General features: G+C 34.6%; 3 protein-coding genes across 4 annotated transcripts; all 3 read right to left on the bottom strand.

Annotated features, from left to right (window-relative positions):
* Window positions 1-3,413: 3,413 nt before the first annotated feature.
* Window positions 3,414-33,411, bottom strand: LOC110113885 (single myb histone 4). The gene is made up of 6 exons (XM_020846594.2): window positions 33,060-33,411; window positions 27,861-28,054; window positions 17,758-17,842; window positions 10,852-10,935; window positions 3,710-3,992; window positions 3,414-3,619 (listed from the first exon to the last, which is right to left on the bottom strand). The coding sequence occupies exons 1-6, from the start codon at window positions 33,207-33,209 to the stop codon at window positions 3,588-3,590; spliced, it is 828 nt and encodes a 275-aa protein (XP_020702253.1). The 5' UTR covers window positions 33,210-33,411; the 3' UTR covers window positions 3,414-3,587.
* A 16,221-nt stretch (window positions 33,412-49,632) lies between these two features.
* Window positions 49,633-53,764, bottom strand: LOC110113876. Its single transcript, XM_020846586.1, has 7 exons — window positions 53,734-53,764; window positions 53,407-53,456; window positions 52,194-53,345; window positions 51,966-52,076; window positions 51,870-51,874; window positions 50,529-51,560; window positions 49,633-50,416 (listed from the first exon to the last, which is right to left on the bottom strand). The coding sequence occupies exons 1-7, from the start codon at window positions 53,762-53,764 to the stop codon at window positions 49,633-49,635; spliced, it is 3,165 nt and encodes a 1,054-aa protein (XP_020702245.1).
* Window positions 53,765-56,210: 2,446 nt separating this feature from the next.
* Window positions 56,211-58,557, bottom strand: LOC110113891 (transcription factor bHLH87). 2 transcript variants are annotated; one of them, XM_028693775.1, is made up of 2 exons: window positions 58,126-58,557; window positions 56,211-57,495 (listed from the first exon to the last, which is right to left on the bottom strand). In XM_028693775.1, the coding sequence occupies exons 1-2, from the start codon at window positions 58,152-58,154 to the stop codon at window positions 56,439-56,441; spliced, it is 1,086 nt and encodes a 361-aa protein (XP_028549608.1). In that variant the 5' UTR covers window positions 58,155-58,557; the 3' UTR covers window positions 56,211-56,438. The 2 variants fall into 2 exon arrangements, with proteins under 2 accessions (XP_028549608.1, XP_020702260.1); XM_020846601.2 differs by lacking the exon at window positions 58,126-58,557 and adding an exon at window positions 57,669-58,016.
* Window positions 58,558-63,843: the final 5,286 nt, after the last annotated feature.

The raw sequence follows: 63,843 nt of genomic DNA, 5'->3' as shown, positions 1-63,843 counted from the left end.
ACAATGAGTGTGTATCTCTGCATTACTGAGAGCCAGTGCTTATTCCATGGCTTTAATGTGTTTGTGTGCATTGATTTGGTTATCCTATTATTACTTTCTGGTATTGGTTTGATGTAAAAAGGCATCACTTGTCAGATTTTTCTGGGAATAATAGAAGTGTTGGGATTGTGTGTTTCAAATCTGAGAATGTTTAACTGCTTTGGCTCGATCTTTAAGGGCATCTCCAACTGAAAATTTTAATTTTCACTCGAAAATATTGTAATACACTAAAATGCATTAAATTGTCTCCAACGAAACTCCATTTTCTAACACAAAAAAAATATTCCTAGTATATTCTTTCTCATACTTTATTTTATATATATATTAATCATATATTTATATGAAAAAAAAAACATATACTTTTAGAATGAATGCAAGGAGTCTAATGCATGCAGAATTTTTAACCATATTGATGCCAACAATGTCAAATAGATACTTTTAGAATATTATTAAAGTATAGATTCTTCTCTTCTACACCTCACTAGGTATATTAAGGTTATTATATTTTGTTGTGGCCAATTTTTTGTATTAATTCATGATTTGTTACTGCCCCTGGAGCATTATCCTTTCATAGTTTAGCTGATTCTAACATCTGTTATGTAATTTTTTGCTGACAGGAAACAAGAAAATGCCTCTGATATCTTTTTATGGCTTCATACTATGACAAAACACCAAAGAAGATGCAAGTCTTGTAAGAAACTGACTTTTCATCTTATTATAAGCTTCTGTATAGTTATTTCTAAGCATTTTCTACCAAATGTTATTATGTACTGTCCTGAATCTTCTGATTCGAAGGGCCACGGGCCTTGGTGGCCATTAAGGGAGGTCATGTTTTAGAGAGATTATTACGTGCGGAGATCGGACACAGAGAATCATTCGGATTTGTCTCTATGAACAGCAAAAGTGCAGTTGTTCGCAGAGATAAATTGGACGGTTCTCTGTGTCTGATCTCCGCACGTAATAATTTATCCATATTTTGTGGTTTGGCTAGCTTGTGAACCTGAATACTGAAATATTGTGGTATCTATACTTGTTTAGCATATGGAATACATTTTTGTGCTTATACGCAGCTTTTGTATATAAAAAATATAATTATACATATGTTTAAATTTAGTTTAAAACTATTAAAAAATAAATTTAAATATTATCACGCAATATGGGATGTTCGCTTATGTGTAAGAATGTTGGAAGGTCCCTTACTTTGACCGCCACTTAGTGTTTGTGCATCAATAGAGGTTGGACACTCGCTTAAACTTACCCGACCAGGAACATATAAATTAGGTAATGGTGGGGTGGGCCTACAAAAGTGATTAAGTTATACTATTTAATTATCCTATAGTTTACTTGATAGAAAGACTCGAGAATTTTTGGTTTGAGTAGATTGAGTCGGGTCATAGTCGAACGTACCGGAAGGGTTCATATCGTTAGCATCTTCTCCTAACATTTCTTCAACATCAACATACATAAGGTAGTATGTGTTGTTGCTTCAGTTAACACGTATTCGAATACTTCAGCGGCAGTGTTGTGTGCGATAGTGTAACCTCTATTATTTCGAAGACGAAAAACGAGATTAATAGTTTGTGTAGAGCTATCTAGATGTAAAGTACGAATGATTATGAGCTTAAACTAAGATAAGGGCAATATCACATATAATTTTAGAGATCGATTCCTTCCACCAACATAGGTAGGTGTGAAGTCTTCTGCAATTTGCAGCTCACCACCAACTTATAGAATCAACCGTGACATTTATTAGGTGTGGTTATTGATGTTGAGGGCTCTCATATAGTTCATTAACATTTCTAATTGGCTAAATGAAATTTGACAAAGAGCACAAAATTTTGCATTCTTAAGCAAACGTGGCATTTCCTATTCATTAAGAAGAATTATTTTGCAATTCTCACAATTTAACTTAAATTTTTAAGTGTTATAATTTCATCTCATCTAAATTTTTGTCTAATAACTATAAGCTAAGGTATTTTACATTGAATATCTTTTGCAATTCTCATAATTAACTGAAAAACATATAAATTTAATATTGATTCTTAATATAATTTTAGGTTATTTAAAAAATAATATTTTAAAATTCATGAATTTAAATTTTTTTTAGTTCTAATCAATAAAACTTTTAAATTTATTAAAGTAGAGATATAGCATTTTTCAATAATCAATGAATTATAAAAAATTTCATGATTTTAATAAATTTAAAATATTTATTGCATAATTATTTCATGCAGTATTCAATATCAGTATAAATGCTATATTACAAATTAAAAGGGAAAAATAATTTTTTTTTCAAATTTTGTTTAATATTTAGTTAATTTAGCCGAGTACTAATCACTGTTTTATTTAACCACTTGATTGCATTATCACTAACCATCTCAAAATTTTTTCCATTACTGAGTATTAAGGTTTTGTTCAGGACAATTTTCTTAATGCTTTCTACATTAGCTTTTGATATAAAAATTCTTTAAAAATAGCGAAAATATAGTGACAAAAAACTATCTCAAATAAAAATCTAAGTCATCCAACATTATTCCTCAATAGATCAATTAAATTGCCTCCAACAACATTCATAGATCCCTCCCTACCTCTCTTAATGCCTCCTTAAGCCTTCCCCTCCTCATGAAATGCTGGCTCTAAGTAGAGGTTTATAAAGCTGTTGCCTTTCTAATAAATTTATAAAATAGTCTTATAAATTCCAACAATTAATCACCATTACTTAATACCGGTCCCTCAAATATTCTTTTTTTTTTAATTTATCTTTGACGGATCATAACTAGAGCTTATTTCAAAATATCTTTGTGCTTCACCCAAATAAAACCCTGATTATACACACAATTAGGGCTAAAAAAACTCTCTTTTTTTGAGTGTTTGATCGTAATTAGCAAATGCTTCGTCAATGATAACAATACAAAAAGCATAGTCTACTAGAAAGAGCCACCACTCAAGAATGCACTTGCGTTGAACCAAAACCCCTAAGTTCCATCTGACCTTTGCAATGACACAACTTATATTTCATTTGGAACAGCTTTCGCACTGCTTCCTAAAACAGTTTTTTAATATAAAATTTTATAATTCAAAGAAATTATATTAAAAAATTATTTTATAAAGCAATAAAAAGCTTTCCCAAATGAAAGTCCTCGTTTGGGACGCCTTTTTTACTGCTTCTTGAAGCAACTTTCTAGCGCAAAAATTTTAATTTTTATACTAAAAAATTGCTTCGAGAAATAGTGAAAAAGTAATCCCAAACAAAACCTTAGTCTCCATGTTCTACCGCATAGTTTCTAATAGAGATAAGCACTTCACAAGAAGCCATAACCTCTCTACAATCCATATTTGTTAAACTAGAACTTAATCATTCTAAATCATTGAAATAAAAATTAAAATTTCAGCAAATGCATTAAGATATCAACATTCTACTAATAATACACATTTGGTGACAAATATTTTTTTTAAATGACTCAGATGCAAGTAACATAAATGCTTGCAAAAATCAGATTCCAAGTCAACCAATAAGGAAGATGGTAAATTTACAAGAAGCAGGCAGCCTAAGCCATGGTTACTATTTCACCGCGTACACCTGCAATTTTTTCAACAAAAGATACTTGTAATCGAAGAAGAATGCGAGCTTATTCATTCAATCTAAAGAAAAGAAGGCACAAAAGCTTACATCTTTCGAATATTTCCTTTGCTAACATGAGCAATGAATCCGTTTCCTCTGCCATCTTCGAAATCTTTTCTGCCTCCTTCACTGCTTCAGAAGCCAGAAATGCTTTGGCTTCTGCGTCAGCTATTTTGTACGCAGCAGTGATTGCGGCTTCCTCAACTGGATCTAAAGGTTTAGTAAAGCCAGAAGCTTGAGGCGGCTTCGAGCGGTTGGCTGGTTCCTTTTGCTTTTGTGTGGGAGTTTTTGTTGCGAAGGAAGGTTCTTTGAGCTGGTATCCCTTTGGACCCTGCATTCCAGTTCATGGGTGAAAACTTTGTGTAAAACAAAAAGAATCATACCGAGTTTTTTTTTTTACAAGGCTTTATGAGATGTTGGTCTAGGTCCTTTGCAGTTGGATAAATTATTCTGTGCGGACACCAGACGCAGCTTATCATCTAGAGACGAATCAGCCACGTCATCCGGTACCGAGCAGTCTGAGCCGCTATACTAAACAGGAGTTGACGTGGCGCATTTTCATTGGGCTCCGGACAACAGAATAATTTTTCCTGCAGTTGGGCGATGACGGCAAATGTGCAGTTACGTGATCCAATGCAATTACCCGCACAACTAGACGATTTTGACCCATGAGCCGATGCAGAGCATTTTAGTTGCCATAGTCATCATCATCGTAGAGTGTAGTTCTCGTATCTAGAACAAGTCTTTGTATTTTATCATGTGCCTAAGTCCTAAGACATGTCTAATTGCATTTAATTTTTTTTTTTTCTATACTTCTATTTTGATGGACCCTTATGTTGTCAGTTTTTATTCATGTTGTATTTAGGCCTATGTGTGTTAGATCATTTTTTCATCATGGCCCATGTTGAACCTTTATATTATTAGGTTAGTTTGATGGAAGATATGAATTTACTTGTAGATTTAAATTTAGTGTTAGGTATAAAATTTGGTATTTATCTCTTAGACCTACAATAAAGTTTCTCTTGAATGTAAAGCACTTGCTTATGAATAAGAAAAACCCACATTGCTTCTATTGTCACATAACGTGCTTCCTACCCAAAGAAGATGACTAAGAGTGAGCTCACAACTCATGGAGGACTTCCAAGAAAAGAACAAGATCATCATAACGAATAACTATTCATTGAGGTTAGCTTCAATTACCTCACTCTGCCACTTATAGTTTTAAAACCACCATGGCTAGTCCACTCTTTGCTGAACATTGTCCAACTTTACTATTAAATGGCTATTCTTAGTTAGTTAGCATAATCACTTGCATTATCATAGTTCATTACTAGTTGAATCATCTATTGCCAAGTAAATCCACCAGTAAAAGGTTTATTATATCTCATATAATTTCCTAATGAATTAAATTGAAATCTTTGGATCTCTTTGCAACTCACTTTCATATTTGATATCAAAATAAAGTATATTTTCTTGAAAACTTCTTCTCATGTGTTGATTTCTTTTTTGTTGGCATTAGATTGTGTTGTTAGATTCATTATTATTAGCTTATCAACGATTTATCAAAGCCAAGTAAGAAATTGCAGATCATCACTTCATTTAATTCTGTAATTATGTTTTAATTTCATTGCATTTGCATATAACTTTAAAAAGAGCATATCAAATTTCTACACTTATTGATCTCCTATCACAGCTTTGTATATTGGCTATATTTTTGTCATTTCTAATACGATTTTTAAGTTGTCAATTTTGATCAACTCGATATCTCTATAACTTTCTCTTATTCTGCCAACTAGAACTTCAAAAGCACCAAAAACCCCAAGAGCACTAACAAAATTTCTGCTTCAAATCAAGTTGTTTTGATATTTTCAAGATGTCTACTCAAAGAGTGCATCCATATCAAGTTTCAAATCGTAATACAAAGGATGATATCACTCATTTTGCAAGAGAATGTAGAGCACCTCACCCTCCTAATCCAGCAGACATCTCATGAGTTTAAGGCAAGGTTTCAAATATAGATAACCAAACAGATGGAAATCATGAACATAACCCCACACCACAACATCCAATATGAGGAAGGCGAACCCTGCTCGTACTTAGGACAAGTCTTTGCATTTTATTCTCATGAACCTGAAACATCTGACTGTATGTAATGTTTTCTATATTTTTATTTTGATGGACCCGTGCTTGTCAGGTTAACGTCATGTTGTATTTTGGCCTATGTGTATTGGATCATCTCTTTGTCATGAGCCATGTTTGACCTGTATATTCTTAGATTTGATGCCATATATGAATTTACTGGTAGGTTTAAAAGAGTACAACAACAACAATATCAAGCTTTTGTCCCACTACGTGGGGTCGGCTACATGAATTCTTTTTCGCCATTATGTCATGTTAAAAGCCAAATTCTCATTTAAATCTACTAAAGAAATATCATTTCTAATATTTTCTAACCAAGCCTTCTTAGGTCTACCTCTACCTTTCTTAACATAAGTCAAATCTAATACCTCAACTTTATTAACCGGATTATCAGAAAGCCTCCGTTTAACTTGACCAAACCATCTAAGGCAACTCTCTCTAATCTTATCTTCCACTGGAGCTACTCCAACCTTTTCACGTATATGCTCATTTCGTATCATATCTCTAAGGGTAAAGCCACTCATCCACCTAAGCATCCTCATCTCTGCAACACTTAACTTAGTATTATGCTTCTCTTTAAAAGAGTGTGAGGTATAAATTTTGGTTTCATATTTCTTTCAACAGAGTCTCTTGATATGTAAAGTACTTGCTTATGAATGAGAAAAAAAATGCATTGTTTCTATTTTAACATTGCGTGCTTCCCACCCAAAGAAAATGAGCGTGCAACTCCTAAAGGACTTCCAAGAAAAAAATAAGATCATCATGATGGACTATTCGTTTTAAATCCACCATGGCCAGCCTACTCTTTACTAAACACTATACATTTTTACTATTATATGGTTAGAATTCTTAGCATTATCATAATTCGTTACTTGTTGAGTCAATAGTTGCCAAGTGAATCCACGGGTAAAATATTTATTATAGCCAATGTGAATACCTAAAAATTTGAAGTGAAATCTTTGTACCTCTTTGCAACTCATTTTAGCTTAAATCTCATTTATCCTACATCATATTTGTTATCCAAGAAAATTCCCTCAACAACTTCTAGATGTGTTATCAACTAGAAGAATATCATCAAGAAGAATATCATTAGCAAAAAGCATACACCAAGGTACATCCTCTTGCAAATGTCTAGTGAGAACATACATGACTAAAGCAAAAAGATATGGGCTAAGGCTGATCCTTGATGTAACCCAACCGAAATAGGGAAAAACTTGGTCAAACCACCTAGTGTTTGAACACAAGTAATAGCTCATGCATACATATCTTTAATGATTTGAATATAAGCATTATTAACTCCTTTCTTTTCAAGAACTCTCCATAGCACTTCTCTTGGAACTTTATCATATGCTTTTTCTAAATCAAGAACTCTCCTTATTTTCTCTATATTTCTCCACCAAACCTCTTAATAAATGTATGGCTTCCATAAGTCGACCTACCGGCTGATCATTGATTTTTGAAGAAACATTAAGTATCACGCCGCATATGTCATAACTCGCTCCCATAGTTTATAGTATGACTTAACTTATTCCCTATATTCGCACATTTTTTGTGCATCACCTTTTATTCTTAAAAATAGGTAATTAACCACTCATTCTCCACTCTCTGACATATTTTTAGTCTTCAAAATAGTATTTAAAAAGTTTAAGAAGCCAGACATTCCTTCAGCTCCTAAGCATTTCCACACCTTTATTGGAATATCATCAGGTCCAAAAAGCTTTACCACCCTTTATTTTCTTTAAAGCCTCTCTAACTTCGTTTTATTAATACGCCGATAAAAACAAAAATCTTTATTTTCATTAGGGTGCTAAGGTTCTATTAGTCAATCTTATTTTCATAATTTTCATTAAAAAGTTTAGCAAAAATACTTATCCACCTTCGTGAATATCATCTTCTAAGAAAAGTTTTTTTGATCTTCATCCTTAATCACTTCACTTGAACTAAATCCTTACAACTTCTATCTCTTTGCTTGACTACTTATACATATATTTTCTCCCTCCTTAGTATATAATCTTTATATAAATCACTAAAGCTAAGGTCTTTGCATCGCATATTACTTTTTAGATTCATTACAGCTCTCTTATATCTTTCCCAATTATCAAATTTTTAAAATTAAACCAATTTTTATAACAAATTTTTTTTATTCTTAATCTTTTCTTGCACATTTTGATTCCGCACCAAACTATTTTTACTTATATGAGTTTTCCCTTTGATACTCAGTACATCTTTTGCAATATTTTATAACCTAGCACTTTTTCCCACAATAACATTAGCATCTCGTACATAGATAAATTTAAGATCTAAATCTTATCTGCAAAAATATTTTTGTTAATTTAAATGCTCTCATCTAATCCTAGAATATCCGTTTAACTTTATTTTTTTTATTATCTGCCCCTTTATCTTAAAGTCAAAACTAATAATCGATGTTGGGTACAAAATTTTCACTCGGAATACTTTACAATCTTTGTAATCTAAACGATCTAATTTTCTTATAAGAAAATAGTCAATCTGGGTTGTACTATAATCCATTTTTATAAGTGATGAGAATGCTCATTCTTTTTCTTAAATAAGGTTTAGCAATTGAAAAATCATAAGCTAAACAAAAATCAATATGATTTTGCCACCTTCATTTGTTGTTTCCAAAATCCATAGCCACCATAAATGCTTTTAAAATCATCTACCACTCTACCAACATGTTCCATTTAATCTTCTCCAATAAAAACTCTTTCTTCTAGAGGTATCTTCTGCATAATTCTTTAAGTCATTCCAAAAATTTAATTTAGAAACTCATATCCAACCTACTTGAGGAGCATAAGCACTTAAAATTAACAATCTTATCAATCAACAACAATCTTAAAGATAATTTATCTCCAATCTATTAATTTTTATACATTATCCTTTCAAATTCTATCTATAATAACACTACACATTTCTAGTAGACTCCTACCGCGAATACCAAAGTTTAAATCCTAACTATCAATTTCCTTAGCCTTCTCTTCAACCATCTAGTTTCCTGAATGCACAAAATATTTATTTCCTATGAATTATAATATTATATTAATTCAATTAATTTTCATGGTAAGGGAACTTATTATTCAAGTTCTATCCTAATTTTAGTATCATGGACTAGCTCTTTGCCCACATCCGTCTTTGATGTGGAACCCTTTGCCTATTTAAACACGACCCGGGCGCCGGTGCAAGAGCGGCCCTTGCACACTTGTCATTGTATTCAGGCCATACAGCGCTCGTTCCAGGGGACGCCCTAGCATTACCAAATTTTTAATATTCATGTATTAATTATTCGACAATTTTACGCTGGCTGTCGACTACCTAACGCAAACCCTAGCATTAACACTATGATTCATGAAACTAAAAAAAAACTAAGCCAACTAATGTTAGATGTAGACCGGTCCAGTCCGGTCCACGCGGGACCGGTCCACGGGAGAACGGGCGAGTCTCCGCTCTTCCGTCAGCCGCCGCACGCAAGCTCCACGGAGCGTTTTAGGAAGGATTTTTTGGGGGTTTAAGAGACAAATTTGAATGTTAGGGACTGTTTAGGATTCCTTTTGATTTGGTATGCATTAAATAGTTGGTTTTCCTAGGGTTTGAGTATCTTGAATTTGGTTGAAATTTGAGATCTCTTAGATTTAGGTTTTCTTTGGGCTCTAGCGGCGTCTAGAGATTTGGGAGAGATCGATCCTCCTCTCGAATTGAGGATCAATTGTATCTTGCTGTTTTTATTCATCTACTAGTGAAATACAAGTGCTCTATTGGTTTCTCTACAAGATCTCTCTCCGTTTTCCTTGTGTTTTCACTGTTTTTGGCTGAATTGCTGCTGTGAACAGCAGTTTCCCTGCTGTAGTGCTTATTTTTGGGTAGATTTGGTTGTGCAAACAAGTATTTCCTATCACTATAGAATTGTAAAAGTTATAGGTGAAGCCTCTTGCCAACATAACCATACTTATCGCATAAAAAGCCTCCTGATACTAGATTACCCAAGGTCAACAACCCAACATAAGAACTCAAATAAAATAAGTCTCCAACATAAAATATGGTTGAACCACAATAGTAAACCATGTCTTTAGAATAAGATATCAACATAGGGACGCAAATATGGACGCCCAATGACTCAATTAGTTAATTATAACTAAAACTCAATACAAATTCAAATGTTAAAGACTCATGAAACTATAAAAAAAAAACACTAAGCCAACTAGAATGTTGTAAAGTTATAGCTGAAGCTGCTTGTCAACATAACCATAAAGTCGCATTAGAAGCCTCCTGATACTAGATTACCCAAGGCTAAAAACCCAACAGAAGAACTCTAATAAAATAAGCCTCCAACCACAATAGCAAACCATGACTTAAGGAATAACGTATCAACATAAGCATGTGAATATTGGCTACCAACGACTCAATCAGTTAATTGTCACCAAAGCTCAAAACAAATTCAAATTTTAAATACAATTTCAAAATTTTATTTACTTAAAGCTCAAATTTTAAACTTAACATCGTAACACAAACAGGTTGCATTTTTATGATTGCAGACATTGGGATCATGGTTTATGCTAAGAAAGGTAGATGTAGACTAAAATATTAGAAATGACCCTTCTTTATTAGATTTAAATTAGAATTTGTCTCTTAACGGGATACAATGGAGAAAAAAGATTCATCTAGCCAACCCCATGTAGTGGGATAAAGGCTTGATGTTGTTGTTGTTGTGTTGTTGTTGTAGGCTTTGGGATTCACATCAATTTACATACAAATATACAAATACCAATTAACACCAAAACTATCATATTTATTAAAACACTGGTGAATAAAAAAATGAACTAATAGTGGTTCTCATACCATTTTCAAATCCATCTAATTGAGTGCATTATATGTACTTTATTGGTACAAGTTAAAGAATGAAAGAGAATAATTCATCATCCAAAAAACTAATGGTGTTAAGTGCTAAGCCCATGACAATGAAACTTCGAATTAAAAAGTACACTATACAAGTATCATAATCAAGGAAGAATATTACAGTGTACTGGGAGAGAAATTACCTTCACGATCTTATTTTGTGCAACGAGTCTTCTCAGTTTTGAACCTAATAACCTTCTAAAACCTGAAGGTATCTCCATTCTTTGCTGAAAAATATCAAGTTATTTTTTCATATAAAAAAAAAAAAGACAATCAATGTACCAAGAAAAGAAAGTCTCCTAAATATTTGTAAGATAAAATTAATCAATATTTGATAAACATAATTATAGGAAATCAACGCAAGGCAATCTAGAGTCATCTTGTCAAGAATGCTCAGCTAAATACAATATTGTAAAGGTCAGACCGGTCAGCCAATTCACATGGTTCAACAGAGAACAATATATTAGTCTAGTCCACTTAACTATAAAAATCATATGCCACATATTATAAGCTAGAATAGTTAGCGCTTGTTAGTCCAACTGATTGATCCAACTAGGGCTGCAAACGAACCGAACCGAGCCGAGTATGTGAGTGTTCATGTTTGAGTTTGTTTATTATTAGCTTGTTCAAGTTTGGTTTGTGTTTGATTCGAGCTTTATTGTTTGTGTTCATGTTTGGTTCGTTTAAATTAATGGTGTTCATGTTCGGTTCATGTTTGATTCGTTTAGTGCTTATCGAACTTTAAACAAATAAGCCTTAATTAACAAGCTTTGTTCATAAACATATTTAGCAAATTTTTTTACACTATCAAACAAGCATGTTCATGAACAATTCTATGAGTATTCTTGTGCTATCAAATGAGTAAGGTCATGAATATATATACATAACTAGTATTTTCAAGCTACCAAATGAGCTCGTTCACGAATAAACGATTTATCTTAAATTTGTTCAAGAACATCTTAAACAAACAATCTAGCAAACATTGACAAATGTGAAACGTCTTTTGTTCTTGAACAAAATCATTCTATTAAAGGTATAAAATAAAATGAAATTAATTTTTTAATAAAAGGTAAAGTGAAAATTTCATATGATTAATCTATATGAATATTTTTTATAGAGCTTATTCACGAGTTCTAAATCGAACATGAATCGAGCTTAATGTCGAGCTTGTTCACTACCTTCAAATGATGTTGTTCGTGAACATAAATGAACCAAACACATTAGTGTTCAAGCTTATTTATTTAAAGATCGAGTAATAAAAATGTTGTTCAAGTTTCTTTGTTTAGTAGTTAAACGATCACAAACAAGCTTTAATCGAATCGAGCAACGAGTAGCTCATCAACAGGCCTTTCTATAGTCATTTCATTCTCCCTGGCACTCTCATATCCCACTCTGTTGCATCTCACATGTACATCAATGCTTAAAAAAAAATTCCTAGTTTCAATTCCATGATTAATCATGCATACACATAGGCAGAGAAGATCAAGGAGCAATTGAAGGATCCTAGTTAATCTGTGGGTTGCTGTAGCTCCAACTGCTGCAAAGGAGAAAGAAAAGAAGAGCCTGCTCAGGAATATGATGATGATATATGTTTTAACCTGTTCGCCTAGGCTTGGCTTGTGATATAAAGAAATCAAATTTCACTAATAAATTATTAGAGCAACTATCTCTGGGTTATTCTATTTAGTTAATACTCTATTTCAAGAATTTTGAGATTCTGAATTTCATCATCCTTATTAGCAGCTTGAGGATAATATTATGCTTGAGTTAGCAATTGTGTACGCCATGAAAAAAAAAAGCCTACACATGCATCCAACATAATCAAAATTTAAGAGTTCAATCTCAAGAATAGCATAGTGATTTGGGTTGATTTTGCCGTCGTATTTTGGAGGCTTCTGTGATTACTTTTGGGTGGTTGTTACTGTTCACAGCCAGATGAATTGAAGACTTTGTTCTATGACTAACTTGACTTAGAAGCTGTTTTAGGATTTGCATAGTTCTAACGGGTTTTGGCTTTAGCGGTGATGAATGGTCCACTATCATGTGACTAAAGTGATCCATAGGTTTCTTTTCTTTCCTAGATTCCCGGTATGACCGAGTTTTAGAGGAATATTGTCTTGCAGGTTGTCTAGCGGATTGAAGAGATTTGGTGGAATCTTATCTCTGGCGCAGGGTCTCAGCAGAAGTTATACCTTTCAAATTAGGGGATCATTACTGCTGACTTTTATTTATTAACTTTAAGCCCAAGGGGACTTTGTGATTAGAAGAAGGGGATTAGAGGCATGCAAACTCAATCAAGTTATTTATATTCTTCTAGTATACTTCTTGATAAGTTGGGAGACTGAACATTCCAGAATAGGTTATCTCCATATACAAACATGATGCCTGATTCAATAACTTTCCTAATTCATGATATCTTTTTCTAACACTCAATATTGGTTTCAACAAAAGATTGATTAATTTCAAGTTTGATAAATCCAAAATTTATACAAGTGACTGATTTTTAATTAGTTACATGATTTTCACTATTTTAAATTCTAAAGGTTATTTCTAGTAGAAACCATTGAGTTATCATGTGAATTAATTCTCATATTTTTCATTGCCATTGAAGAACAAATAATTATTAAGAGTAAAAGGTTGAGATTTGAGAATTTGTGTATATTTGGATATGAGAATACTAAAACTACAAAGTAACAAATTTGACTTTTCAAGGCCTTCACTCACCATTAAACACAAGAAGTCTTGTCCAACAACCCAATAAATTGAGGCAATTTATTATTAAAAGTAATGAGATTTAAAAAATATAAAATTCTATAATCATTAATCCAAAGCCCTTTGCAATACATCCATTAATTCCCCAGCATCCCAAACAATTGATCTAGAGTTCCCATCCTTTTTACTAACAAATTTGACTTTTCACGTCCTAAAAGTTCCAGCCCCAAAGCAGTCCAAAACCCTTAATTTCCTTTCCCCCAATACTCATATAACACTTCACCAACACCCCAAGGGACCCAATCAAGTTATCTCATTAGATTCTATATCACATCGTCTTGGTTGTCCTTAATTAGGAATTTAAAAATTATGTTTTCATCTTTTTTTAAAGGAGTTGATGTTAAATCTTTTAATTATGACATTTGTGAATTTGCAAACAAAATCGTGCATCTTCCCCAATTAGTACAAAAGAATTTATATTTCCTTTTACTTGATTCCAACTAGAACTAAGAGAATTTATATTTCCTTTTTACTTGATTCATTGTAGCACATGGGCCATTCTACTATTCATGATGTAAAATGTACAATGATTTGTTTCTTTTATCAATAATTACACTAAATTATCCCGATTTTCTTATAAATTAAAATCTGACGTGAGTAACATCCTTTCTACTTTACATAATAGATCATGAAATAACTTAGGGTGAAAATAAATTTAAAAAAAAAAAAAAACATATCTGGTAATACTAAGGACTACTTTAATCAAGTATTTTCACCATATTTTCATAAGGGAGACATAATTCATGAATCTTCATATATTAAAATTCTTTAACAAAATGGTGTTACAAAAAGAAAAAAATAGTTACTAACTAGTCGCAGCTGGAGCTTTGTTATTCAAATGTAATGTCCAATATCATTAGGAAGAGGTAGTCATTACAACTAGTCACATTATATATAGACAACTTAAGTTCCAAAGTTCAAAACATCAATGAAAGTACTCTCTTAATTTTATCTCAAATTGATCATCACAAACAATCTTACAGAAATATTTGGTTTTAACTTTTACCATTTTTGTGCACAGTTTTTTTTTTTTTTTTTAAATGTGCACAGTAATAATAGAGGAAAGCTTAACCTCGGAGCAAGTGTATCTTTACGACCATCAACTTATTAAAATTATTAGTTTATGTTGCTGTACTTCTAAAGAAGAAGACCTTTATTTGCCCAACATTATTTTCAGGGGGAGTTCTATTATAAAATATGATGATAGAAACCTCTTCTTTGGGCCCATTTTTCTCATCCACATCTTTATCAACTCGTAACAACATTGTCCCCACACATCCCCCCCTCAAGAAGAAATTGAATTATTTCCTCACACTCATAACTCAAAAATCCCAAATCATGCACTTAGAGATATAAACAGGTGTATTCAAGATTGATTGCTCCAATTCTTAAAGCAATATAGGTCAAGAACCTTCCCCAAATCTTGAAAATGAGGTAATTACAATTTCTGAGCCCACCTCCCGATGGAAACCTAAAGATGAAAGTGATGATACCGACTTATCAATTACAATTTAAGAAAAACAAAATGGAGTTTACCAAGCACCCTCTCAATCTCACAAAGTATGATTTGAGACATTTTCATCATCACAGATTTTCTTATGAACCTAAACACCACTTCAATCTCTAAAATATTATCAGAGGCATTGTGATAGGAAACACTTGGATTTCCAAGTGTTTCACACCAAAACCAAGAGGATCCAAAGGAAAAACTGCTGTCCACAGCAAATCCCAAAGAGTGGAGATGGAAGCCTAGGCGAAGAACAAAATCCGGCAGATCATCAAGTTGACTCAAGGAAAGAAATTCATAGGGTGAAAATAAATGTTTACAATGAAATATAAAGTTGATGAGCCCTTGAAAGATATAAAGCAAGATTAATAGAGAAAGAATACACTCAAACATGTGCAGTAAATTCCAAAAGATATTTACTCCAATTGCAAAGATGAATACAGAAAGTCTTATTATCCCTGGCTATAAACTTTTATTGGGATTTGCAATAGTTTGAAGTTCAAAATGCATTCCTTCATAATAATTTAGAAAAGGAAATCTATACGAAATTTCCCTTAAATTTGGGAGAAGTCTTGAAACTTACAAGGTAAAAAAACTAAGGCTTCGTTTGTGTTAGCTTTAGACCACTGTTTTTTTCTTGCTTTCAAAAAATATTTGTACTAAAAAACAGCTTTAGAAAGCAGTAAGAAAGCCATCCCAAATGAAGCCTAAGAAGAGCAATGTATGATATCAAATATTCACCTAGAGCTTTGTGTGGTAGATCCTAAAAAATAATTATGGTCACTAGTTATAAGTTAAGAGGGTGACACCTTATTCATTTAGTACTCATATACAAGGGGAGTCATGGCATTATTCATGTATGCTGATATAATTGAAACAAGAAATTTATGAGACAAAATCTATAAAACAATATTTGATCAGAGAATTTCAGATAAAAACAACTACAAAATTCCAATTATTTTCTAGGAATTGAGGTTGCTTACTTATATCAAATGATCTTAATTTTCTATCCTAATCTATAGAAGGGAAAAAAAAAAAGGAAAGATGGCTTGTAACTTACTTAGACACGAATTGACTGAAATCATAAACTTGAAGTAAACTAAGGCCCTATGGTAAATACAAAAATGCATAAAAGGTTAGTGGGAAAACTTATTTTACATAAATGAAGCTGAATATGCCTTTACGCTCCGATTGTGATAAGTTAATCCAGGCATGCTCAGAGGAACGTTCACCACTAGGATGTCTATCGAATTCTTCATTACTTAAAAGATAATCCTAAAAGAAGAATGAAGATGTTGGCTATGCATATTAAGGTGTAACTGAACTAAGCCAACTCAAGAGTCAGCTTAAGCTCGGCTCAATAAATTGCTTATGAGATGAGCTCAATAAGCTAATGAGTCAAGTTTGAACAAACCCTAATCGACTCATTAATATTTCAGTTAGCTCATTTGAGAAAAAGAGACAATGTAAAATATGCTTATAATATATTAGAATTTAATAATTTGGAGTTATTATAAATATATAAAATTTCACTTTCTTATCTTGAGTGATTTCTCCACTAATTTTTCATTATTTTTATCACTTTATTACAATAGTCGCTAAATATTTCTCTATTTTATTATGATATAAGTTCTAGATTTGAAGCTAGATGTAAAAGTGGAGAGCAACCGGGCGGTATGATGTCAAAAGGAACATCATAGTGAATTAAAAGTACATTTTACAAATTTGTAATCAGGCTAATCATGTTTTATGGATCAGAATGTTAATCAATAGTTATTAATTAAAAAAGTAAAGTGTTGCAAAATTTAGAATGTTAACATGGGTGTAGTGAAATTAAGAAGATTAAGTTTTAAAATTATTAATTTAAAGATATGCAATTGTGACATCTATCAAATATAAGATGGTGAAAATTAAATTTATATAATTTGACTATGTAGAATGAAGACTTGAAAATATATCAATAAGATGGATGTATTAAATTAATGTCAAAATAACAGAAAAAAAGATGGATCAAAGGTAATTTGGAAAGGGTTGATTAAGATAAGAACATTCACGTTTTTCTTCAATATTTCAAAACTAAAAGCGCTAATCACATGATAAAAACGTCAAATAAAATGACAAACTGTATGAGAAAAGAGCCAACATTTTTACAAACAATATTATGTAAAATTGAATTTCATAGATGAAAGAGCATATATGAATTCCTTGTTTAGTAGTAATGATTGTATGATTTCTTGCATACTATGAATCCTTAATACCACGCTATGATATTATGAGCTCATCTTAAGCAGTGATTCTTCCACAATGAAAAATCCATCCAATTTACAAAGCATTATTACTTTATTCTTTAGGCATCAATCTTAGTACATAATTGTGCTAGATGCCTTGCTTCTAGATGATCTTTGCATGCAAATTAATGCATATCAATGCATATCAATGCATCACCATAAATGAGACTAAAAAAAATTCATTCAACCTTGTATTGCATTTAATTTTGTTTTTATTTACATTGAAATCGCATTAAAACCCAAGACTTTGATACGTTCTACGTTAATAAGGTTGCAAACATGTCACCAAAGAAAAATATGAAAGCAAAAAATAAAAAATAAAAATAAAAATAAATCATGAAATTTAGTATTCTTTGTTCAAATAGACTATAGCATTGAAGATACTCAAGAATCATATTAAAAGCAAGAGCAATGGAAAAACAAATAAAGGAGTACTCAGGAGTGGAAAAAATGTCATCTAGATAAAGTACTATGCAGCTAACCTCGATGTATTTGCAAATTGCACCAATTTCAGATCCATTGGGTTCATGAAGCACTGTAAGAGCTTCCATTATTATCGCATTGTACCTAGTTGTCATGAATAAAATCAAAAGTCACAAGGGCATCCATCATCATCATCATCAAAATCAGTTCATCCCAATTATTTGAGTTCAACATTATGAATCCTTCTCCATCCATTTCTCCTGGATGCTGCGTGTAATGTTTCCTTCAGTTTATGTATGTTTTCCTCCACAAAATCTACATAATTTATCTTAATTCTATCCCTTTTTTCCTTCTTAAACCTAATAAACAAAGTAACATGTATCTCCCAAATCCCAACATACAAAAGGTTGAAAAAGAAGGAATTGAAATGAGGCAAAAGTGAATTGTAAGTGAATAAATATTGAGAAACATTGACCAAGTCACTATGACAGTATGACTTGAACTGACAGTATTTGCAAGGCTTTCTTAGGACCAACATGAGTTAGCTGATAAGATGTGCGGTCAAGAAACATAATAAGCAAAATAATAATAATATTAAAATAAGCTTTACCTGCTATGCATCCTTGCACCCAAAAAGGATCGGAAAATAAAGAATGTTAACACAAAATATTAGCATAAGGTACAAAAATCGATATAATAAACCGTTCTTGATCAAAATATATACCTTTATGAATAACTAAGTTTTAGCATTCGAAAACATAGGTACAATTAGCTGAGATTAATGCAAGCAAGTGCAGTCAGACCCCAAAAAACATTAGAAGAAAGTTCAGTAAATATTAGAAAAAAGAAGCTCCGAAGCATCATTAGCAAGTTTTAGTCACTCAATACCTTAAAACTAATACTGGCTCCAAGAAACCTTTATACCTCTGCCTTCCTTTGGGGCGCTTTCATCCCCAACCCAAGACATGATCTCTCATCCATAACCCCTCAATTCGTCAAAGTCACATACAAACAGGCCAAATTTGTGAGGGACTAGTAGCTGATGATATTTTCATGATATAAATATCCTAAAAGATTATATCATTCATTATATAGGTATCCAATAAGACAATAGCAGGATCGTTATCAAGTTTTTATATTTATGAACTAATTATGGAGATACTTACAAAATATATTATAAGTGAGGTACTAGAGTGTTTGCTATTTGCAAATGTCATTGTTCTAACGCTGAGACCTAATTGATGTAAGTTCCAAGTTAAAAAAAATGGAAGAAATGTTAGAAGAAAAGGGACTTTGAAAGGCTAAATACATGATATGCAATTTTAATGCGTGGAATCGATTAAAATAGTCAGTCGTTAGAACAAATATTGCTAAGGAATGATAAAATTAAATATCTTGGATCTATCACAAAAATGAACTAGCACATAAATAAGGATACAACTTTTAAAATCAATATATGATAATTATATTGGAGAAATACCGTGGGCATAGTCTGGCATTGGAGTTATAGTCTGGAGACTTAAATTTTTTTTTATAATTTTCCCTTAATGAAGCCAGACTGATATTCTGGAGACTTAAATTAAATATTAAAAATACAAAAATTAGACTAGCTATGCTATATAGATCCAAATGTTGGGTGATAAAAAAAATCAATAACAAGCAAGTCAAGTTTGGCATAAATGAGAATTTGAATATGGACATACGGCAAAAATTATAAAGATAAATTGAGAAATGATGTATAAGAATGATTGTAGGAGTAGCATCCATTGAAAATAAAGTTAAAAAATAAACTTAGGTGGTTTGGCATGTATAATAAAAGGAAAATGATAAATTAGACAACAAAAGTAAAATATAAGTGACTTTTAGAATTCTTACTAAATATACTTTAGTCTAAGAACAAGGTTCCAAACAATCTTGGATCATGAATTTAGAGTATGACACTTAGTACTATGAATGCATTAGATGAAGGGAGGGAAAAAGGTATGAAAGCTGCAAACTTATTTATATAAAGGGTCTTTTGTATCAAAATTGGCTAGAGATATTTTTGAAGTTCTAATAAAGTTAACATTTCAGCTTTTTTTTCTTTTCATTTGCTAAAACTTTGTCTCAAGTTTGGATCTCTCCTCTATTGAGTACATGAAAGAAATAGTGAAGGAAACAGAAGCTGAAATGGCAGACAATGAAGTATAGAGACCAAATAACCAAATCTAAAATATATCTTAATTATGTTGTTATGCTTTCAAGAATTTTGGCCATTATGCTTCTGAATACTATAAAGAAGATGGAAAACTGCTAACTTTATCGAAAAGAATAGAATGTCTTTTTTTTTTTTGTTAATTGCCTATAAAGAAGAATATTGAAAACAAAATAATCGTTATTGATATGAGTAATCATGTATACATCTTCATGTATTGATATGAGTAATCATGTATACATCTCCATAAACATGTTTGTGTAGTTTGAAGAGAAGAACAAAATCTTAGTGTTTATTAAAAAATTCTTGTGAAAGAAAAGTAATAATTCTTATACTCCATAAAGAGGGAATACCCAGTTCATATCAAATGTTTATTATTTATCAAACAAAAGAGAAATATATTAAGCTTGGGGTAATTATATGACAAAGCTAAAACATTCACATAAAAGATAAGATGCTATCTAAATGAATTGATCGCATAATAAATATGAAAATTAATAAAATGTTTACTTTATAATTAGTGATGTGATGAAGTGTTTGAAAGTTCGTGTAAAAGATGCCTCGTGACTTTGGCATTTTAGGTTTGAACATCTTAAGTTAAAAAAAATCACACTATCATGTCAAGTAAAAAATTAGTGAATAGATTAATACTCATAAATCATCCAACTCAGCTTTTTTTAAGGCCTGATGGCACCACTATTTAAAAACAACCAAGAAAATATTTTCCATATGAAGTAAATTTTTGAACAAAGTCACTCAATTAGTTCACACAAATGTTTATGGACCAATTACCATGTCATCTTTCATATGGAACACTAATTTCTGAATTATATTTGATTATGCGAGGAAGGCATGAGTGAACTGTTTGAAGGAGAAATCAAAAGCCATTAATATGTCAAGAAAAGCACGATAATTATGCTGGTAATTCAATTAAAACCATCCAATCAATCATGGGGGAGAGTTCACATTCAAAGCATTTTAAGATAATTACAACAAGCAATGGCGTTTGGCATCAATTAATAACACCCTCTCTCCACAACAAATGTTTATGGAGACCAATTGCCATGGCATATTTTCACGAGGATCACTATTTTCTCAATTGTATTTGATTATGTAAGTGAGAATTCATTGAGTTACTTGAAAAGAAAATCAAAGCGTTTAATATGTCAAGACATGTACGACAGTTATGTTGGTTATTCAATTAAAATCATTTGATCAAATCATGGTGGAGAGTTGGCATCCAAAACATTTGAGGATAATTACAGCAAGCATGGAATTTGGCATAAATTAATAGCACCCTTTCTACACAATGAAAGGGCATTGCAGAAAAAAAAAAACAAATTATTCTAATCAATTGTGAAACATGATTAAAAGCAATAACATGCCAAATGAATTATGGCTGAAGCGATGGGTTTCTTTGTATACATTATCAATTGGTGTCCCACATCAAGTGTGACAAATACAACAACACAAGGACTGTAGACAAGAAAAAAGCTGAATACCTATCAATTAAAGGTCTCAGGTAGATGAAGAACACTCAAACCTCATCTTCTTCTGATATAAATCTAGAGCCTATAAATTATTTGAGCTTAACAATTCAAGTTGTTATAAGTACATGTATGCAATTTAACATAAGAGCTTGGGGTTGACACAAGAAAGTCAAAGTCATTTAAGATGAAGATACACATGGAGCATCAAGACCCTTACCACCATCTTCACCAAAACTATACACCACCAAATTTAGAAAGTAACCCCATACCACAAAAGACAACAAGATTAATTGAGCTTTATGAGGAGACCCAGGAATTGCATCTTGTTTGTCCTTTTGTAATAATGATTATTTAGAATTTATAGATGCCATAAAGATGAAAGATATGATTTTTTAGGGGGAAAAGGCCTTTGGGAAGAATCATACATGAGAACTAACATCTCTTCCCAAAGGACATAGGGCCATTAGGGTATGCAAAACAAAGAACAATACAAAGTGAATTTGAAAAATAGAAAGCATGATTGGTGATCACTGATACAAGCTTAAAGCTAGACTTTACTACAATGAAGTATCGTTCCATCATTCGCATGGGAATTGGGAACTATTCTCTTAATACTTTCTATTGATACAAAAGGTAATAGGCTTATTTTCAAATGAATGTAAAATTTAATTTTCTAAATGTTTTTATTGAAGTGCTCGATAAGCAACCCTTAAGATATAATGAAAAGGGTTATGAATAAAAAGAATATAGGTTAAAGAAGGCCTTGCATGGCATGATGTAAGCACCTAGGGCAGAAATGCAAGAATCAAAACCCACTTAAAAGTAAAATATTAGAACACAACGTCCATATGAAATTGTAATTTACATGAAGTTGACAAAGAATAGTGACATTTAAATTTTTATTTTTTTAATGTGGATGATCTTATTTGTACAGGCAATAATCCATTTCTATTCAAAGAATTCAATAGAAAATATTATAGGTGTTAGAGATAATGAACACCAATTAATGTCTTATTTATTTGAGATTAAAGTCAATAAAAATAAGATGGTCATTTATAACACACAAAAAGCATATGTATAAAAATTAAAAAAACTTTAGAAGTGGATGTTTCCAAATTAGTTGGCACAACGATAAAATGTGGCATCACATTATGAAACATGATAGCAAGGCAGTGGAACCAACCTGTTTCAAAAGTTTACTTGGACTGAGATATGTAATATGCATATAAGACCAAACATGCATGAAGACTATTAATTGGATATTTGGAAGATCAAACATTTGTGCATATAAGTGCCACTTGGTTCATTCTTTAGTTCGAGCTTAAGTTAACTTATAACAGATCAAATGGTACTTGATGCAATATTATAAACCTCCTTAAGTTGAGCCCGAGTTAACCTAGGGACACCATTGAGATTATCTAACTCCACTTATGATCTCTTCTCTTATGCGATCATCTCCTTCGCTTAAGATCACCTCCTTCCTCCTTTGCAATCTCGTCCTTTCCTCTTAATAATCATAGTCAATAAGGCTTTTAGGTCATTCTCTTCACAAATTATAAGGTTGGTCATTTGCGATCACCTCCGTTTTCTTCACAAATCATCATCTATGGTTTACATAGGGGTGTCAAAATGTGACTCGACTCGAAACCCGACCCGGAATCTACCGGGAAATTTTCGGGTTCAGGTCAACTTGTTTGCCATGCAGGTTGGGTCTGGATTCGAAATTTCGACCCGTTTGCAAAACTGGGTCGGGTTCAGGTTGACCCGGAAACCCGAAATCAACCCAGGTTGACTCGAGAACATGGTTGTCGCATGTGTGACCTCATCTCATCCGCCACTCCGCCCGTCCGTCGTCCACCACTCCGCGTTCGTGGGTCACTGTGCCGCATCAGCACCTTTTGCGAGACCCAAGTCCTAGCCTAGACGGCTAGATCACCAGGCGCCAGTCGGCCAGACCGCACGAGGCACGATCAATCGAAATAGACCCCGCACCAGCAAGCCACAGCCCATCGCCTTCATCATAGCCACGACCGTCGTAGCCGCCACAGGGGATCACAAGAAAGCCGCACATCATCACCATCTCCTCTTAAAATTTTTTAGTATTATCTTTATGTTGATGACAAACATTTATGAAAGATAAAGATGACTGAAATAAATAAAGAAGAAGCAGATTGAGAGGTATTGGATCCTACAGGATGAGGCAAGGAAGAGACCAATTTGCTATAACATAGACTCAAATAAAAATCCCCTTAGTAATGATATAAAAAATGATTTCTGAGTTGTTGCCAATTATTTCAGCTTTCTTTATAAATTAAACGTAGATGAGTAGGCAACTGAGAAAGAAAAAATTAGAGCCGAAAATGATACTTTTATACAATTCATATATTTTATGGTGTTTTGTTCATGTAATATTTGGATTTCAATTATATTTCATATAACTTATCACATAACATTTTGCATCTTATACAATTATTTATTTCATATGTATGTAAATTTGTTACTTCATAATTTAATAGAAAGTTAATATTTCATCCTTTAACATTTTATTTGGATATTATATTAAATTTTACTTTTAACTTTTATTTTGACTTTACGCAATTTTTAGATTTTGAAGCTTACCTTAGAGATAAGATACAAAATGAGCATACACGTGAAAAAGTTTGAGTAGCTCCAGTAGAAGATAAAATTAGAGAGAGTCGCCTTAGATGGTTTGGTCACATAAAACGGCAGCCTTCCGATGACCCGGCTAGGAAAGTAGAGGTATTAGATTTGATTTATGTTAAGAAAAATAGAGGCAGACCTAAAAAGACTTCGTTAGAAAATATTAGAATGATCTTTTTTTATTAGATTTAAACGAAAATTTGACTTTTAATAGGACACAATGGAGAAAAAGGATTCATGTAGCCGACCCCACGTAGTGGGATAAAGGCTTGATGTTGTTGTTGTTATATGTTTATATTTTCTCCTCTATTTATTTATATTCACGTGACATACCTTCAAAATCCTATAGGAGGGGATCAAGGACACTGACATGAGTCATCTATTCCATGGTTTAAAATTGCGCAATATGAGGCTCGCCTTGAGGCCTGCCTTTGCGCAATTCCAGTAAAAACTGCCTCGATGCTTACACCTTGAGTTTTTTTTATGAGGCTTGCACCTCAACTTGATTGAGGCCCGCCTCGCCTCACTGGCATGAGGCTTACGCCTCATGCTATATATATTAAAACTTACATAAATCTTAAAGTAAATACCCGACATTAGACTCTATAGGAGAGGAGGAATGGGAGAGAGCAGTTCATCATAGTGATGATTCAAATGAAGAACCCCTTAGTGATGACAGTGTTGATGGCTTATGAGTTCTTATGTGATATGTCATTACTATTTATTTTTGGAATTTTGAATTATATGTTAAAGAAAAGAATACTAGGATTTGGGAAAGATAGAATTTTGAGTTGAACTATAGTTAATGTTGTCTTATTATTGGGATATTTTGATTTCACTTCATATTTTATGCTTTTTTATGTTTTCTATTATTCACTCATTAGTAAATAAAAAATTTATCATTTTATGTTTACGCAATCTTTTGATTTTGAGGCTTACGCCTTGAGACTTACGCCTCGCCTCACGAATGAAAAACGCCTCAATACCCGAATACATAATTTTAAACATTGATCTATTCAAACATCATACATAGGATTTGATCACTCTCACCTCTAAAGCTAAACAAATTACTTATCATTGTGTCTTCACTGTTAAATTTCACCATGATGATTCCTTATGCTAATACAATGCTCAACTAGTCATAAAAAAGGTAAATAGGATCGACTAATTTGATACATTAATTCTCCCAAGTATTCATGCTTAATTATGTCTAAAGTATACTCTTTGTTGACATCAAACAAGGTTTGAATCTACTACAAATGGATGTAAGTAGCATCTTCCTTTATACAACTTACATGAAGGTTTTTATATGGAGTAATGGGGCTTAGAAAGAGAACCAGATAATTTTATTCATGAAGGCAATTTATGACCCTTAAATAGAGTTTATGGGCCTAGGTTTATAAATTTTGTAAAGTCTTTGTTGACACTGTCCTTTGTAGAAGCACCAAAGATCATTATATCTTTGTCCAACATATTATCTCTAATGCTATTATTCTTGCTATTTATGTTGAAAATATCTTCCTAATTATGAGTTATTATTAATACATCTTAAAAGCAAAAATGATATCTAAAAAAAAGTGCTTTATTGCCAAAGATATGGTACTACCAAAGTATTTTCTTAGAGTTGAATTTAATTAAAACAAAATTACGGTATCACTATATCAAGGGTAGTAGACTATTGATATTCATCAAGAAACTAGACTTCTGTATTGCAAATGAGCAGATACCCTTGTGGAAACTTATACCACATCCTATATGAGAGCTATTGAATAATTTATCTCAGTATCAAATGCTAATAAATAAGTTAATTAATTTGATTGTTATCAGGCCTAATATTTCATTTTTCTTTGAAATTGCAATCCACCACATACAAAATCCAAAACAAATAACTAGAAGTCATTCTACAAATTATCAAGAATACAATAAAAATCCCTAAAAAGGGCTGTTATATGTCAAGATATATAACAAAAAAAAAAATTGAACACTTGAATATCGAAGCTTCATCTGATGCTGATTATGCTAGCCCCGTTAAAGTCAAAAATTTTGCTTCATGATATTGTAATTTGATAGTAAATTTGTCCCGTGGGAATGTAAGAAACAATTTATTGTGGTCAAATATAGTGCAGAGCCTAAACACGGAGCTATGGCACACTCAACATATGAAATAAAGTGGGTCAAAACTCTTTCAAGAGATTTTTATTTATGTTACTCAACCTGTGAAACTATATTGTGATAATTATGATGTAATCTATATTGTCATCTATCATGTTTTTCATGGACGAACTAAATATATTGAAGTTGATTATAATTTCATATAAAATGCCGTGCATTCCAAATTTTACTCCACATGTTTTCAATTCAGAATTAGTGGTGGGTTTATCAAAGCTCTGGATAATCTATCATTTCCATGTTTATGTAACAAACTAAAGATAACTGATATACTACATACATCAGCTTGAGGGAGTGTACTAGCGTATTACACATATTAGAAAAATACTATTAAAGAATATTTGCACTAAGAGAGTAATTGATCTAGAAAAATATGCATTTATTCCCATTTAATTATTATTCTCTCTTTTATTTGTTTTCAAATATTTTCACCTTATATGTCTATAAAAAGCACCTATATTCAATGACTAGAATACCATAAATCTTTCCTCTCAACAAATTCTACTGAAGTTTAGTTTCATTAAAAGAAAAGTCTTAACTAAATCAATCCAATAGAAAGTTCATTTTCTGCTCTCCCTATATCTGAGCAATACATTTACAACATTAAGCTCAAAATCCTTGGTTTGATGCACCATCACTTCACACTTACCAAAAGAAGAAAAGCAGCAGGTTTATGCTCAATTACAAGACTTTCTGCCTCCTATCATGATGCATTTTGTAACTCATCAAGCAATGGAATCACCAAAAACACATTAAATTTGATCCCAGCAGTACAAACTGGATTACAATGCAACGATGAAGTAAATGCAACATGCAATTACCATGCTAACTGGAGATAGTAGTGATATTTAGTGCAATGCAAATGGACACCAGCTTATAGATGTCCGAGAATAGAAGGAATGTTTGTTTGTCAACTAAAGAATACAGTGGACATGTATAGCCAAAAACATGCATGCAAAACTGACCAAACGAGAGAATTAAACACCAAACATCATTGCATGACATGGCAAGAGTAATGTAAAAATCAAATGGAGCTTTAATTCCATGCTTTTCAAGATATTTGAAGCTAATAGGTTCATTAATCACGAAACAGTCAACTAGAAATCACTCAATGCATTAGACTTTGTATGAATTTGAAATTTAGAACCTTCTAATTAATCTGCAATATTTCTTAAGAAAGCCTTTTTCTTAGAATAAAACCATATCCATAGGCTAGCGATAGGAGCAGGTTTGCTTGCAGGCTATCTATTGACGGAACTAACTCACATGAAATTAAATGATTAAGGTAATAAATACAGTAGTTGAAAGTTGATTATTTGCATTTCAACTTAAATATAAATAGATACGAATTTAAATTGAAGTGAACACTAACTTGAATGTCGTAGGTATTAACTAAAATAGATGATGGTTGAGAATTTGAGATATAAATATAATTAAATTCAAGGTTAGGGTCATATGATAAGTCATAGGTGTAGTATGTCAAATGCCATGTCCTTAAAGACACTTTTTTATTACTAAAGAGTTACAACTCATCAAATTTGCATTAACATGCTAGTATATATATTACAAAAAATGCAAACTTTAAATTTGCATACCATAAACCCCTAATAAATTATGTAAAATGGAGTAAAAGTAAAGCCATACAAACCGTGAAGGAATCTTTGCATCATGAGGAGCCTTAGTGGATTCCACTGTGGGTTGCTTCTCTACATTTGCAGGTGCCTGAACGCGTGGGCTCTGAGAGCTGGACTGTGTAGTTGATTGATCCTTTGACTTTGGTGTCCTTGACTTCTCCCTAATACCTTGTCCAGTAGCACTAACAATCATATTTCTCCATTTATCCTATTTAAAAGAAATGTATGATAAACATCATTAACAGTCGGAATTAAAATATATCCTGATGAAGTAGAACATAAATGCCACATGTGGAAATGAACGAAGGAACCATAGATCTTACGTTAGATAACAATTCAGAGTGGTAAATTTGTTCAAATGTAACCTTAAGTCAGAATCATGTTAGCATTTCAGACATAAAAACGGCCCCAAAGCTTGTAACTGATTGAACATATGGATTATTGTAACCTCCCAGGAGCGACATTTCTCTTGAAAAAAACTTTGTCGTATCAAATTTTATAAAAGTGGGTAGTTATTGCAACAAGGAGAAAGAGATAAACCCTTCCGTCCGACAATATAGTACTATTGCAAATTCAAAAAGTAAACTAAAGAAACAACCTAAAGTAGAGGTATCAAAACAATTAGGGACAATAGATTGATTACACTTGGGAAGTTGCTCTAACCATTGTGGGAAATTCTGAGAGTGAGAAAAGGATCAATATGATACATTACAAGATTAAGGTCCCTAAATCTCATATTGGACCAAGCCCTTTTTAAATATGCTGCCAAAATAGTTCAATATAAGCTAGGAAATCAGGAAGCTCCTCTTTAAATCAAGTGACTTAAGCAAGCAAGATATACTAAGGGGTTGTTTGATTGCGGGTTTTGAGCAGAATTGACGTGGGATTTACCGCAAATCCTGCAAAACAGAAAAACTAGGCACTACAAACCCTCACCCATCAAAATACCGGATTTACCATCTTTTGCTGTAAATCCAATATTTAATAAATCCCGTAGTTCGACAGATTTAATAGTATTTACGAATTTGCAAAGAGCTCTCCTGCATCCTGTTCATAGAGTAGTTGGAAATTATTTATCTACAATGATAGAGTTCGCATCTCTCCACACCGAATGCTACAGCTTGCGCCGTTTTCTTTCTTCCTGACTTCTGCTTCCTCTTTCTCTTCCTCTTTCTCATCTGTTATCTTCAGCTCTGGTGAAGAAGGTATAGTTTCAAGCCACCTTTTTTACGTCTTTACTTTCCACTAGAGTAAACCACCCCTTCGATTTTGAACTCAGAAATGGTAGTCGAAAAACAAACAATCATTCCCGAGAAAATATTTATGGATTGGATCTGTGTAGGTTGCAATCGATCCCCTGGTATGCCGGCAATGGAGATGAAGCCTTGTTCTTCTACTCTATTATCATTTTGCAAACCAGTTTCTTTTACTTCAAACCTATCTCGAGATGTCATTAAGCTTTTTTTTAGTTATTTTGGTTAAAAAATATACAAATTTGAACTACCCAAGAGCAACGTGATTGCAGTTATGACCATAATAATTTCTTAGGATTAAGTTGAACTGGATCTTATTTGAAATGAGCTGGTTTGATTCAACATTTTTATTCATTAAAATGATGCAAGGTAAAACAATTGTTTTGTTATAAAAAAATTATAATGGAGGAGAGGAAAGTTTAAGAATTAGCATATTTGATATGCCTTCATTTTTGTACTTAATTGCTAATTTTACATAAGAAAACTCTGTGTCTAGTCTCACCAAAACTTTCTTATATATTTTCTCCCCTAGGGTTAAATATTTTCTTGTTATCTAATTTCTTTGTGCTTTTAATACTTCAAATGGTGCTTTGGATTGAGCTCTGCTGAAATTTTTTATTGAGTTGATAGTTTTTCACTAATTGATGATGAGGTAACGTTTTAAGCTAAGTATAAACATCAGATTTCATGGTTACTTGCTCAGATAGAAGCAACTTTTTTAAGAATTGTGTACATCCTTCAAACTTATGCCTGTTGTAATTAAATAGTGTTATTCCTCCGATAATGCATTTCTTTAAACCTTTAATATAACAACAATAATATCAAGCCTTTATCCCACTATGTGGGGTCAGTAAATGAATCTTTTTTCTCCATTATGACCTCATTTAAATCTAATAAAAAATGTCATTTCTAATACTTTCTAACCAAATCTTTTTAAGTCTGCCTCTACCTCTCTTAACATAGGCCAAATCTAATGCATCTACTCTCCTAACCAGGTTTATTTAAACCTTTAATGAGGCTAAACTTTGTTTAATTGCTTTTTTCTCATTCTATGAAGAAAATATCAATTCAAGAATCAAGACAATAATGCACATTATTGTAATTACTATATTATCATATAATCAATTATATTTAGTGCTAATCATTATTATTTACCTCAACGCTTGCCAATATTGGTCAATAATGATGTATATAATCACTTTCATGGTTGAATAACACAAATGTATCTTGTCGATCTCTAGACTCTCTAAATAGTATTCTCAATTTCTATATGATATCATGCAGTGCGCAACTTTTTTTTTATGAGAAGTTTTATCTTTTTTTATGAGTAATAATTCTAATTGTCGTCGTTAATATTCAATTTATCATTTACATAGTTCTTAAAAATATTTTTTTAGCAATAATTATTAAATTGGCCTTTCTAATATGTCATTTTTTGATAAATCACTCTAACCAATCATTCCTCTCCAATTACTAAAAAAATATATTCAAGTTACATATCATGCTTCACCCAATTTCGCCAAGTAACCTATTTTTAAAATTTAGGTCACACCAAAAATGCATAAATCAAGAGCTTCGTCAACCACTGATATTTCATCCAAACATTAAAAAGTAAATATCAATTTCAACTTGAAGAAACCTACATTCGATTAGTTATTTAATTATCATGGAATTGAAAATGAGATTGGAGACTCAATAAGTGACCATGAGTCGTCAAACATCTGATGGACCGGCCCGGTCCATAGCAACACCGGCCCCACAGGGGCCGGTTCTCACTTACTGCAGACGGAGAACCCGCCTGCCTGGGCGGACAAACCGAAGGGGAGAAGCAAATGGGTGGGCCCAAGGGGCCCACCAAATTGAAGAGGAAGGATGAGGTGTTTGCCCTAGGGGTAATGAGGGGATTTTTTAGGGGTTTATGTGAGAGTTAAAAGTGAGTTAGGGGGGCTTTTTGGAGGGATCTTGTTTGGTGGCTGTTTTAGCTTTCTTTTTCTCTAGGGCTTGGGAGAAAGCTTCTCTTCTCGAATTGAGAGCATTGTATCCGTGCAAACTTGTAAGTCTTTTGATATTCAAGTTATTGAAGTGTTTGTGAGTGTTTTCATCCAAGAAATTTCACATTTTTCCACCATTTTTGGGCTGTTTTTGCTGGATTCCGAAAATTACAAACTAAGCTCCATCAACATCATGCAACTATGTACTAACCGGTTTGAACATCGTCATAGGAAGTGTGAGAAAATATATGGTATATTTCCTATGCTATTTTAGAACTTATTAGTATGGCACAATTGGCAGTAAATTATGAGTATTAATGCTATGTTGTTTGTTCCATAACATAAATGAAAAGATTTCTAAAAAAAAAAATTTATAGTGTGAGTAAGTTCAAGTGCTCACCCAAAAGTAGATGAGAATGCCTCAATCCATACTGGCCAACCAAAAAGCATGACACATATTCCAAAATGGCCTAAAGAGCATAATGTAGTACTAGGCAAACTCCTACTTGAATAGCATCTATATGAGAATTTTTTTAATAGCTTTTTGAAGAAGGAACTATAGATGGGGCTTGTAAAAGTGATGAATAAACGATTATGAACCAATTAAACTAAAGCAATTATCATGAAAGGATTTAAAATTTATGAATTCTAACTTGAAAACATTGTATCAACTATCAAATCGAATCAGTTGGGGATGAGATGAGATGAGGAACCTCATCTCTCTTAGTGTTCAAGCTGACATCGCCCTTGCATGTATAGTTTTGCACATCTTCATTGGTAGGTACAATGGACATGATCTCTACTTCAATATGTCACAAATAGGAATACAACATGATACTCATTACAATGAGGTTGTAGTAAATGTTGGGGATCCTAACATGCGCGTAATAATTAAGGAAAAAATTCAATGGAAAGCATGAGACACGCCATCGCCATGGGTTTGTGGGATCCTAGGGTAAAAATTTTTGTTATAATAGTAAAAATTCAATTTAAATTTAAAATTCTAACAATATTATGTTTTTTTTTTATTTCAGAAGTCAAGTCAAAAAGCTGCTCATCATAACTGAATTTCTCTGAACTGTAACATATATCATATCACCATCAATATGCAAGCATATATCAGATTTTGTTATCCACAACTAGTTAGTACATATGTTAATCAATATTGATCTACTGTGTACTCTATTGATTTTATCATTTCTATTGTATGAACTTATGTTGGGTTTGTACTTTGATTATTGATGTATGGTCAGTAATTTGTTTATAGGATTTTATCTATGTTAAATCAAGGATGACATGTAATACGGTGATATCATATAACAAAGTTCAAATTTACACATATTATGTATATTTCACATTTAAATCCTTAACCATCATAAATCCTGAAATGTGTAGCCAAACAGTTTCTTAAGATTTAACAAATCTCATGCCAAACAATTTTCAGGATTTAACAACCTCCGCATTTGATAAATTCGAATTTATAGGATTTACTAGATCCTACTTGCAACCAAGCCCTTAAGAGTCTCAAAGTACAATCTTATCTGTAATTTCAAAAGAGACTCACAGGGAGAGGATTAAATAGAAAATACTCCATCTGAGAAACATGCCACTGTCACTTCAAGTCAACCTTTTAAATCTACTAGCAAATTCATCATTATCATGATCATCATTGGCCTTATCCCAAAGATTACCTTCTGGGTGGAATTACCACGACATGGGCATAGTGCAGCTTTATACCCTCTACCACACATTCCTATGAGTTATATACATGGAATGTCAATCCTCCAACAACTACTATTCTAATTGATTTTGTATTCCGATTGTAATTCTAACACACCAAATTGAGCCAAACATCGTAAAATATCACTCGCATTCATCTCATCCACGCCTTTAGCCTCCCAAAGCGATGCAAAGAGTTCAGAACACAAAAATAAAAAATAAAAACACTAATCAATGTCAGTAATGGGACCTTGAGATCAATATTCGACCGAGTAGCCAGACAGTGGCAAAACTCGGGATCCTTCTGGATAGTTCGCCACTTGCCGGCGCCGTGCTTGTCGACACCGGCGCGGAGGGCATCCTCCTCCTCCGAAGTCCACTTCTGCTTCGGAGCTCCCATCCCTTACCTTCTATTCCCGCCACCTGCCTCCTCTCTGGCTTCTCACCTTCGATTTCTATCTCTCTCGCTGCTGCTTCTCCTTCTCCGCGTCCTCCCGCAGCTCTAGGATTGTGCCCTAGCTCCGGTTTACTAATTCCACTGCGTTCATCCCACTGAAGCGGATCTAAGGATGAAAAATAAGGTCGGTAATTATGTTGATTTTTTCCACGCTGGCTAACTTGAAATTTTAATAATGAACTAAATATATAATAAGTATTCTTCGTACCACCCACGAACTAAAAGAACATTTGTTATTAATAAAGGGAACTAAACAAACTAATAATAATAATTGTTTCCTGGAATATCCGTGGCGGTAGAAAAATATATAGTTTAACGTCTTAGCATTATACGAAGATCCACCACACAATCAGTAAGTGAGAGGGTGTAGCATTCATAAGAGACACCAGAGTTTTTAGGTGGAAACCCCTGAAAAAGAGGGAAAAACCACGGGGCCTAGCCCAGTTTGAATGAATCCACTAATATTTGCAGTCGATTTCAAATGAGGCCCTTCCTTGGGAGAAGGCCTTGGCCTGATGGTACAAATGTACATCATGTAGAGCACATTACATAGTGTGAGTTACAATAATATACATGTTTGTTTGGTTAAAAAGGCTATAGTTGGCACGAGACGGGGGTTCGAAAGACCATAGTTGGTAGGAGATTGGGATCAGGAAGACCATTGTCTGGCTATGTAGGTCGGAAGGACCGTAGTAGACGACGAGGGTCGGGAGGACCGTAGTCGGTAGGAGATAGGAGTCTGGAAGACCGTAGTTGACAGGAGATTGGGGTCTGAAAGAGCGTTGTCTGGTGATGGAGGTCGGAGTGACCATAGTAGGCGATGGAGGTCGGGAGGACCATAGTCGGCATGAGATATGAGTCTGAAAGACCGTAGTAGAAGAATGGTACTTCGGTAGAACTCTAGGCGTCAGGTGATGGCCTGGTGGAGCAACGGCGTCAAGCGGTGGTCCGGCGGAGGTAAGGGCCTCAAATGGTGGTTCGGCGAAGCAACGGCGTCAAGCGGTGGTCCGACGGAGGTGAGGGCCTTAAGTGGTGGTCCGGCGGAGCAACGACGTCAGGAGGTGGTCCGGCGGAGGTGAGGGCCTCAAATGGTGGTTTAGCGGAGCAACGGTGTCAAGCGGTGGTCCGGCGGAGATGAGGGCCTCAAGTGGTGGTCCGGCGAAGGCGAGGGCCTTAAGTGGTGGTCCGGCGAAGGTCCGGCGGTGGTCGAGGAGGAGCTTCTTTCTTCTCTTCTCTTCTTCTGCTCTTGCTCTGGTCCCCTTTCAAGAGAAATGAGGGGTCTATTTATAGATTTTCTGGAGTGGCATGGCCCGTAAATAGGTGAGAGATCAAGGGTAAATAAGGAGTGGTCGGATGAACGGCCGATGTTGAATCCCTTGATCATGCACTGCTCTTTAGACATTTGAAGACCTTAATGATGTTGGAATTCGGCGATCTTGGGCTCGTTGGATTCGTCTCGTCGAGCCGCTCGATTCGAGTATAAGCTTTCTATGTTTAAAAACTGTTTGGTAATCCAAATTGTGGTTTGAACCTTCCAACAGCGCTTCGGGTCCTTGATTTGGACCGATTTGGGCTCGGATTGAGTCGAATTTGGTGTCGTTAAGTTCGTATTTCCGAGACGCTCAGTTTGACTATAAGTTTACTGAAATCGGAGTTAGGATGGTCTCCGAATTAATTTTGGAAGTTTCCTACTTTATTTTGCATCGAGATTCTTGCCCGATCAAGATAATTTTTTTACGACGTATCAATAGTAATAATAATAATAATTTACAATTAATTGACAAACAAATTCAACTAATATTATATCAAACTTATTAACAAAAAATGGTGGTCCTAATAAGATTAAAAGATTATTTTTTATCACTTATCATACATAGAAGATATCTTAGTGAGATATAAATTCTTTTAAAAATATCAATGTGATTTCTTATTTAAAGTGTGTACATGGCTTAACAAAGTGGTTATGGCTTTTATGGAAGCCGTATGTTGATTTATTTCATGGTCATTTTAGTAGGCATATTAAGGGCTTCAATCATATGACTATAGATAAAATATATTAACACAAGTGATTTAGTAGTGTAAAGCCTTCCATATGTTGCCTCTTGATCAGGTGAGTTTGTAAATTGAGGGAGGGTCATTTTATATATTTCAACAAAAATGAGACTTGTTCCAATAGCCTTGAAGGTTAAATATTTTCTAAAATATGCATAGTCTCAACTTTCTTGAGTCGGTTGATTTAGGATAAATTTTACTTAAAGTTATCAATAATAATGGAATTCCTAGAGGAAATATAAGTAAGACAGATATTTATTCCCCTAATTTTTGATACACTTTAAGTGTAGAAATGTTAACCTTCAAGTGAGGGATATATATGAGGTATTGATTGAGTGTTGCATTATTGATTAAGCTAATGCATACCACCATGCATTAGGCTAAATGGGTTAATTGCAAAGGTGGTTCACCACATGTAACTAGAAGGATGATTGATTGGAAATTTCTAAGCAAGTGCACATATCAATCAATTAATAAAGTTTAGAGTTGAGTGTCGATTTCACGAAAAAATTTAATCATACGAATACCTTTAATATTGTGTACTTCGAATGGCAAAGTAGTTTATCCTATTAAATCGTGTTGAAATTAGTTTTCTATAGAACTACTCCAATTATGAAAATGATAACTTAATCAAAGAAAACTATTATGAACTTATGATGATGAATGATGGAATGTTTTTCTAAGTAAGATTTTTTAAGGTATGTTATGAAGCAGAGCATATGCATCCTTATATCTATGTCGAGTTTGTAAGGGTGTGAATAAAGTTCTCATCTTACTATAGTGACAGTATTTCCTACTTTTTGGCCTTTTCTGAGATTTTCCTATACAACATCAACTAAAAATAAATATTTTCACATGAATTCATGCACAAAACATTTACATAAATTTTACTTAACTGTGATCGTGCCAATAATTTATAGTTTGTCCTCTAAAATTTTCAAAGTCATAAGGATAAGGTTGGAGCTTAATGATGGTTATTATAAGATTCATGAAAGTATGGAAGAATAGAATATACATTAAACCGCATATGTTAATCAAGACTTTTGTAGTATTTGTGTAAGAGGTTCTAATTCTAGCTAATATAATTAGAGAATCTTCATGCGGATAGTGCATCCCATCAAAATTAGAGTCATCAAAAATAATTTCATTATCCTCTTATATACCTTATTGAACGCAAGAATAAATAAGTTGTAGTGTTACTTATATGATGGAATCAATAGTCCCAATAACTTTTTGGTCATGTGTCTTGTGATTGCCTTTAGCTTGAGGTTAGAGGCATGTAGATTGGTCTTTATAAATAGTTACCTAAGTATACGTGTAGAATCAACCATTCAATCTCTTTATTTAGATGAAGGAAATTTTAAATAAACTATCCTTTAAAATTATGAAAATTTAATGTAGGGATTCATTCCGGACGATTTTGCTACCTGAAGTGCCTTAAAGTTTGGATCTCTATGAGAATACAAATATACAAAATGAGGGTGTACGCAAGTGATTCATATTGCTTTTAAAACTATCAAGATTGGTGATATTGATGACTATAATCTCTTAGTTGCTCTTAATTTATTATTTTCCCTCATATATTTATTTGAATGTTATTCTTTAGAAATTGAGATTAGGAGAAGCCCAACAAACACATATTACTCTATGATTAGTTGATAGTTTATTGACTTATCTTAAGGTAGTTATAGAAGATATTTTAGAAAAGGTGAAAAAAGTTATATTCCCTGCTAATTTTATAATATTTGATATAGAGATAGATAAAAATAAAGAGTTACCCATTATTTTAGAAAGGCCTTTCTTAGCTCAGAAAAACTATGATCGATGTACAAAAAAGAGGAACTAACCATGAGAGTTCAAGATCAAGATTTGACTTTTAACAAATGTTAATAATCAATGAAGTTTATTGATGAAAATAATAATGAGTGCTATATGGTTGATTTGGTGGATGAATGTGTGCTAGAAGAAATGAAGAGGAACTTGAATGCTGATTCATTATATTAAGCTTCAATAAACAATAAAATTTATAGAAGTGAAAACAAATTTCTTCATTTTGTTAAAGTTGCATCAAAATCTTTTAAACAAAATTTTGAAGTATTAGACTTGTTGCATCCTGGAGTATTCACGACGATAGAGAAATATAAAGTTTAACGTCTTAGCGTTATACAAAAATCTGACACGCAATCAGATAAGAGAGAGGGTGTATCATTCATATGAGACACCAAGATTTTTACGAGGAAATCCTTGAAAAGGGAGAAAAACCACGGGGCCTAGCCCAGTTTGAATGAATCCATTAGTATTGCAGTTGATTACAAATGAAGCCCTTCCTTGGGGGAAGGCCTTAGCTTGATGTACATCTTATAAAGTACATTACATGGTGGGAATACAAAGAGTCATTATTGACGTGTTCGTTTGGTCGGAATGACCGTAGTTGGTGGGCGACATAGTCTGAAGGATCGTAGTCGGTGGGCGACGAAGGTCAGAAAGACTGTAATCGGTGGACGATGTAAGTTAGAAGAACCGTAGTCGACGGGTGAAGGAGGTTGGAAGGACTGTAGTCGATGAGCGACGTAAGTCAGAAGGACCGTAGTCGGCGGGCGACGGAGGTTGGAAGGACCGTTGTCTGATGACAGAGATCAGAAGGACGGCGTCAGGTAGAAGTCCAGCTATGGATAGAAATCCCACATTGGATAGTTATCCGGCGAAAATCCTACAATGGATATGTAATATCAAAAATCTGCTCCAGGATCGTCCAGGACGATCTGGATCGTCCTGGAACGATCAGTGGAAATTTTGCTCCAGAATGTGCCCAGTTTTGTTCCAGGTGATTTTCTGTACATATCGTCCAGGCCGATTTAGACATCGTCCAGGCCGATCGGCACTCGGGATCCGTCCAGGATCGGGTCGGGTCGTGACAGGATAGAAGTCCGGTGTCAGATAGAAATCTGGCGACAAGCGGAGGTCCGTCGTTGGGTAGAAGTCTGAATTCAGTCGGTGGAATTCTGGCTTCACTTGGAAGTCGGGCAAAATTCCAGCATCACTTGGAAGTCGGTCAGAATTCCGGCGCCACTTGGAAGTTGGGCAGAATTCCAGTGTCGTTCGGAAGTCGGATAGAATTATGGCGGTGGTGGTCGAGGAGGAGTTTCTTCCCTCCTAATCTTCTATTCTTCCTTTTATTCTTCTCTTCTTCCTTAGGTTACCTCTCAAGAGAAATCATGAGGGGCTATTTATAGTTTTTTTTGGAGTGGCATGACCTATAAATAGGTGAGAGATCAGGGGTAAATGGGGAGTGGTTGGATGAACTGTCGATATTGATTGAATCCATTGATCGTGTACCGTTCGTCAGACATTTGAAGGTCTTAATGATGTCAGAATTTGGAGATCTTGGGCTCGTTGCATTCGTCTCGTTAAGCCGCTCAATTTGACTATAAGCTTGTCATGTTTAAAAATCATTTAGAAATCAAAATTGTGGTTTGAAGCTTCCAACATCGCTTCAGGTCCTTGATTTGGACTCATTTGGGCTCGGATTGAGTTGAATTTGGTGTCGTTAGGTTCGTATTTCTGAGACGATCAGTTCGACTGTAAGTTATCTGAAATCGGAGTTCAGATGATTCCGATTAATTTTTAAAGTTTCCAACTTGATTTTTGCCTCAAGATTCGTGCCCGATCAAGATAATTTTTCGATGACATATCAAGACTCATCATGTAATATACAACTCATGAAACTTCCTATTACTGACAGACACACCTATGTTGAAATTAAAAATCTTATAGAGTCACTTTGAGGTATATTTTTCTTTAATATTCATCAACTTTACTTATAATCATTTCTGACGAGTTAAATGAACTTGAAGAGAAAAGTTTGATGAGGGTTTTAAGAAATCATTGAAAATATTGAAGGACAAACTTGTCACCGCAAGTGATCAGCTTGTTGCACCTGAATAGAATTTATCATTTGAAATTATACATGAAGAAGTGATTTTGTATTAGGTGTTATTTTAGGGCAAATAAGAAATATATTATTTCATGGTATATAATATGCACAAGAAAGGTAGATATAGGTCTAAAAAGACTTAGTTATAAAGTATTAGAAATCATATTTCCTTATTAGATTTAAATGAGAATTTCACTTTTAACGGAACACAAAGGAGAAAAAAGATTCATGTAGCCAACCCCACTTAGTGGGATAATGGCTTGATGTTGTTGTTATTTTATTCTATATATATACTATACTAGTAGAATTTCAAGTGAGGAATAATTAAACAATGTTATACCCAACAATATTTTAATAATTATATTTTCCTTAATATTTAATTGGGGAAAAAGTTATTATGCACATTGTACGATTTGCATCGAATAATTTTTTTTGGGTATTTTAATACAAATATATTGGCAATATAAGTATTAAGAATGAATATGAGCATGTGATTGGGTAATAGCTGTTGGCTGTTATTTCTAATTAGATAACTTTGATGATCGTTATTGTATTATTAAAAAAATCAAAGAAGAATTCTTTCAAATTTTATATAATTTAAGAGACAATATAAACTTTAGTGACTGATTATGGAAAAATCATATAATAAGCCTATTCTTCGATATAAATTACAGGATTATTCTATAATATGAATTTTATGATAATACTATGAAAACTGAAAGAAAAGTCCTCTTGCATTACATGAAAACAATAAAATCATTATTTTCTTAATACAATTTAATCATCTTATGAAATCTACAAAACTATCTTATTCTACTATTCAACTTTCTAATGACCATTGCTTTATATTATTATTTTTTCTTTAATTGAGTGTTTAATGTCTTTTTGTACTAATAAGTACAAGACTTTGCTTGCATTGATGATTAAGTAGTCTAAGTTGGACCATATTAATTTAAGCTGTTTTTTAACATTAAAATTACTGTTCATCATTTAACAAAAAAAAAAAAACATAACTGACAAAACATAACTGACAGACTATACATATTGATGAACAAGTAGTATTACACCTCTGAATCATAAATGCTCTCAGTAAATTTGGGGTAGTCTCATTCACAGGTGAAATTATTATGTACGGATATGGACGTCATTCATAGGCGAATCAAAACGCACCACATCACCCATTTGTTGTATACCGCAGCTATACCGGGTGACATGGCGAGTTCTGATTCACCTCTGGATGGTCTGATGTCAGCATAGAATAATTTCTACATTCACTTAGGGAATCTCCAACCCAAAAATTTATTTTCCAGTATTTATGATCACTTGAACTTTATTTCTAACATAAAAAAACAATATTCTATGTATATTATTTCTCTATTATTCTATTTAAAAAAAAATTTATAGATAACATTTTTTTAAGGACTCATTATACCTCCACTTGATCTTATAAGTCTGATTCCCCTTTAACTCTATTTCCAGTTATACATCCACTTGCTCATCTCACATATGTTCACAATAGATGGAGGAATTACATATAGTATGATTCTTCATAGAACTCCTCTTCCACTTATATATTTACTTGTCAACACATATATTCAAGATAGATGGATAAATAATATATGTGCACTCGTATTGCACAAAACATAAAATAGTCGTCACTCATATCTCCTTTTCTCTCTCCTTCTCCTCCATAAATCCTCCAACACATGAACATAACATATAAATCAACCTATTCGATTAAAAAAATATTTTTTTTTATTAATGTGATCAAAATATTCTATTCTAAAGTTTAGAGTAATTTCATATAATATTTAAATTCAGAGACAGGATGCATCATCCTCTCCCTCATCTTAATTTGTTAATGATCATAAAAATTTGATTAATATCGCAAAGGATCGATTGGTTTCCCAATTAAATCCTTTGGGTGTTTATATATATATATATATATATAGAGAGAGAGAGAGAGAGAGAGAGAGAGAGAGAAAATTTACTTGGCAGCCATCTTTGCATGAAATCTCTAATGGGAATTAATCACTTGGAACAACCCTTTTTGGATATAGTCCATCAAATGATTATAATAAATCTCATTTTTAAAAGAGGATTGAAGTCTCATCGTAGGAATTTTAAACCTCAGAGACCCCTTCACTCTTATCTCATTTATCCAAATGAAGACAATTAATCTCATTTTTAGAGAAAGATTAGGACTTCTCTGTTAGGGGTGTCAATTTTTGACACGACCCGAAAAAATTCGGGTTCGGGTCAACCCGAACGCGAAACAGGTCGGGTTCGAGTTCAACAAATCAACCAGTTTTAAAAATCGGGTCGGATTCGGGTTGACCTAGCAACCCAAAATTGACCTGAAATTGACACGAAAACTCATATTTGGCACGAAAACCCGAGATAGACCCATTTTGACCCGAAAATTGAAGATTGACCCAATTTTTTTACATGAAAACTAACAATTTTGGGTCAATCCCGAGTCATTCGTGTCGGGTCAGGTTGACTCGGACCCGAATCAGGTTGGGTTTGGGTCCGGAAACCTGACCCGTTTTTAAAAACGGGTCGGGTTCGGGTTGACCCGAATAGTGCCGGTCAGTTCCAGATTCGACCCGAACTCGACCCATTGACCCAAATTGACACCCCTATTCTCTGTGAAGCATCTGAATCTCGTATACCAAACATTAGATCAAAGCCTCGCCATAAGAATTTTTAACATTGAATACTCTTTCTTGAATATCATATAGTCAATGAGGATAACCAACACCATTTTAAAGGACCATTAGAGCTTCATACTTGTTTGAGAACCTTAAACATCCATAGTTATTGTTGCAAATCCTCCAGTGCCGCTGCCAGGTTCTCTGCTATTACAAAGCCTCCAACGCCGCTGCCAGGTTCTCCACACCACCGTTGCAAAACCTTCAGCTCAATCACCAGATTCACAACACCTCCGTTGAGAAGCCTCTAGCCTCCAATGCAGCTGCCTGGTTCTTCACACCTGCAAGATCACACAAAATAGAGTGGCACCAAAACAAAAACAGAATACAGAATTCTGGAATACCGAAACCTCAAGGTTTCTTAGTGTATTTCTAAATCATCAACTGAAGACGTCTCACAACCTCCTATCATCTTTTGTATCTGTAGCTAATACTGGGCTATTGCTATAACTAAAAATATTAGAAATAAAAGTAATAAAGTACTGTAAAAACAGAAATAGCAATGGGGTAGTGGAGGCATAAGAGTTAGTTAGAGACACATAAGGTGTCTCGCCTAACTCCCAATGTTAACGTGATCTGCATCAGTCCTCCTCTGCTTCAGAAGAGTTCGACTCCGGCGAGCTAATATTGACAGCAGCATCATCCGGTGGAGAGTACGCCCATATATCAGAAATGTTGAACGTTGGCGAAGTATTACAATCAGATGGCAATGCAATAGTATAGGCATTGTCATTAATTTTAGCTATGATGGGCACAGGTCCAATTTTGCGGCGTGCTAACTTGGAATATGCTCCCGGTGGAAAACGTTCTCGGCGTAAACGGACCATGACAAGGTCACCAACGTTGAACAGTTGTTGTCTGCGGCGGGTATCAACAGCTCTCTTATAGCTTTGATTTGCTTTAATGATTTGTTGACGTACATCAGCCAACATTTCAGCATAGTTATTGGCAAAGGAGGTAGCAGCCTCTGAGTTGCATTTTGGCAAGACAACAAGGTCTAATGCAATATTAGGTGATTTAGTGTATACTATGCTGAAAGGTGATTTACCTGTAGAGCGATTAGTCATAGAATTGAAAGCAAATTCAGCTCTACTTAACACCTCCTCCCATTGTTTTGGATGATCCTGTACTAGACATCTCAACATGTTACCTAAAGTGATGTGGGTCTCCGAAAGGATTCCGCTCGTGTGGTTCGAATGCAAAGGGTACGATTACACTATCCCGTAGGACAAAATATTCGTAGACCTTTACAATCGACACAAGCAGGCCGATGGAAGAGCAGATGAAATTATAGATACGATTAGCCATGGAGGATAGTGGGTTTTCACCTACACACCTCGATGGATAATAATATCTATAACCCAAAATTCACGAGATTTCCCCTATTCGATACATCAGCTCGAATAGGGTTTATTTGATTGTGGGGATCGGTTTCCTACGGGCGCAAGCCCCCGTAGTTAATTACATCCTAAGCCTTGGCTTAGGAAAACTCTCGATTAAGGATGTTAGATTATCTCCTCTAATGGGTTTAGTGTAAGGGAATTTTTAGGCTTTCCCTAAATCAAGGCGGAATGTCCCAATTTGGTGATACAACACACGGGGTTCAAGTCAACATTCGGTCGGTCCGAGAAAGAGAAACACTGGAGAAAGAAGAGAGAAGGACATGCTACTCAAAAACATACACGAGAGAAAGAAGGAAGTGAGTCATCTGTGTGACCGGATGGGTAGGATTTATAGCCTTGGGAAAGTAGAGAACAACCCACCAATAAGGTGTGTAGAGGTACCACTCGTACCACATTCACTTTAGACCCTAAATCTATAAAAGATGTAGTGTTGTACAAACAACGCTAACATCTACGACCTAAACTAATGCAACCTGGCTTATTCCTTGTCTGACAAAGGAAGCCAGCTAAAACCACCTAATCGTGTAAAATCCATGCTGTCCGGTCTATATGAAAGATGGGAGGGTAGTTTAGACACTGAAATTTGGGATCAACAACTAAAGAAATCCCTAATTGATCCCACACTTATGAGTGGTATAAATGCTCCTAAAACTAATTGCAATTAATTCTTAATTTTAATTAGTTACTAATGCAATTTATGCAGGTTAAAGTCTCCAAATCAGTGATGAAATTTTAAAAAGGCTTATAAAAAAAAATAGTTTTTTGAATGACTAAACTTCCCCAGGTCCGGCACTTCATCCTCATAGGCCAGATTATCCGGACTCTACCGCAGGCGGGAAGCTTGTCAAAAGAAGAGAGAATGCGTGCATGCCACCCCGGACGATTCCGGCTATTTCTAGAATCGTTATGTTCTATGTGAGTTAATCTTAAATTATTTTAATAATTACGAGTATAAAAAATTTTATCCCTAAAGAGCCTAGCGGTCAGACACAAGCACATGCAAGAAAGAAACCTATGAAAAACATGTCATTTCTACTGCGCAAACAAAGTAAGTAAATCACAACACAGAAACAAAATCCACGAAAAAGAGTGTCCATGGCAAGTGCCATACAATATTACATCACAGAGTACAGTAAGTAAGGTGGCCGGGCTCCACCGCAAACAACCGGAAATTACGCAAATCTTTAAAATGGGGCATTTTTACATCTTCAGTCTTCTTCTCCACTCCTTGATTCGTCTTTGGATCTTCTTTCCTTCCGGCTCCTTGTAGTGAATGCTCCAAAAGGATGTCCAAATGAAAAAGGAAACCCCCTATAGGGGTTTACTTTTCCCTTTGAACTTCTACTCATTTAAAATGCCCTTTTAATGATTTTCATAAATATAACTATCAAATACATGTTACATGTATGAAAAATAGAAAATCTAGACTCTCCTGCAGGGGTTATCCTAAGCAGTTATAATAAAATTTTACCCAAGCAGTTATATATATATAAATGCTGAAATTAAATCACACTTGGCCGTGCTCTGATTATTGGGGGGCTAAGCAGCTGAAGCAGGTACCTAAAGCAGTTATACATAATTTATTAATTTTTAGCCCCTTTTAGCAGCATTATATGAGCACGGCCACCTGCAGGAAGACAACATTAGTATAAAAGAGCGTGCCTAACCTATGGGTATTCTAACGTCACAACCACGGTGCAGCAGGAAAAGCTAAGAGAAAGCAGTACGAAAATAACATAGCAGAAAAGCTACAACAGGTAGCAAAAACAACACCAGCACACAGGTCACATGCAGAGCGTCACAACAAAGTACAGAAAAAGTAAAGCAGCACAACAGCCTAACCTAAAGCTAATAGTCGTGTCCTAGCAAACTCATCTATGTGTGTGTCGGCTGTGTGGCTTTGGTAGGTTCTATATAGGATGATTTAGTTAGAGTTGTTTGTATTTTATTTGTTAAAAAAAGGGCAAAGGAAATTTTAGTTAAAATCCAAGTCTTAGTGTTTTAGGGTCGATTTTAGGTATATTTTATTTTTAATGTTTAATAATTACCACCTTTGTTTCACACCGAGACCGTGAGGTTTATTCTCCCTCCTTGGGCTAACTTAATAGCCTCGCAGGCCTGGGTTACCCAGTGATCAATTAAACTTTGTTGGATTATTTAATTTGTTAAAAAGAGAAGAAAAAGGTAGATTAAATATTTTATTATCATATTTGTTGATTGATTTTAGAAATTATATTTAAGGTTAGATATTAGAAGTGTTTTATCCTAATGGATTTTAGATTAGAATTTGATTCCCTAATAAATCTACTTCTTTTAGATTTTAGGTGGTTAAAAGTTAATTATTAGATTAGTTAGAATTATTTAAGATTACATTCTTAGACTTATTGAATTCAATAATTATAAAGGTTAATAATAAATTGATTAGAATTAAATGTTTTAATGAGTTTTAGAAATTAGAATTAAAATTGGTTAGTTGATTATTAATGAATTAGAAAAAGAAATCCAAATCTAGGAAACGTGTCACTAGATTTTTTTTGTTTTAAAGTCTCTATCCTATAAGGAACATGCACCCTAAGTCTATGTTTTCTAAGACTCGGTCCTTAATTTTTGTCCTTAGGTGTCATTAATGTTGTGGGATTAAAAGTGTCGTTCTCTTCTAATTCCTAAGACTTCTATACGGATGTCACAAGATTTTAGGGATCTAAAAAAAAAATAAAAAGCAATCCTAAATATATAATTGAATTTCTAAGGACCTAAGGGTGGGAGGCGCACAATCATCTAGGCCCCTAAAGGTTTTTAAGTTTTAGTAACTTACAGCACCGGGGGCTACTAGCCGAGTGGCCTGTCCGGCCCTGGTATACCGCCCGTAGCGCCCCTACCAGATGGGTAGGGACGACTGATGCTTAGGTCCGGTTGTCCTAGCTCCAGTTCCAAGTGCTCCTAGTTCATTGCTTTCCAAAAGGTACCTCGCAAGACACAGAAAGAGAGGTATTAGAGCAGTTCTATGAGCAGTTAATAATATGAAAGAATGGAAGTGCAAGAAAAGAAGAAGAACGTACCTTTTAGTTATTTATTGGGCCACTTGTCTTTTAGATTCTCCTCATTTTGTACGTGCGTAGTGTCAAAGCACAAAAGAAACGACAAAGAAAGCTAACGGCAAAGCAAAATGAGACTAAATGCAAAAGAAAAAAAGAGAAACGAAAATCGTATACGAAAAAGGGATGTGGGCATTGTTGTTATTGGATACACTTCGTAGAAGTTAAGTGCATCCTATAACAGCAACAATGCCCTTTGTTGTTCCCACTCCAAACGAGACACTTGATATGTTTAACCTCTACCTACGACTCCCTACGAACAAATATTATATCAATTAAAAGGAGATCAACCTCTAAAACTCAATTCAAAATCTAGACTCTCTTTTATTTTATATTTATCCGACATTGTATATATTTTAGAAGTTAGCCTTAAGGAAAGCTAATCTCTAAGTAAGGAAAGACTATTTTACTCTAAAAAGACACCAAAAGCTTCTAACCCAAAGCTACCTAAAACTTTAGCCCCAAAATCCAATCTACAGAAAGAGACTCTAAGAGAATCTAACATAAAACCCCTAAAGTCTAAACTTCAAAGAATTCATCCTTAGCAATAACTACCAAAAGGTTCATTCAACAATAGGAAAGCACCGACAGTTCCTTCCACACAACTCAATTCTAAAATTTAAAATCTTAAGATGACATGTAAGCATTTCTAAGTGAATCACTACACAAAACCCTATAGCTATTATTGACTAAAATCTTTTCTCATTTCATTTTGTTTTGACACAAAGATTCTACAAAATCCCTACAAAATCTTATATCAAAGTTTCCTCTTTGACACAAAATTAAACACTACCCAAATAACCACTAATCAATTGCCTCCTTTCATTTGGAGTGGGGTAGAAACCACGAAGCTCTCCAATAAGGAAGTTGTACACAACCCCTCATCGTAAAGCTTTCATAAAAAAAAACGTCGTATAAAAGCCTTTAAGACAAAGACACTAGATACAAATCGACTTACGAAAGAAAGCTTTCGACCATAAAACCATTCCAAAACAAGATTAAGAAACTCTCTAATACAAACTAACCATCTCATATTTGAATAACCATCTTAGTGGGTAAGATCGCCATAAAACAAAGATAGAGTATGAATCTACAAAAACACCAACTCAACTTTAAATTCATGAAAGCTTTAACACTTCTTCTAACTATTACTTTGCAAAAGGGTTACGAGTAGTTACTATTATTTTCTTCCAAACCAAAACACCTAACAACCTTTGTTGAGAAAAAGTAAAGGCAAATTATCTAACTCTTCTCATGCAAGACCATAAAATACAACAAAATATGAGAAATCCTTCAATTGAGACTCACGATGCCAATATCATTCTTGAAGCACTAACACTTACCTTCACCTACCATACTTCCATGAATAGAATTAAGAAAAGTCACTAAATCTTTTTATGTTGAGTGAGCATTAACAAAGTGTAATTATATAATAAATCTTTCACTTGCTCATGGTGCTAAGTATGTTAACATCCCATTTTTTTTAAATAGCTTGGAGCATAAAATAGCCAGAAATCTACATATAACTCACGTTCAAAACAATTTGGAACCCAAAAATAATAAGGAAAGCTGCATAAGACATGTTACCAAAATAGTTCGGTACCTCAAAACCAATGAAAAATTGCATATACTTGTTTCCGACAACAATTTGAACCTCAAAACAAACAAAATCTGCAACCTAGCAATCCCAAAAGCAATTTCAACTTTAAAAACAGCAAAATCTGCATTGGCCAAACGCTCCAATAAGCCAATTTCAAACTTTAAAAACAGCAAAATCTGCATTTGTTTAATTTCCGGATAACACTATTTGGGATAACACTATTTGGGAGCTAGATAGGGAGAATTCGAACATTGTTGTGTTTAGGAATGATAATGCTTGTATCAAATATACATGGGGCCTTAAGAATACTTTTCCATAACTATGCAACTTTCATCAACATAAAAGCATGAATCTAACCACTTTAGAAATTGATCATTAAGCAAAAGTTCGACTCCAATATCGCATTACTAGAGTAAGGATAAAATAACCAACTCTACCAACTAAATGTTCTTCCAAATCCACATGCTACTTATCCTTCATGGCATTAATAAAGATAACAAAAAAAAGACTCTCAATAGAAGTGTAGACTTGCATTCAAACTCTTTCATTCCAAGTAAGATCTCTTAGAGACATTACTTTAATCATTTGATAGGCGACATTTGCAAAAAAATCACATAAAACAAGCTTATATGAAAATCATGGCTTTATCACCTATTTGATTGAAGTCATAAGAGTAAGCCTCACAAAACCTTCCACGATTCATGTAACTACCCATTAAATAAGAAATACATGTGTATGCACATAGAAAAGAAAGCCAAGGGAATGTCAAGCTTTATATATTTTAAAGGAACCCAACTGAGACGCGGGATTTCGGCCGAATCGCAGATCTCACTCGATCGTGGCCGTCGATGCGATTACTGGATTTAGGGAAATAATTCAAAACGTATAGAAAGTCAACAGGGCACCTAATAGGCTCAAAATGAGCTAAATGAGATTAAAATTGACTGAGATTGGGTCAAGCTCGGGTCCAAATTCGACTCGATTCGGGCTCGAGCCAACTCAATAAAATTAATCACACAAAAATGGGTCCGAAATAAATATCAATTTAAATCAAATCGAGTAGGCCGCTATGAAATCAAATTAATCGAGTCTAATCGAACATGTCCGAGTCCGATCGGGCTCGAGTCGGGTCGATTCGAGCTCGGATTAGGTTCGACGATGCCCGATTAAATCGATTGAAAGCGCTCGAGCGAAAAACGAGGTCAACAAGTGCGGTTGATGACCTCAGTCTGTCCGTCTGATTGGGGATGGTACGCCGAACTGAGTCGCAAGTCGGTGCCCAAACGTTTCCATAATTCTCGCCAAAAATGACTTATAAATTTGACGTCACGATCTGACGTAAGGCTCCTAGGCAAACCGTGCAAACGAACAATTTCGTTAAAGAAGAGATGAGCAATATGCAAGGCATTCGAAGTTTTCTTACAGGGGATAAAGTGTTCCATCTTCGAAAACCTGTCGACGACCACCATAATGGAGTCGTTGCCGCGTTTAGTTCTTGGTAATCCCAAAACAAAATCCAAGCTAAGATCCTCCCAAATTGAATCAGGTACTGGAAGCGGCATATAGAGTCATGTATTTTGAGCTCCTCCTTTATAGACTTGACAAATCGGACAGCTTTCTACCAACCGGATTACATCCCGTCGAAGTCTTGGCCAAAAGAAACGAGACTGAATGTGTCTTAAGGTGTTATCGCGGCCAACATGTGCTGCCAGACCTCCGGCATGAGCTTCTCGTATCAAATGTTGTCTCCAAGAAGAAAGTGGAATGCACAGTAAATTCTGCTTGAACAGGTACCCGTGCCGGATGGAATATCCCTTAAAATTTGGCTCTACTTGACAAGTCTTCCAAATGCTCCCAAATTCAGGATCTGTTTCATACAATTCTTTTAGATGTTCTAATCCAGAGGTCTCGATTTGCAATTTGGTAAGCAGAACATTTTTTCTGCTAAGGGCATCAGCCACTTTGTTGGCTACTCCAGGCTTGTGTTGAAATGTGAAGGAAAATCTTTGTATGAACATAAGCCAACGTGCTTGCATACGGTTTATAGACCTTTCACTGTTTATAAATTGTAAGGCTTTGTTGTCACTACACAATACAAAATCTTGGTGTAATAAATACGGCTCCCACTGTTTAAGTGCCCGAATGACTGCATAGAGTTCCTGTTCATAGGCTGACCATTTTTGGCGAGCATCAGATAACTTCTCACTGAAAAATGCTATCGGCTTCCCCTCTTGTGATAGTACTGCTCCAATTCCAATGGAAGAAGCATCTGTTTCTACCATGAATACTTTGTCGAAGCTTGGTAATGCCAGGACTGGGGCGGAACTTAATGTCTTTTTAATGGCTTCAAAACTGTGTTGTTGTGCCTCTCCCCAGTAAAAAAGTTTTAGCTTTTAAACAGTCGGTCACGGGTGCCATGATGAGGCTGAAATTTTTAATGAATTTACGATAAAAATTTGCTAACCCGTGGAAGCTTCGAACCTCAAAGAAGGATCTTGGCGGAGGCCAATCAAGAATGGCAACTACTTTCTGCGGATCCATGTTCACTCCTTCTTCTGATATGATAAAGCCTAGAAACCGTACCTTTGAAACTGCAAGCTCACACTTAGGAAGGTTGATAAACAACCTTTGCTGTTGTAGAATCTCGAAAAGAGTTTCCAAATGTTGTATGTGTTGGTGCCAACTATTACTATAGACTAGAATATCATCAAAATATACAATGCAAAACTTTCCCAAAAATGGCTTCAAAATCTCGTTCATCATCCTCATAAAAGTGGATGGAGCGTTGCATAAGCCGAAGGGCATGACCTTCCACTCATAAAGCCCTTGTGGTGTTTTAAAAGCAGTCTTCCACTCGTCTCCGGGGCGTATCCGGATCTGATGGTATCCACTACGTAAGTCGAGTTTGGAGAAGATAGACGCTCCTGTAAGTTGATCAAGCAATTCTTCGATACGAGGCACTGGAAATATGTACTTCACTGTTATTTTATTGATAGTCCTGCTATCAATACACATCCGCCAGTTCCCATCCTTCTTCAGCACCAACAACGCGGGCACCGCACATGGGCTCAAGCTAGTCTGTATAAATTGTTTTTGCAACAAAGTGTCTATGAGTTCCTGCAAGATGAGTTGCTCTTTGGGATTAAGTCTGTAATGTGGTTTGTTTGGTAGAGAAGCCCCTGGCACGAGATCTATGTGGTGCTGAATAGCTCGGAGTGGTGGCAGTTGGTCTGGCAACTCATCTTGTGTGATATCTTTATAGTGCTGTAGCAGTTTTTGAATATCATCATGTTCCTTCCTTTGGGGCAGTTCAAGACTTGGTTCTGTGATGATTAATGCAAACAAGGGTGCAGGTTCCCGCCAACATCTGAGCAAAATGGAACCTGTCACTATATGCATGGCAGCTTGTTTAACTTGGCCTGAACTTTGAGGCTTGATTTCAGTTGAGCTGGGTAACAATCGGAGGCGCCGACCCTTCCAATCGAAGGCGCCGACCCTTCCAATCGAAGGAATAAATATTAGTCCGACAATCATACATAGCACCTACATCGAATTGCCATGGCCTCCCCAATATTAGGTGGCACACGTCCATCTCTAATACGTCACAAAGCACCTCACACACATATTGTTTGCCAATAGAAAAGGACACTCGGCATGATTCTGTAACCATAATTTCCATGCCCTTCTTTACCCAACTTATTTTATAAGGATGAGGGTGTTTGTTGGTTTTTAACTGTAAGCTTTGAACCACCGTCCGAGAGATCACATTTTCTGTGCATCCACTATCTATTAAGAGATCGCATACCTTGCCTGCTATGGTACAACGAGTTCTAAAAATAGCATGACGTTGAGAATTCAGTTGTTGTCGGGGAGCTAACAACAATTTTTCTAAGACACAGACCAATGCTTCTCCGTCGTCTGCGGGAACGTCTTCAGATTCACAATCATTTTCTAATTCGGCGGCAACTGACTCTCCTTCTACCTCACATTCAGCCAAATGGACTTGCTGTCTCTGTGGACATTAATTTGATTTATGGCCGGGCTGGAAACAACGGAAGCATTTGAATGTCGACGGCTTGGCATATGGATTGTCTTTTTTCGTTGTTCTCTGTTTTGGGAAATTTCTGACTTCAGTGCCTTTGACTGCACTTGTTGGAACTATAGGACTAGTACTTTGAGAAGGTTTTGCTGCAGGTGAGTTATTCTTGTTGTTAGCCATGGGTGGTTCTTGCCAATGTCGTCTGTTGTATGGAGTTTTGGGCTGTCTACTTTGTTGCATTTCAGCTTTTAAAGCAAAGTTCACGACCTGCGACATCGTCCACACTGAATTCAGCTCCAGTCGGTCTTGAATACTATCTTTCAGCCCACCAATGTAGCGTGCCACCAATTGATTTGCTAACTCATTGAGATTATTTCTCGCAGTCAAACGGTTAAACTCTTCTTTATAATCACTCACAGACCTTAATCCTTGAACACAGTGCTGATATCTCATATATATAATTTGTTCAAAATCTGTGGGTAGAAATTGAGCTCGCAATAGTTGCTTCATTCTGTTCCAACTCCGGACTCTTCCTTTTCCCTCACGTTGCCTCATCTGAAGAATTTGTGCCCACCAAGCACTCGCACCACCTTTCAGCCTACAGACAACATATTTCACCTGTTTTTCCGGATCTATCTCCATGTATTCAAAGAAATTTTCGACGGCCCTTTCCCAGTCCAAATAGTCCTCTATATGCATGCGAACGTCAAAGAACGGGATATCTAATTTAACCTTGAACTCACCGGGTTGATGCTGTAATTGTGCAGGCCGTCGGTGCCGATGATAGTCTAGGTGGTATTGGTTACCTCCTTCTTCTTCTCCCGACTCAACTAAGTCATTTACTCGGTACATCTGCATGTCTTCTTCGGAATTAGACAACTCTTGTCTGTTCATAGGAATGCAGTGTAACTGACGACCCGCTGCCGCTCCCCTACGCCTCGCCGGACGATTTACAGGAGGTTCTTCCCTCTGCGGAAGTTGCTGTGGTGGCCTCGTCCGATGGAGATTAAACTCACGGCGCATCTCTACTGTTAATCGTTGGACATCGGCGGCCAGTTCATCCAGCCGACGATTGACATTGTCCTGGTTTGCCCACAACGTCTCCAGACTCCTTGCGTCATCGGAGATCGGTTCTTTGCCACGATCCGTCATCTTGTCCCAGGTGCAAGCTCTGATACCAGCTGTTGCAAATCCTCCAGTGCCACTGCCAGGTTCTCTGCTATTGCAAAGCCTCCAACGCCGCTGCCAGGTTCTCCACACCACCGTTGAAAAACCTTCAGCTCAATCACCAGATTCACAACACCTCCGTTGAGAAGCCTCTAGCCTCCAATGCAGCCGCCTGGTTCTTCACACCTGCAAGATCACACAAAACAGAGTGGCACCAAAACAAAAACAGAATACAGAATTCTGGAATACCGAAACCTCAGGGTTTCTTAGTGTATTTCTAAATCATCAAATGAAGACGTCTCACAACCTCCTATCATCTTTTGTATCTGTAGCTAATAGTGGGCTATTGCTATAACTAAAAATATTGGAAATAAAAGTAATAAAGTACTGTAAAAACGGAAATAACAATGGGGTAGTGGAGGCACAAGAGTCAGTTAGAGACACATAAGGTGTCTCGCCTAACTCCCAATGTTAACGTGATCTGCATCAGTCATGCCTTATGCAAGGTAGTTTCAAGCGCCTTCTTGGAGGAAAACCAAAGTCCAGGGAGAAAAATTGTAGACTGTCTCAAGATCTCTATATATGATGGATTTTATATGAATTAGAAGAGGACAAAAAGATAAATCTTGAGAGGATGGAAAGGCGAGTCTTGAGAAGATGGAAAGAGAAATTTGTATATTTTGCTGGATTTTTTTCTGAATTTTTTAAAAGTTTTTAGAGCCAAAAACCAAGTAATCTTTTATTTTAAAGAATTTTAAAATGAAAAAAAAAACCTAAAAAGATAGATTTGATAAAAAAGAATCAAAAGTCCAAACACATGTGTGCATAGCATCTAGCATGCAAGAGCATTTGCCAATCATGTGGCATGTGGGTGCAAGCGCCCGTGACAGCCACTACATGAAAAATAAAGATTTATGGCCGATTTTCTGGTAGAATAATTTTCATAGAAAATGGTGATGGATTTACGGCGAAAATTTTTGTAGGAAAGTTTAGTGAATTTTCCAACAGATTTGCAGCCACAAATTTGTGGCGGATATTCCCTCCGTAAATCCATTGCAACCTGACCATATCTAACCGATTCATTCTCCAATTGGTTCATCTATTTTCTCTGTTCTTCGACTTCCCTCTATGTTCTTTCTTTTCACTTCAACTTCGCTGCTCCTTCTCAGTTGTTTGTTGCTCTTCGACTTGGCTCCTGCCAGTTCGTAGCCCAAACTTCTCGGCCTAGCCTCTGTCGGTTTGTTGCTTTTGTATATGTATGCATTTATGTGTGTGAATGTTTGTACATATATATAGTGTATATATGTGCAATAATATTTTATTTTATTTTTTACAATTAGCTCATTTCAGCTTCTTTCTAGCTAAGACTCACTTGCTAATAAATATTTTAAATTAGATTAGTGCTTCTTTCAAATTTTAAATCAAATTCAAAACCTTTTAAAAAATGAAAGATAAGCATGCATGAGCTTGATGAATTCTGATTTAGGGTCTGTTTGAGGAGCAATTATTAGGTCCTTTCACTGGATGTAGAGGAAGGTTCGGTTTTAGGCAAAAATAGGTCAAAAAGTGCAAATACCGAGTTTTTTGAAAAACTCGGTATTTTTTCAAAAAACTCGGTTTTTGCACTTTTTTAGGCAAAACCGAACCTTCCTCTAGGTCCTTGCACCGGACCAAATAAAAGTTCCTGTTTGAGACGCGTGCAACTTTTTGTAAAGGTTGTTGAAAAGCTGTTATGAAAAAGATAATTTTTTTTTTCAAAAATTGTTGTAAAAAACAGTTTCATAGCAAACAAAATTCTTGAGAGCATGTAAACAAGCCGTGGTTAAACAAAAATTATGTTTGTGTTCTAAAAAGAAAATTAATTACAATAAAACTGGCTCAAACGAAGCCTTAGTGAATTCTAAATATTGCTCTTTTCAAGCAATACCTTCCAAATCATGAAAACATATCTTTATGTTGTATACCAGGTAAAGTAGGAATTTATTACATAAGAATATTGTGAAATAATATCATATTTTATAATAATACATAATATAATCAAGATGTTAAAAATATCCATTAATTAAATGGGTAAGAAAAACATTTCTCCTCTCAAAAATATAAAACAACAACTGCATAAGAGAATGAACCTAATAAAGAAAGGAAAAAAAATCCAACTCAAATGACAGTCCTCTTCTGACACAAAAAAAAATTGCTGCATAGGAAAAACACATTGGCAATTGATTCCACAATCTCACCTTTCTCTCTCTTTTTCCTTTTCCTCTCCTTTTCACAATGCATGAGTTGAAACAAGAATCTCCTTGCAAGTCGAGAGAGAGAGAGAGAGAGAGAGAGAGAGAGAGAAAGATCCATCAAGAATATATCCATGGCCATTGGTATCCTGCACGTGCTAACCAAAGCAATGGTGGCCTTCTCAAGGGCACGCTTGACTAGAATGAAGGAGACAGTGCTCTCTGCCACACATGCACGACCCCAAAGAGAATGTCTCTCCGAAGAGAACTCTCTTTGTTGCCAACATTTCACTCTTCAACAAAGAAAGAAAGAGATAATACAACAAGAATTTGAGCATGGAAAGCTGAGCCTAAAGGCGCGCAGCTCAAGAAAAAGAGAATGGGAGAGAAAGAGAGAATCAAATTCTCTTTGTTCAACACTCCCAAAACTCCTCATGCCATAATCTCCTTAATCATAGGCGTAATGATGCTTAAACACCCTCTCCATATGCATGAAAGTCTAGCTTTTAGCAGAAAGGAAGTAATCATAATGGTAATTATGATCATATAATTAAGATCCTTATAAGCTTTTCATGGAAATGAAAGAGAGTAAAGAGAGGAAAGCTAATCATGGAGGAATGATAATGGTACCTCTTTTATGAACAAGTAAAAAAAAGTCATGGAGAGGTTAAAATAAAGGAGTAAACTTTTACTCACATCTCTTGTCTAAAAGCTAATAAAGCTAATGATAAAAGCACTTTCAAATTAATCTAAAGGGCTCACCTTTAGGTAAAAGGTTGGATTTTTGCCCTAAACAAATTAAAATACATAGCTATGATGACTCTCAAGTCCTCCTCACTAGTCATAAACTGATCACACACCATACATTTTACTTTAAAAGTCGTGCTTTCATTGCATGGTGGATGTTCAGCTCTGGATCAAAATGTGATCTTTTTTTTTATGGGAAAAGAGTTTGCATGGGGAAAGATTGACAGCTGGAAGTAACTGGAAAGGAATTAAGCATACTCTTCATGGTATGATCAACTGATCTGTTACTATTCCCAAGCTTCTCCAAAGCACTGACTTGAGCTTTCAAGAACTTGAGATAATTTGCAGCCTCATCAAGCATGGAGGCAGTATCCATCTTGCTTCCACCAGGGACAAGCTTCTGTAAAACCCTTAGCCTCTCACTTATCCTCTCCCTTCTATGCCTCGCCGCCACCGTCTGCGGATCACTCGATATCCTCACATTCTTTCTCTTCGGCTTCGCGACGGCCGCCTCCGGCTCGAGACTCACCGGCCGCAAAGCTGCAGCTCTGTAAATCATCTCTTTCACTTGAACAATCGCCTCGGTGTCAGGCTCATACTTTTCAATCTCAAATCTCAGCTTCTTGCACTTCGTTGGGTCGTCGCCGAAAACAATTTGAAATCCACCATCAGCAGTCGAAGAGCTCGAGTTGAGAAGGCTGGAGGAATGTTCTTCTCTTTTCCTCTTGTAGCTAAGCCTTTCTTTTGGTGGCTGCTCTAGATTTGAATTAGAGCTGTGCGAAGCATAGTTATCTGAATCAGTGCCAGAAGGAGTATTATTGCAGGTATCTCTGATGACTTGTAATTCTTCAGAACTGGTGAAATTGTGATCAGTAAAACTGGGAGGGAGGGAGCACAGTTGATAAGAAGCTGATAGAGTTTCTCTCATGACTGCTTCACTGACTAAATTGGGAATTACTATAGAATTAGTATCAATGCTTATTGCTTCTTGATTCTGCAAAATATCTACAGCAGCTTCGTTATTAAGATTTCCATGGAGAAGATCTAAGTTTGAGCTAAGCAAAGCTTCATTTATCATCATCTCAACTTTGCCACCTACCACACAATAATCACAGTTTGGTTCTGAGAAATTATCATATTGTCGGCTCCAAATGCATGATAAGTTACTGATCATCTCATCTCTGATGATGGATTGGTTATCCCAACGGGAATTATCCATAAGGAACAAGTCTGTGTGATGATTTACCCTGAAAAAAATTTAAATTTAAGAGAGTTATGCTTAACTATTAACCTTTGAATTAAATTATTTGACTCCTTACCTAACTTGTATCACAAAAGAAGTACTAATTTAGGACCATTCAATGAATGAAATGTGATATTTAATGAGTTAAAATTACCACAGAGTGAAGAAATAACATACCTCTGGCTTCTTAGTTTGGTAAAATCTATTCCAAACTTCATGAAATGTATTAAGTAAGAGTACTGCTGGGGGAAATGAGCCAAGACATGAATGAGGAAGGTGGCCGATTTCAAGAAGGAAAAATTAAGATGGCTACTTCTGTACAAAGATTAATGACCTGTACCTTTAAGAAGCTATGATGAAGGATATAGGTCCATTTGGTTACCCAAGGAGAAAGTTTATTAATATATATATACAAGCATATATATAAATAGGATGAAGGATCAGATGGTCCTAGCTAAGAGATAATTGTATGCTTATTGGTTCCTTTTATAAAAAGGGTGAAAAGGGGAAGATGGTATTGTTTTTTTAATAGGGAGTTGAGCATATGGGTGGCATATGAACTTGTTAAAGGGGTAGCCAAATATGTACAGTCGTATAGTATAATTTAGTTAGAAAGAGGGGAGAAGGCCTGTACCTGTTTTGTTTTTTTCTGCAGAAATCCATGCTTCCTGCTGCCAACTTCGAGTAAACTACAGTGGGAGGAAATAAGTGGTGGATTAAGCTTCAGAACCACCTTCGATTGTCTGTAAATTCAGCAGTATCTGGATATATATAGTTTCCATGGAACTAAGGGAATTTAAAACGGCACTTTCACTACTGGCTTCAAAGTGGCTCCATCTGTCCAAATCCAGTTGTTAATACCTTACCTACAAGCTGCAGAATGCTCAAATGAAATTGATGGAAGGGTTTGAAGCCTTGAGATTTCATTCAAATTTTTATCCATGAAAGCACCTACATATCTTCATTTACTTATAAGGAGAGACAGAGGGGTTGGGGAGAGAGGGCATGATGAGAAGAGAATGAGGAATTAAGAGTATTGCAAGTAGGAGCATTCAAACGGATTGATGTTCAAAACAACTTATTTTTTTAGTTCATTTGTTAGTTATCAGTCAAATATGAACATATAATATTTATGTTATACTTATCTCATTACAGAAAACTCGGTCGTTGCCGGCGGAAAAATGTATTTTATGGACGAAAATCTAGTTTTTCAGTGACTTAATTTCTAGCAGAGTATTTTCCGCAAGTACAAATCGCATAGGAAACACAATCCAACGGCTTTTTTGTCCGCTGGAAATTTCCGGCGGTTTTTAGGCAGCTAAATCCAGTTGGATAAAAGTAGGTTAATATATATAAACTTCTTGCAGTTCTTAAAAATTTTTTCTTAATATTTGGAGGGTACTTACCTATTTTGTCTTATTTTTTTACATAAACTACGCCAGTATTTTTAAATCCATATAAAACAATCCAAAAAAAAAAACACAAAGAACAAAGAACAATGAACAAAGATATTCATTAAAAACATTCACCTAATAAGTGCAGAGATGCATCTATATTTAAATTATTGTAAGAGACATGCAACAAGTTGCATTGGGTGAAAGGAAGAGGGAACCAAGAATAGAACAGTGGTACATAGTACATTGATGGATAGATAGGCTTCAACAAACCATTTTGGCATTATATTAAGCCTTAGTTTTCTGTGCTAAAACCAACACACAAGAAGTTACAAATAGTTCGCTGAAACAGTTTATCAGCAGAAGAAAGCAGTTAATAAGAAGGGACCCAACAGTTTTGGCTCATTTAGATATCATCAACAAATATTTTTGGAATTTTGAGGTAAAAACAAGGCCTCAAGTTTATAACTTCAGATATCAGAATGTTATAATGTGTAATATAATGGGTGGGGAATTTTGGAAACGGATCTTCGTTCGTTGATGGATAGATTTGAATACTGAAAAATATTTTTTTAGTGTCAAGTTGCTCTTAGGACTCTTGTCCTTATTTATTTTGTTTTAAATGCATATAGTTGTAGCCAAATCTAAGGCTTGCAATTCAAATACAGCTCACTGCAACTGGGCTATCTACTATAAATATAGAGTAATAGCTTATATATATATATATGGGTTTGGAAGTCTTTTTCTTTGTAGGCTAAGTAAAAGTCTTTGATTTAAGAGTTTTTTTTTTTCTCATTTTGATGGGCTGAATAATGGTGCAATTAATAAACTCACAAGAATTTGTCAATGAAAGATAATTATTGATGATAATGCCATAAAGAATTAGGAATTTGATTATATGAAGAATTGAATGACATTTAGTTTGTTGGTAAGTAAAAGCAAAATAAATTTCATGGAGAAATATGATTAATGAATACAACTCGCCCAAGAATAGTATAGTGAAAGCAATAGTGTCTCATTAGCGCTAATTAGCTTGGTTCGTTTAAGTGGTTAGTCTCCTAGAATCAAGTTGGCATGGTGGTATGGAACATGATTTATGTACTCTTTTAGAAGTATTAATCAATTGACTATGGCCTCCACATCACTATATATTATGCTCGATCAAGATCAAACAATCAAGTAGATTTCATGGTCGCATAAGACTACCTACTTTGCTTGGCTAAAATTTGACGCACCTTTGATATCAGTGCAAGATCATGTCAGAAATACGTAAAATGAAACAAATGAAATAAAGTAGGCTGAAGTTGACCACATCCAAACAAATGTTTCATTTTCGAGCATTTAAGAACATGCTTCCCACTTACCCATATGCACATTTTAACTCTCTCGCTCATGATAAAGAAAAATCACACAGCAATAAAAAATAGTTGAGCATACATCAAATTCATGATTCTAATGAATATTTCTTTTTTTTTGTAGGGATAGTTCTTTCACCGTTTAAAAAAAATGATTCTTAACTGTAAAAAAATTGTCCCATAGAGTTAATAAGCGGCTTTGCTTTTGACCAATAAAGGATGCGAAGGACAAAATGGAATTTTTAATGTTTTTGCATCAACTTCTATCAGATTATTGGAAGATTTTTCGACTAGTTTAGCTCTTTTTTTTTTGTGTAATGATTAGTACTGAACAGTATTAGCCAATTATTGTCGTGGTTAGAAAAGTATCTGACAGATTGTGAGATCATTACTCTGTATTTGCATTAATGAGGGAGAAGAACATGTCTTGGTGACAAAGGTCGTCACCGTCCCTTTCACCGCTTCCTCATCGCTCCATTGAAGGCGCCACCGCCGACCCGCTCGTCGGGACGCAAAACTGCTTGGACGTCGTAGCTTGTACGTTGCTAGCGGCGACAAGGTCGACGGCGATGAAGCCGCTCGTCCGCCGACCGCCTCTACATTCGCGTCTGTTTTTAAAACAGCTACCGCGTCCTCAAAGAAGCCGCCCATGCCGCCGGTGACAATCCGCAAGATCGCTCATGCCGCTGAGGCGCTTTGGGACGGGAACTTTTATTACATCCGGTGCAAGGACGTAGAGGAACGTCCGGTCGGAGCCAAATTTTCGTCAAAAAACTCGTATTTTCTCGGTACAACTAGGTATTATTTGATAATAACGATGAATACCGCTTTTTGAAGATCAATACCCAGTTATACCGAGCTATATCGAGAAATACCGAGTTGTAAAACTCGGTACAACTTTTGTATAACTCGGTATTGCTTAAGATAGCTCGAAATAACTCGGTATTGGGTCTTCATATGATGTTATTGCTCGTTATTATTTGATATTGCTCGGTGTTTACTCGGTACAACTCGGTATTTGACGGGAATTTGCCTCCGACCGGACGTTCCTCTACGTCCGGTCGGAGGACGTAATAATTGTTCGACGGAGATCGCTCTCCCTTGGTCAATCAGTGTGGCTGTCTCCTTAGATTTTAATAAACAAGTAATAAATATAACAAATTATTTTTAATTGAAAATTTTTTGAACTAAAAAAAATACTTTGGGGCACATTTACTCAAATAAAGATATAGGGGATATTTATTCAAATAAAGCCATTATGAAAGATATTGAGTTAAATTTCTCAATTATTTTAGAGGCTTTTTTTACACTCGAAATTTGCTATTGGAAAATCATTCAAAAGCTAATGAATTTTTGGCAGAATTTTTTCGTCGGATTTATTCTGGCGGCATTACCGGCGGAAAAGCTGCCGCTCAATACCGGCGGCTGCCGGAATGTCCGGTGGAAAAATTCGACCTACTACTAAACCTCCTAACATTTTTTTTCCGCCGAATTGCCTGGCGCTGATAAGTAATTCATATATGATGGAAATTCACACTAAACATAATACGGAGCAAATATGATGCTTCTTATATATCTTAAAAGAAAATTCTAAAAAAAGTTAGGGATATATAAATCAGAGAATTTCAAGTACATTATTTTGACATTACTTAACATTTATTCTTATTATTATATTAATATTATTCATTATGATAATATTGTACATAAAAATTTTAGATGGTTGCTTAAGCATAGTGTGAGGATCATAATTAATTTTGAAAAAGAGACTCTAGTCATCTTAGGAATATGTTTAAAGACATTAAAAAGTCTGGAGAGCGTACATAATTAAGAGGCTCTAGTCTCCTAATTATTATCAACAAACAATTAATATTGACTCCCGCTGACTTCATTGCCCATTGTCACCTCCAACATCTATTCTTAATGCATGCAATTACTTATAAGGTTAAGTTATGCCATCAAATCTAACCTTATGTCGTAGTATCAACATTAATAATATATTGAACATTTTATATTTGATCTCCTTTCCTAGAGGCAGAACCATCTAATATATGACAAAAGACGTCTTAAAAACAATTTAAGGCTTCAAAACTCTTCACAACTCCCACAATTGGATCATTTCTCTATAGTTTAGGTCTAATACATCGTATTAATACATTCCCTAATCACAAGAAGGGACATCATTTATAATCAACAATATATATTAGTTCAATCATTTACATACTGCTTCGCTTTTTTTATCCCAACCACAATTATTATTTGTCTTTAAAAAAAAAAAAAAAATTAGGTGCAAGGAATATGTTTTTTAATAATAAATTTAAAAATTTATTTTCTACAATAATTTTAGAAAATATTAAGAAATCCGTTTCAAATGAAGCCCAAGTCAAATCCTCTTATTTTTTTTCATTTTTTAATATTTCTCATAAGAATATTAACATCTTTTGTAATTTCTTTTATGAGTGTGTATAAATATTTATATAAAATTAAGATATTACATACTCTCTCTATCATTGTAAATATTTTTACTCATTATTCATTTCTTTGTAGTAGCATTAAGTATAATTTTTTTGTGCGTCCTCTTTAAAACCAGACATTAGGCTCCACAAAGGATGATGGAACTTGTCATATTTGTTATGACTCATTTTGTGATGTGTGAATGTTTGTAACATGTATATAGTGTATATATGTGCAATAATATTTATTTTATTTTTTACATATAGATCATTTCAGCTTCTTTCATAGCTAAGACTCACTTGCTAATAATATTTTAAATTAGATTAAGAGCTTCTATTCATTAAAAAAAAAATTAAAATCAAAATTCAAAAACTTTTAAAAAATGAAGATAAGCATGCATGAAGCTTTGATGAAATTCTGATTTAGGGTCTGTATTGAGACGCGTGACAACTTTTTGTAAAGGTTGTTGAAAGACTGCTATGAAAAAGATAAATTTTTTTTTTTCAAAAATGTTAGTAAAAAGTAAGATTTCAATAGCAAATAAATTCTTAGAAGCATGTAAACAGCCGATGGTTAAACAAAATTATGTTGTGTTCTGAAAGAAAAATTAATGCAATAAAACTGATATCAAAACAAAGTCTAGTGAATTACTAAATAAATTGCTCTTCTCAAGCAATCTTCCAGTATCAATGAAAAACATATCTTTAGTATGTATATGGCACAGGTAAAGTAAGGAAATTAATTACATAAGAATAATTGTGAAATATATCATAATTTTTTATAAATAATACATAATATAATCAAGATGGTATAAAAATATCCAATATAATTAAATGGGTTAAGAAACATTATCTCCTCTCAAAATAAACAACAACTGCATAGAAAGAATGAACGGCATAATAAAGAAAGGAAAAAAATCCACTCAATGACAGTCCTCTTCTGAACACAAAAAAAAATTAGCTGCAAATAGAAACACAATTGGCAATTGATTCACAATCATCACATTTTCTCTCAATCTATTTTCCTTTTCCTCTCCTTTTCACAATGCATAAGTTGAAACAAAGAATCTCCATTGCAAGTTGAGAGGTAGAGAGATAGATAGAAGAGGAAGAAGTCCATCAAGAAATAATATCCAAATAAGGCCATTGTAAT

This window comes from Dendrobium catenatum, unplaced genomic scaffold, assembly GCF_001605985.2.
Source record: "Dendrobium catenatum unplaced genomic scaffold, ASM160598v2 fragScaff_scaffold_365, whole genome shotgun sequence".
Classification (NCBI taxonomy): domain Eukaryota; kingdom Viridiplantae; phylum Streptophyta; class Magnoliopsida; order Asparagales; family Orchidaceae; genus Dendrobium; species Dendrobium catenatum.
Note: the sequence above shows the minus strand (reverse complement) of the source record. Positions and strands in the feature narration are given on the sequence as shown.

Bases quoted from the DNA above. Each gene is read 5' to 3' on its own strand.
- LOC110113885 (XM_020846594.2), bottom strand. From the start codon at position 33,209: ATGGGAGCTCCGAAGCAGAAGTGGACTTCGGAGGAGGAGGATGCCCTC. The intron at 28,055-33,059 runs GTCCCATTACTG...TCTTTTAAATAG, and splicing joins GGTCGAATATTGATCTCAAG to GATAAATGGAGAAATATGAT. The intron at 3,993-10,851 runs GTAATTTCTCTC...ACTGGAATGCAG, and splicing joins CACAAAATAAGATCGTGAAG to GGTCCAAAGGGATACCAGCT.
- LOC110113876 (XM_020846586.1), bottom strand. From the start codon at position 53,764: ATGACTGATGCAGATCACGTTAACATTGGGA. The intron at 53,346-53,406 runs GTGTTGTGAATC...AGAACCTGGCAG, and splicing joins CTAGAGGCTTCTCAACGGAG to CGGCGTTGGAGGCTTTGCAA. The intron at 52,077-52,193 runs GTCAGAAATTTC...TAATGTCCACAG, and splicing joins GTGCAGTCAAAGGCACTGAA to AGACAGCAAGTCCATTTGGC.
- LOC110113891 (XM_020846601.2), bottom strand. From the start codon at position 57,709: ATGAAGTTTGGAATAGATTTTACCAAACTAAGAAGCCAGAG. The intron at 57,496-57,668 runs GTATGTTATTTC...AATTTTTTTCAG, and splicing joins ACCAAACTAAGAAGCCAGAG to GGTAAATCATCACACAGACT.